Below are 71472 nucleotides of genomic sequence, written 5' to 3'. Positions count from 1 at the left end.
TGTCAGTTTATAGTGAATGGATACTTGGTTGTGTCATTTGATATTTGGAATTCTATTAGATTTATTTTCTTATTTTTCAACTTTTGTGTCATGCCTTGAGTTTCTTTCATTTCGACATCGCCATTTAACTTGTGCTGTGAACAAGTTAATACTACATTGTTTTGTGTCATTGTGAAATTGAGAAATAAAGTTCATGTTATTATTTTGCAGGAATTCTAAGGGCCATGATATGGCAAAAAAGTATGTGAACAAACAAAAGAAACATAGAAAGGGTCTGATGCTGCTACTTCACATGGCCAGGTTTTGCTGCTGCTTCGTCTTCCTCATTTACCTAAAAGAAAGGGTCTATATCTCTAGCATTTGCATCCAAATGTCCCTTGCCATGCCCTGCCCTGCCTTGCCCTGCCCTACCCTGCCCTACCCTGCCCTGCAGTACTAGCTAGCACAACAGCCCCTGTTGTACGTGGTCCCCTGATTTGGTTTCTTTGAGCCATGTGATGCTTTCAGCTTCCTAGATCCAACTCCAATGACTATTTTTTATTAAGTCATAATTTACTGCCTATAATTAGGACCTGCGGTTTGAAGTTTTTAATTTGGAACAATTCATGTACTGTTAAAACATAAATGGTGCAAAGCCAATGCCAAGAATAGAAAAAATAAGCAATATGATCATATGGGGGTTAACGCCCATGTAGATATGCACTGATCAAGCTTGAGCAGTAAGGCTTTTCGTCTTGTGCTTGGTAGATTTGCTTTTCCTCGTCCATTAGATGTTTTCCAATTTTGAGGTGATATGATACTCTTCCTCTTGGCATTATTCTCATGGCTGTGAAATTTCAGTTTGCAATGAATGACTATATCAATCTAAAAGATTATTTTTGTGTAGAAATTGAATGAAAGTAAATTGTACTGCATACCTCTGTGGTGTCTATGTTCTGGAGCTAATGTTGTTGATCAATGATAGCCTCTTTCATAATTCTTTCATTGATTAATATTGTTGTTCTCTCATTGTTCCAGAGTTAACTTGATTGAGTTTTGATGCACTGCGTGAAATTTTGGATACCATGTGAGTTATAAGTTACGAATGAAGCACAGACGAAAAACAATGAACTCTATTTTTATAAGAAACTTAGTCTGCTTTGAGTCTTTTCTTGATACGCAAGTAGGAGATTTTAAATTGGGCTTGTTTGTGCTTTTGCGCATCTGCATATATAGCAATAAAAGGAAAGTGATGGTTCCAATAGAGCATATCAAAGATCTACCTCATTAGTACCAATTTGTCTTTTGTATTACTCTGTATATACATATTTATATATGTACATATTGATATTGCTTTATTTTGTTTCTGTTGTAGAGGAAGATGATGGATGAATTTGGGAAGGTGAAGCAACAATTGGTAGAGTACGTGATCATGTCACGGCCCATATCCCACAAGCTTGGTCTCTAGCGATTTGAAACCCTAACTCTTAAGTCTTGAGATAATTGACATTTTTTTTTCATAACAGTTGGAGCAAGATTATTGTTGGCTTCTAGAAGATTGTTGTCATTGAGAACCTTCATCAATTTGGGGTGGGACAACATTCCATTCTGTTGCAAGAAGTGTACTATAGTTATAAGGAAAAAAAACATGTAATTAAGGAACTACTTGTGTGTCAGACAGACCATGTAATTATTTAGTCCTCATGGAATGAAATTGAGTTTAATTTACTTGAGAAATTTCAGTCTTGAATATGTTGTTTGTATATATTTGCAAGTGTATGCAATGGAAAAATACTTTTATTTATATTATTAATTGAAGAGAGCACATTATATACATTATGTGTATATATAGCTAATTCTTCTTGCCTTTGTAGGATGGCAATGGGTCAAATCGGGGGTGGGTATGCCATTCCCATCCCCATCCCCATCCCCGTGAAGCTTTTTTCCCCCATCCCCACATTCATACCCGCAATACAGACTTGAAAAAAAAGAAGAGGGATATACGAGGTCAATACAGTAGCAATACACAAGCAATAAAGGGCTATACAATGGCAATACACAAACTCCCCCTATAAATTTATTCCAATGCTTTAAAAAAAAGATATACGGGGGCAATACACAGGCAATAATAGGCTATACGATGGCAATACAGTAGCAATACATATACAATGGCAATACACAAACTTCATACTCCCCCTATAAATTTATTCCAACATACTTTTAAAAAAAGATATACGGGGCCAATACACAAGCAATAAATAGCTATACATGTGCAATACATATGCAATACATATCAGTCCTAGCATTTGCCAATTAAATCATTGATTTGGTTACATTTGTATTTTTTTCTTCTTTGCAAGGGGAACGATAAAACCATGGAAACTAGAGATTGACAAATTTCCTTCTAACTTGACTTTCATAAATTGATGAACTAACAATGTTATCTCATTACATCTTAAGATATACATAAGAAAGTGGCAAAAAACAAAAAAATTTCATCTCCTCTTGGTCTAGAATTTTAACACAATTCATATGTATAAGAAAAATTCCAAGACATGTCCTCTTAGACCCGAATTTAAGCTGAAAGTTAGCAATTTCCTCCCCAAAAGAACGCCGCCAATTGAAACAAGACAATCTTCCATCTGTATAAACTTCGGAAATTTATATGATTTACATAGAGATCACTTACTGGAAGTATATTTACTAAAGAATTTTTGATGGCTACATCCTCCTCTCACTCCAAAAGATTTTCCCTCAAGAAACGTAGTCATGAATATTTCAGGGAGAGATATTCATCAGGAGGAGCATTCAAAAGTATGCTACACTGATTACTGTAATCTTCTTCCTTCCATCAGTATTCTACCTCACTGGGTTTCCTTCTAGCAAGATTTTATTAAGGCAACAATATGTTACTTGTGGTCTCCAAGGGGGAGTGTTGTAAAGTCTAGAGTGGAGCCCACGCGTTTAGAAATAATGAAGACTTGTTGTCCAAGTGGGTGATGTGATGATGAAAGTGTTGTAGAAGTGGAACCCACATATTGGAAGAAATGATTGCACATCCAAGGGAAGCCAAGAGGCTTTGCCTATAATGGACTTTCTCCCTTCATTGTAAGACGACACACCATCTGAGAAGAAATGAGAGCCCAGGTAGAGAGGAAAGAAAGAAAGAAAGAGAAGAAAGAGGGAGAGTGAGAGGAGAGAAAAAGAGAGTAGAGAGAAATCCTCAAGAAGAGAAAAATCAGTGAACCACATATATTGTAAATACTAAAGTTGTAACCCTATTATTTTACGTAGTGGAAAAGTTACTGCTGCTACTCTCCGAGGACGTAAGCATGATCAAACCTTTTTAAATATTGTATTTTATTTACTTTACTTGCAGTTCAATATTCTCGCATATCTAATATTGCTACATACATTGAGATGCGTTTCCTAAAGTAATAGGTCTTATTGGTTGGAAACCATTGGAATCCTAACACGAGGCGTTATACGCATTTGGTCATTTGATTTGAGATTTAATTTGACTATAGAAGGATTTAAAAGAGTGCTAGTGTTATATGAAATCTTTTATGATATTATATATTTCTGAGACATCACGTGTGCAATTCAAAATGAGAGCAGAGATTGCTAAGAATGCTGATGATGATCATAGCGAAATTATTATCTTCACTGTGCATATGATGATAGGGAAGATACAATAAACATGTGAATTTTTTCTAATCCACAATTCCAGCCTTCCGGTAGCTTTCAATGGAATCAATGAGAGTTTCCTCCACAGGCCGGAAAGTCCAACCCAACCTCTGCAATTTTTCCGAACTGAGGTGCTCTTTTTCTTCCTCTGTGTGGGTAAGGCTGGCAATACAAAGGCAAGGCATCTCAGTAAACATCAACATGGATGGTTAAGGCGCACAAACTGAGAGGTGAAGAAAAATATTGGAGGGTTAAAAAAACTTACATCTTGGAATAGCTGTACTTAGGATATGCAGGCCTCAAATACTTCTCCACCACCTCCTCTGCACCGATAGCGTGCGATGTGCATAAATATCTCTCTCCGGCCTCAGACTTGTTGTATGCAAGAAGCAGTGCTTCAGCAAAATCACGAGCATCCACGAACGTCCAGTAATTGTATCCCAATGACTCAACCCCACCTACAGACTCACAGTATCAGACTAAGCTTGTTTATTTATTTAAATTTGAAACAAACAAGTATGATATGATATGATATGATATAGAGCTAAGTAGATAGAGATACCTTTTACAGTCCCAACAAGCAGAAGGCTACTGGAATTCAAATTGGATTGCAAAATTGGCCCCAAAATGACAGAAGGACAAACAGTTACAACCTCAATTCCATTTCTTTTTCCAAAATCCAAAGCCTGTCTTTCTGCTTCTGTTTTTGAAAGATAGTACCATTTCTGTAACACAAAATTAATGGTCTGGCTTCAGCATAAAAGTGAGGTTCTTCATCCACCAAATATAAGTCAAAATGGACAATTACCTTGGTCGTTTTAATATATTCAGGAACAGACCAACAGGTTTCGTCCTTGACTTGACCCTTAGGCCAGTCAGGGTTCATAACAACAGCGGCTATGGAGGACACAACAACAACTCTCTTCACTTTGGCTTCGACGCAAGCCTTGAGTACATTAAGCGTTCCCGTTACAGCTGGTTCAAGAAACTCCTGCAAGGAGCAGGACAGTTTGAATTATAATAGTAAATAAAAACAGCATAACTTGTATACTTTGAGGTCTAAATACATATAACAATTTGATTTATATTTTAAGAAAATTAATTAATTAAATATAATAGTCTTGCCTCAGGATCTGCAACACTATGAGCAGCTGGTACAGGACTGGCAACATGGAAGACTCCACTGCATCCTTCAACAGCCGCACGCAGAGAGTCGTAGTCCAACAGATCTGCCTTGAACAGTTTCAAGTTCTCTGATGCTTTCTCAAGCTTGTTCAAGTGAGCATACTTGCTGTCCCCTGCACATCAATACACATCTTTAATAAATTTTATATATATATATATATATAAACCAACTAAGAGAAGAGAAGAGAGAGACTGGCCTGGCTGTCTGACTGTTCCATGAACAACATAGTCCTTTGAGAGAAGAAGGTTAACGACCCAAGAGGCGGCAAATCCTCCAGCCCCAGTCACGCATACCTTTTCTTTCTCACCCGCCATCTATAATCTATGTATCTATGCGTCTATGTATTATTAGCTGCGGCTATGTCTTCTTGTTTCCCTTCATTCTGTCTATCTGTCTATGTCTATCTTTATATATAATTAGTTAACCTATTTTTTTTGGTCTGAATTTCAACGACCTTAGTTAATGCATTTCTTGCATTGCGACATTTTCTCTTTGTCTTTTTGATGACACAGGGCCCAAGAGTGCATTGCGACTTTGTTGCCTTGTTTACTCCGCACACTGGTTTTTAAATTAATTTTATAAATAGAGTGCTGAAATTCTAAAATTAATTGAGTATACTTTATAATATAAATTAATCTTAATATTTTAATTCGAATGTAAAATTAACTAAGTATACTCTATTTAACTATCAAAAATAGCCCTAATACAACACTCTAATACTAATCCTAAACTAGCTTTCTCTTTTTACATGAATTTGTGCCCTCTTTTCATATTTTGGATTTCATCAAAATCTTTAATTTCATAATATCTATCATCAACTAGTACTCGCTACGTTATTCGTAAACACCAAGCAATACGAAGACTTTTTTACGTCTGATAAGGGTTGAATATAGTGAGTAAAGTGTACTTATTAAAATTTTATTTGTTTCACAATTCAATATATCTTTTTTGGTCATTTTATATTAGGGTAAATTAGCAATTCAATAAATAGTTTGGTAGTAGGGTGTACTCAGTTAATATTCATGCAAGAATGTACATCATACAAATATAGACAAAATTAGTACCGGAAATAATATGAATTTACAATATGAGAATATAAATAAATCTGACGATAGAATCTATATATATAAAGCAAAAGACAGAGGATTGTGAAACATTCAAAATATCAGAAAATACTCTTGGTTAATTCAAACATTAAGAATTGAAATTATTAATTAAATGAGGATAATATAGTAAATTCACATTTTTTTTATACTAAAAACATTAAAATTAAAAACAAAATCAAATAGTGAGTCTTATTTTTATAGAACATAACTACTCATATTATATTTTCTTAATTCTAAAAATAAAATAAAAAATAAAACCAATTGTCACATGCGTGAAAGAACTAGTATTATTCTATATAAGCTTTTCTATAAGAGGATCTCTATTTGTGGGTCCCAACTAATTAAAAATGAACTGTGGCGTGGCGCCTAAGATTTTACATTTTCATATTGTAGCAAAATGATTTTACATCTTGAAATATTCCAATCAAGATGCCACCATCCATATTTACATGCTCTAATACGATTAATCATATTTTACAGTCTCTATTGACCGACATGCACTAACTGCCCAGTCAACTAGACCAAAAATAATAATAATTATCCACAATTGCAATTAACCTTAAAACTATGTAGATATATGTGTTTAGTGTTTTGATTCTAGAACTACATAGATAGCATCTCGAAATTTGACTAGTAAACCTCCAAATAAATAAACAATTAATCTATCGAATAAACCCCATAAACAATAAGATAACTAATGATATAGCAATCAACGGCTAGGATGAAACTACTAGTCGTTAACCTCAAAGACGTTCTTAATTTTTTGTTTTTGCTGAGAGAATTATATTGTCCCTATTCTTAATTAATCCACAAAACCAAAGGACTTGGTCTGCGGTTGTAGCCAGCTGAGCTTTCTTTGTCATTCATTATTAGCATTGACAATTTGTATCACCATTCATTATTAAAACCTAATCAACAAAAAATTTCACTAAATAAGAACTCGTAGGGAAAGGCTAAAACAAAGACCCTTTTCAAGACAATCCAAACACCTAAATTTAATTGGTAACTAACACCCATCCCTCCCATAGACAAATGATCCCTCAATGGATTATGCCAACGCGAACAAGTCAAAGAATAGCAACATAAAGGCTAAAGCCAAAGGACTATTTTCCCAACAAACAGAATAGATAACTAAAAGATGAAGTATAATAATAACTATCATTACCTAAAGACAAAAGTAACATATGTAATAAAGTGGACTCCAAGCTAATTTGCAACGAGCCAAACTTTCCTCTTTGTAAGATGAGTTCAGAAAATTTAGTTAGGTAAAGCATGCTATGATATCTTTTCAATCCAAAAGTCCGGCCTCTTTGTAGCTTTCAACAGTGTCAACGAGCGTCTCATTCAATGGTCGGGCACTCCAACCCAACCTTTGCAGTTTCTCATAGCTCAACCGCTGTTGTTCTTCTACTTCAATAAAGCTGCCAAAACATACATGTGCACATTCATCAAATTAGTTTTAAGAGAAAATCATAACAACAGGAATCACAGTCACTTCTACTTTTGGATTGCATGACCATGATGATCAATAAAGTAATATACAGAATTTGAAAAGTCCCTCAAGAATCAAAAGGAAACCGTACTTGTTAGGATAATTGTAGTCAGGATAAATGCTCCTCAGCTCCTCGACGAGATCTCTTGCCTTGATATGGTGGCCGGTGCATATGTATCTTCCTTCAGCCTCGGGCATCGCATACGCCACAAGGACTGCTTGAGCTACATCCCGCACATCAACTATCATTCGGACCTTGTTTTCCAATGACTCATACCCTTCTGCATGGATACATTGCTAAACCCAGTTATTAGTTCATATAGATACCAGAGATAATGAATGGGGGATAAACCTGGATTTTGTTTCGTAAAAACTGAAATGGAGCCAAATACATATACACTAGCCTGGACAATTACTGAAGGATGCGTTTGCTACTCCAACTACCTATCTATACATTTGTAGATTCTAAAGCAAAAGAATTAGTTATGCGCCATGTGGTTTTGTTAAAAGTAAGTACCTTTCAAAAGCTTGATGAGGACCAAGGTACTTGCATTTACAGTGGACTGCAGAATTGGCCCCAAAATAAGTGTAGGACAGACAGTTACCAAGTCAAGCCCATTTCTTCTTGCAAACTCCAGAGCCTCCCATTCTGCTAAAGTTTTTGAAAGACTATACCAATTCTGGAAAATTAAACAAAGAACTAGACAGTCAACATACAAATGCAAATCACTTGCATTAGCGTGCACAGACAATGCTTCATAATTGTTAAACTGGTAACACATAAGAAAGTGATATAATCACACTAGAATAACTTTAAGAGTCTGCGTAGCTAGACGATAAGATCACACTAATGCATTTGCTTCATTCTAAATTTCTACGATAGTGAAATGGTACTGATGAAACTATGAGCTAAAGTTGCAGAACTGCTCAAGATAATTTTTCAACAGCATTGCTTCTCATAGGCCTAATAAAAAGCATGATTTGACCATTTTATTAAGTTGTGTTTTTGTAATAAATTTTAGTCTACATTTGGATTTCAATTTAAAAAATAGTTTGTCATGATTCTAAAACATATGTAGTTTTAGAATTTTGGTGGTCATTCTCAAAACCTCCTGTTTTTGGTAGATCCCTTTATTTTTATTTTCCTGTTTTGGTGGGGATTAATGATATTGCTTTAGGATTTCTAACTCTACAGATGAGAACTCTAGACACTTATAGTCTATCGTCAACAGTCTTTCACTATTATTGACTACAGAATAGAGTTTCCTTTCTTTTATTCCTATTTTATTGGAATTTGCTCTTGGAATCCTTGGTGAAGAATCAGCAAATCCTAGCATGACCCTAAAGGAAAGTTGTGTATACGTGTTCCTATTTGTCGGTTCTACTGCAAGTCGCGTTGATCACCAAGACCCCCATGAGTTCATTGTACAATTAAATATAGGGAGCTGCTATGGCACTCCTAGGTAGTCATCATGCACTTGTCCCTAATGAAAAAGATCACAGATTTTCGAGTGCAGGATGACGATTTTTGGAGTGCTAATAAAAATTCCCTAAATACATACATTAATTGAATACCTCAGTTTTTCTGCAGTATTCCTTATCCGACCAACAAGTTTCATCCAACAATTGACCTTCAGACCACCTAGGATTCATGATCACAGCAGCAACAGAGGACACAAAAACAACTCGTTTGACTTTTGCTTCAAGGCATGCTTTAAGTACATTAAGTGTTCCCTTCACAGCAGGTTCAACGACTTCTACCTGGAAAAATAGTACAACAAGATACAGGAGAATATAAGCATTAATTTGGTAAAGCATATCTTAGCACATTCAAATTATTTGAGTATGAAGCATGAACGTATACTATACAAGTGAGCAATGGCAATGAAGATAGCAATGGTTGTAAATAGTTTGGCACCCCTTCAGTGCCCTAATCAATGAAATAACTTAGAACCACTTATATGAGACTCACTAAATGATTTAACTTAGCAACCATAGAAACTGAGTGTAGTAATTAATCTATTGCAAGTGAGATCGAGTATGAAGGGGACGAATTGGAGAGATTATTGCCTCAGGATTTGGCACAGTGCTGGAGGGGACTGGACTAGCAACATGAAATACTCCGTCGCATCCTAGAATCCCTGCACGAAGGGACTCATAGTCCAATAAGTCAGCTTTGAATAGTTGAAGGTTCTCAGATGCCTTGTCAAGTTTTTTCAAGTGGGCGTACTTGTCATTGCCTGCATGCACAATACAGTAATGTCACTAATTCCACAGTAGTAGAGTAATTTCCAACATTCTTTGCTAGCTAGTGGAGAACAATGCTTGCTGAATCAAGAAATTTATTGATGTTTCTATTGGAACTTGAAACTGATAACAAAATCACCACTTTGTTTTTGTTTAAGTAAGCATCAGATAATGAAAAGAACACCAATTTATTGATTATGAGATGACACAAAATGAAAAGGCATCAGCTTTTAAGCACAAAGATGGCAGCCCAAATTTGCCTAATATTTAATCTGCATAAACGAGATCTAGCTTAGCAGATAATGAAAATGAAAATGAAAGCAGATTTATTATATGATGATGGAACAGTAGAGACTTGAGTAACAATCACATATACAGTGAACATAATTTCTTAGCTAAAGCAAGAAAGAAAGAAAGAAAGAAACAAAGAGCAGGGAAGGAACGTTAGTTATGAGTGGAATTTGTATATAATTACTGGGGTCTCTAACGGTGCCGTGGACAGTACAATCCTTGGAAAGCAGAAGCTTAACGACCCAAGACGCAACGAACCCGCCAGCCCCTGTTACACAGTACCTTCCTTTCTCAACCGCCATTTTTATTCAAACAACTCTCTCTGTTCCCTGTTTCTCGTTCTCGCTCTCTCTCTCTCTCTCTCTCTCTCTCTCTCTCTCAATCTTAACTTAACTGACCCTGAGTCTGTCTGGCTTCTTCTCGAGGGCTTGGAGCCAGACTAAAGATTACACGTCCGATATCAAGGGCTTTCCTAAGATTACACGTCATTTGATTCTTTCACTTTTTCTCGTATTTAATTTTTTTTTTCTTTTCTCTGGTCATCCCAAAATGTAATGGTTTCAAAAAGTTGACACTGGACCAAAATTTGATCAGAATCTTTGATCGTAGTCAATTTTTCCAATTGAAAATTTTCCTTTGAAATTTCGGCAGGTCTACTTTGGTTTTTTTATGATATCTCCCAAATTGTATTTAACTTGTCAAATACTTCTACATCTTCAACTACATTATCAAGAGTTATCAAAAAAAAAAAAAAACCTACATTATCACGAACAAACGTACTTTCAAATTTTACATAAAAACCAAGGTTCTAAATATCTTGGACAATTCATAAATAAGAAATTGGTTGAGAAAGTTGAAAAGAGAAAAAAACGGATTGGAGCAAGAAGCGGTGAAATAGAAATAGGATGGGGGGAAAGGGAGAAAGAAAGAGAAAGGTGAGGATAGGTATTTAGAAGGCCAAGATGTTTGAGGATTATGTGCCAAGATGTTTGAGGATTATGTGCCAAGATGTCTGAGGATAAGTATTTAAAAGGCCAATTCATTCTTAATCCTTCCTTATAGTCCAAGAAGGATGGTTCTTCTACCTGGAAGGGTATTATATATGGTGCCCAACTTCTTAGAAATGGTATGAGTTGGACACTTGGCAGGGGTGAAACTGTTCTATTTTGGATCACTGGCTCTATAAGGCCATCTCCAACCCAAGGGGTGGAAACTCAAAATTTGAGTTTTGAGCCCAAAATTCATCTCCAACTCATATATTTTGAGGGGTGGAATTTGGGGTGGAATATCAGTCCAAGTTTTGCCTGGACTGATAATTTGTGTGGGAATAATGTCACTCTTACTACATTTATATACCACATTTACGTACCACTTGATGTGACAACTGAGATGGACAGCCACATCAATTAAAATTATTTAATATTTTCTTTTTTTTGTGTGGAGCCCAAATCCTTGCTCTGCAGCCCATGTGAAAGAGGAAAAATAGGCGGGCCCCATGTGGCAGCAAGCCGTCTGCTTGCACTTTCACTGCGCGACAAGTGGCAGCATCTGGAGAAAGAGACGTTGCAATCGGATGGCCCATAGTCCCCGTGTTCCTCGAATGGATCTCTTAGTTGTTATTTTATTAGGAACACTTCTAACAAATGAATTAAATAAATTTAAATTTTGTAAAGATGAATAAACATGCTTATATAAAAAAGACGATATAAAAATTCTGAAATAATTTGAAAGCTGAGTTTGGTTTATTTTATTTTATTTATTTAAATGCAACTGCTATATCCACATCAACGATTAGGATTAATTTTAGGCGATTTGAACAGTAAAATTTCACATCCATCGGCTCAAATTTAAATCCAACAGTCGAAATAATATTTATAATTAATCTAAATTAAATCCAACCCCAAAACTTATTCCAAAATTTATAAATAGCCATTCATTTTGTAAATAATCAACCAAAAATCATATTTTTTTCTTTTCTCCCTTTGGTAAATAGTCATTCATTTGGTAAATAAAATGTTGTTGTACTTTTTTGTATTATTTTTAAGTGAAATTCTATTATGTTTTGGAATTTTAATTTTTTTAGGTTAAAATGTTTAGAAAAGTAAATCATGAATGTTGAGATAAAAATAATGTTAAAAAAGTTTGAGAAAAAAAAATTAGGGTTTAATCATTCTTAAACAATTTAATAAAGTTGCGAACTCAAATTATAAGTCTGCAAAGTTGGAGGAAAAAAAATTTGAGTCATGAAAATACATGAATAGTTGTATTTTGGAGGGTGTAAATTTGAGTCTAGCCTCAACGTGGTTGGAGATGGCCTGAGGGTCCCTTGCTGCACCAAGGAGTGTTCAATGTAGTTGAGCAGGATTGTACAGTGGATAGCTTTTTTATAAAATAGATGGTGGGATATTGATAAATTGAGGGGTGTTGTGACTGAGGAAATTATAAAAAAGATCATTAAAGTTCATGCTCTTTCTAATGCTGCTGTCAAGTCTTGGTTCATAAGTAATCTATGATCTAAGGCAAGTTGGGTGAGGGGAAGGAATTCCTTGGCACACTATCTTTATTTTTACTTGCTGGTTTATCTGGAAGTTGAAGAACCGTCAGATTTTTGCTGAGCTTGAGGAGTTTCCTAATTGTCCATAGAAGATTATTCAAGTTGCTGTGAAGGAGTGGCTTCGTTCTGTTAATTGTGTCAATCCTAATTGCCTCCTCGAATTGTAGCTTTTAAATTAAATGTGGATGGTACTTGTAAGACTGGTTCTGGGGCTATTGTAGGTGCTTCAAATTGCCTCTTTGCTCAACTGGTGTACAGATTACCTTATTTTCAATTTTAACATTTAAGTAAATGTCTTTCTCATTTTACTTTTATTTATTTTTATATTACTCTATTTACTTAAGTTTACAATGTAAATAAGGAAGTACCCCTCATTTAGATTCAAATAAAAATACTAGAAAATCAAATTCCCACCAAATCAAAATATGAAAATTCGATTTTAGTGCAAAATACGATTTAGGCTAAAAATGATAGCTCATTAAGTCAATATATACTTCATACTAAAATTCCATAAAATCAAGTTTTCTTATTTGATATGTAAGGAACAAAAGCCACCAAAAATTATTTTGAGAAAATGATTATTCCGAAAAATCATTTTTCATACTTAGTCAATATTGCAAATCTGCTAAAAATTTATAGGTCCGCCAATGCCTACAAGGGTGTCCTTCAAATAACAAGGGATTCCTCAATTGAAGCTCGCTGTATATATATATATGTACTCTTCTATTGTGGAACACCTTTTGGGGTCCACTAAAATTTTTATTTAAACGATCCAAACCGTCTATTTTTCAAGTCTTCACTCATAGATTATCCTAAAAAAAAAAATTAGATAAATCGAAAAATCGTTAAGACAAGTTGTGCCCAACAAAATCGACGAACACGGTATTTTAAAAAAATACTAAAATAATAATCTTGCAATTGAGTAGTCAAATTATATACATATCCATTCTATTGAGGGATACCACCCTATGATTATTATTTTTTCAACGATCCAAACAATTTAATTTTTAAGTCTTCATTCATAGATCATCCTTGCAAAATATCAGGTAAATTGAAAACCATTAGGGCTCGTTTGGTACACCGTATTAGACTCTGGATATGAGTAAATAGTCTATGTCAGGTGTTTGGTATTAACTTGTATTATTTAATTATTCGACTATTTTATACGGGTTGGGCTTTTAATACTTGCCTTAACTGACTAACTAATACAACTCACACACCCCAGTTTAGATAATACACGCTTAATTATACGGTTAGGGAAAAAGAACACACGTTCTACGGAAAAAATCAGACGCTCTTTTCATCTTCTTCTCCCTAGGGTTGTTTTATACTATTTTCTCCACAGGTTATTTTCTTCACTCTTCTCCAGGTATCCATCTCTCACTCTCTCTCTTTTTCATACTCTCTCCAATATGCTTTATATATTTCAAATTTTTAGTGGAAATTAGGTTATGAATTTTTTTTATTGGCATTTTTTTTAATCGAATGTTTTCTTTGTATGTAATATAGTGATTCGACGTTGTGGGAATATTTAGATTGTTGGTATTAAACAGAGTATTGCCAGTTTTCGTCCAAAAACAAACACATGTGCTAGTGTTGGTAGTTTAGTTGAATACATACATACTTGACGACTAGGAGAGCAAAATTACAAAATTAAAATTGTATGAACCTGAATTCTAGGAACTATTTTTTTTTCTTTGTCAATTGCTATTAGAAAAGCAAAGATGGACTTGTCTATTAATGACCAAATTAAGGCATTACAGCTAATTTTGGAGAAAGCAAGTGATGAAAAAACATTCCTGACATTGGATGGTGCTATGAGAAAAGCATTTGTTCTTCTCTTACTTGGGGCGAGGGAGTTGTGATTCACTCTTTGATGTAGTTTGGTTTATGAACAACTTTCTCTTTTGCTCTTATCACCTTCAATATGTGATCACTTTGAATTATACATTATTTGGTACTGTTTTTATTAACATATGCGAGTATGTTGGAATTTTTATGAGATATTACAATTATGATAATGGGTTATATGAAAAAAAATCTTGGCAAAAACAATTGAAAAACAAATCTTGTCATATGAATCGTACCAAAAAAAAATTTGTGTCATTTGAATCTCTATTTCCATTAAAATTATCAAAGATTTTTTTTAATTTTTTAATTTATAAATAGTATGATCTGATGTTATCTGAAACATCATCAAACACAGTATAACTTAGTCAGATTATTTATCCGGAACAGCACTAAATGCCTTATAATATTATGGATAAATAGTCAGTACTCTCCGGAACAGATTAATACTATTCGACGGAAATTAGTCAGTACAGTCCGACGTACCAAACGAGCCCTTAAAGCATTTAGTTGGGATCAACAAAATAGACGAACACTGTGATGCAAGAGAAGACTATAATTAGAACTATCTAATTGAGTGGTCAAATGGTTTCAGATTCAAATTATTTTTTGCAGAGATGATATTTGAGTTAATATCTAAAAACTACCTAATTTAGAATATTGAAATACAATGCATGATGGACTCCCTCAAATAAGCTTATTTTAGGAATCCCTCAACTGAAGTTCTCTCTATATATATAATATATATTTTTAGTTTTTCATGCCAATGGATTAATAATTTTTATTTATTTTTATATATTAGTTGCGAGAGCAAATAATCTGGCTTTCAATCACAAAGGTGCCACGTGGACAAGAAAAATATCTCCTAGATCAATAATTGAGCCCATTTATTTGGCGAATTAATTGATACCAAAAATAAGAATTTTATCTTAAATATGGGATATAATCACAAATTAAAAGATAATATCATCAATTAGTGATTTGACAGCAATCAAATCCCTAATTGACTCAATCTCTACATTTTGGGGAAAGAATATATTCCTTCCAGAGTTTGATCGGAAAATTTTTGGCCAACACCTCCAAGTGTGGTCTTTTACTCCTGTTTGTTTTACATGAATAGAAAACTCAAAAAGTGAAATATCTACGCACAAATATTCTCGTGTGAGAAATTTGTACTAACATTAATAATAAAAAAGAGAAAATTCCAACTTAGAACATCTCCCCGACAATGAACTAAACGTACACCGAGCTGGATGTTGAGTGAATTATGATTTATTCATGAATGTGATTTATTCATGAATGCGGTAGGTGCGTAACTGTGAGAATGAATTAAGCATGGAGAAGAAATGTGAAAAGTTGATGATGGGGAGGACAAGTTCACGTGTGATTGTGGGCCTTGACTTGACAAGATAGGATCCAAATTATTGGTTGGACTATCCGAGCCACTAACTTATCCACGTGGATTTGGGCCATGTGAAAAGATCCATGTCAGCCTCCCTCACCTGTTTTGTTTGTTGAATTCTATTCTAGGCGACCAGGCCATTTCAGATTTTTCTTTTTTTTTTTCAAACTCGAACTCCAGTGAGCATCTGCTGCATAATTTTGCCTTCTTTCTTACCATTTTAAAATGACACCTTGTCCCAAAAAAATAAAAATAAAAAGCAAACACGTCACATACAACAGCATCATCAGACTTTTGTAAGACAGTCTTGTGTGGGCAAACTCTTGTTTCTACGATTGATCTCTTGATTTGAAAGTGTTAGCTGTATGCAATATTTGATGACTGAGATTGAATTGGATTATGAGGTAGAATTAAATTGTATTGGATTGAAAACTGAAACACTACTCCAATGATGTGTTTGGTACTACGCAAATTAAGGGTTTGGATTAATAGAAATGTACTATTACATGATAGTAGGGTTAGACATAATTTAATCCAACTTATAATCCCAACTTTTTGATAGGATTCATAATTCTATTACATTTGACCCGACTATGATTAGACATAATCTAATCTATATTGTCATTAGGCCACCGAACATTTGACTAGAATTATGAATTCTATTCAACTACGTAATCCAACTCGCCCGGGTCTACAGGCTTTACCTCGATGCGGCACCAATATTGTCCCAACGAGAAACTTCAAAGGGTATTACAATAATAAAATAAAATTTAGAGTAAAGTAATGAAGTGATTATTAGGTTAAGGGATGTTGTCGAGAGAGAGCCGATTTAGATCGGAAGAAAACGACAAATGGGGAGCTGGTGTTTGGGACTATGGACTATGGACTATTTCCATAATTTCCATTCCCATTTGCGCTGCTGCCTGCTGATAAAGTGATGAGGACAAGCAAAGCATAGGAGGCAGTGCGCCTTCGCAGAGTCTGCTCTGCATTATTTTATCGTGATTAATAATTAAATGAAGTTGCTTGCTTATGCTTTTTTAATTGATAATTAGGTCATGTGATGCGCCTTGTTCTTGTCCCGGGGGGCCTTTTCTTAACCTTAATTATTATTTTACTTACTTCTGCTCCCCTTCCCTATTAAAAGGCTTTTTAGTGCCTCGTCTTCCTTATTTTATTTATTAATTAACCTTTCATTTTGAACTTTCACAAGGAATTATAGTGGCATGCATATGCCCAATTTCTTTTGATTATATCTACAAAAATTCTCTTATGTAGACATTCGGACGTTATTACTATGCAGATATCATGTATTTTTTCTACTACCACTCCTTATTTTCTTCCTTGTTTACAATAACATTCGCATCTTAATAACATGAGAATATCCAAACGAGATAATAACTATATATATAAATATACAACTAATTAAATAAGCATTGAATGGATGATATGGAGAATGATAAAGTAATCCTGAGCTTGAGTGTGATACTCCAGCTACCACAAACAAAGGGGAAATTGATCACCCCTAGTCGCTGCTGGTGAACTAGGTTTTTGATGATCAATCATGAATGCATAAAATAATTATAACCTTAGCTAGCTATAGTGTTGGCTGGAATGATGTTTGCCTTTTCTTCATCAGCGGCCTGTGTGGCTCGAGAAGAAAAAGCAAGGGAAAAATAATAATAATATATTACGTACTCAGAATGAGATTCCAATGTTGATTAATTATCAAGTGATTCTCCTCTTCATGTTAATGCTTTTATTTTATTGTAGTTAACTTTTCATTATACAAGTAGGTTAACTAGTTCTATTTAAAATTAGAGTGACATTCAAGCAATTGAAATTGGAATCTTGCTCCAGATGGCTGAATATGATTGGCTACAAAGTTTATAAGAACACCAGTTCTCCAACTACCATTGAATTATATAAAATAAATAAACAAACAAATAAATAAAATTTGATGGATGGATAAATTATATATGTTTGTCAACTCCAACTGCGCTAATCATTGAAAAGGAATTTAATAAATATTTATTTGTGTATATATATAGTCATTTTAATTGCATAAAAATAGATTTGAAATTCGTTCTTGAGGTGAATAATATTGTATCCAAAACCTGTCTGACTATATATTTGTATTTTGTGGAACACTCTTTCGTCAACTCTTAGTTTTTCTTTATTTTTTATTTTCACTTCTTTTGCGATGCAATAGCAAACCACCCCTTAATTTATTTATTCCTATGAGCTTTTAGGTAGGTCGTAATTATCTCAGCCACGCTTATTTATGTTCATTGTGTTATTAGATAATAATAATTATTTTATCTCGTGTTACGGATGTTCGTGACTATAATGTTGTTTTCTTGCAGTGAAGCAAGAAACAAGCTCAATTATGTATGTGCACTAAAGAGCAAAGATACATCTCATCATGTAGTCTTGTAGGGCGCATCTGAGTCGGGTATATGCGAAGTGTCATTGGATAAGCAAAGAACAAATGAGCGGCCAAGTGGGATGACTAGCAATAATAAAGGCATGGCAATGGAATCCTGGTGCCCTCCAAGAAGTTGCGCCTCTACACATTCATTCAGGCATGTCACCTCACTCATCTCCAACTCCCTCCCACTTGCTTAATTCAGTGGGCCCCGACTCATTACATACATAATTAATTGAATTGAATTTCGATATGCTGACTTGGTATCTATCTACCTCTATGGGCCATCAATCCATATCCCTTCACGTACGTACGGCTCCACCAGGAATCGATGATATGCTTACCAAGTTAAAAGGACAGGCAAATTTGAAAACCGATTCGAAGAATCATTTGCATGTCATCACGATTGAGCTAATTAACTCAAGCTTAACTCAGCTTATGTATGTTCTTAGTTATTTCACTCCTCATCATGATGTCCGAATGAAAAACAAAAACAAGAAACTGTTTAATAACTTCACAATTAATTTTTGTTTTAGTGATATTTCTCTTATCAATGTTTGAAGAAATCTTAAATACGAATTCACCCCCGTCTCGAATTGATAACACTAAATCTCAACACTTAAATCCTAAAATTTCCTAATAAATAGTATTGTCTAGAAAGTCAAGCATCTCATGGTCCATGGAATGTTTTGTTTTTCCTTGATGAGTAATAAGTGTTGCTGATGTGTCTGATACGTACAACAAGAAAGTTATGGCCCCAAGTGTGAGCCACGTAGTCAAATTGATATTGACATGTTATGACTTGTGTTATGTATATGAGCGAGGAAGAGACAAGGTTGGGGTCCATGCACGGACATTGGACGAGTATGATTTGGTTTTTTGGAGAAGAAAGAATGCGTCGAAATTGTTGAGGGTCTTTGTCCTTGTGTAAATCCTGTTAGTAGCGTGTGTGGCTGGGGACTCTCATAGTCGCATTGGGAGGAGGGCGACCAACAAACAAGATGCTACTGCTCAGAACAAAATTGCCGCCAAAGTTACGGCCCAATTTAGAGCCATCTCTGCCAAATTTATTTATTTTTGTATATGCATGCAGATTTATTATTATTATTATTATTATTATTAATACATCACTCATCGCATCCGATAAGGTTGACCAAGTTCCGATGTCCCGACAGCTTCCACGTGGTCTGGTGCTGACCTCTTGACCGCACGTGACCTTGGTTCGCCGAGTGCCACATGCGCACGTGTTTTCTGGTCTCCACTCTCCCTCTCCTAAGCTAATAGGCTGCCTAATCCTTTCTTCACTCCTCTAGCTACTCTGCACTGTACAAAGCTTGAACCCTTTACCCCACGGATGACGAGGGACCCACTGCACCCCCTGCCTCCCTTCCCAAGCAAGCATATAAGGGCAACCCTCTCTTCACCTCAAAGGATCAACTCTTCTGTTTCTCCAAAGGGTCAGTGCAGTGGGTCCTAACAATCTGCGACACTTCTAGTGAGCTATATACTATACCATATGTGCTCCTCGTTGGTGTTTGTGTTGAGTACTATGTCATCCTATTTCAATTTATTTCATTAGTCGGACAGTGGTCTAGTACTATTTGTATTAATTTTATTGGTGGAAGTCTCATCTTTGATTCACGTGGATGATAAAAACGATATCTATTTATGATGAGTTTGATACTTAGTTGCAGCTAATCTCATTGTGATTATGTAACTTCGTTGTGGGTGTATGGTCCGTTTAGAAAATTCTTGTAAATATCCTATTGTTTGTAATAAAAAAAATTAATCCGTTGGTTAGTGTTTAGTATGATGCAATCAAATTTTATAATTAAGTTCTATATTCTTCTATTTTTAAATTGAACATTTATAGCACCTATAAGTTGGGGCGGACATAATTCGGATTGGATCGATTTGACTTCAAAAATCAATTATAGTATAACGATTTCATTTGGCTCAATTCATTTTGACAAACGATAATATTTGTGAAAACTTATAACACATTTTATAGGGATTGCTGAAAGCTTAGGGGCTACGGTAACTTCAACTTCATATCCTCTTAACTCTTTTTTCAATTACACCCTCTTTGCCCTGCACCCTCTCTCATTCTCCTTCTTTCTCACACTCACTCGTCCTAATAACATGGAAGGAAAGGGTAGAGAAAGAGGGTTAGGGCCGGCCATAGGCAAGCCTCATAAGAGCATTTTCACCCTATTTGCCATGGCAAAAGGAAAGGTGAGTCAAGGGCTGTTACTATTCACGTGAATAGTGCCTACCCTAGTAATTTTATTGTTGCATTTCCACCCCATGCAATGGCAAAAAGGGAAATTACTATTCACAATAAAATAATTTTAAATTTTAAACTTATAAGATTTTCGGTTGCCATGTGTCCATATTTATTATAAATTCACTTCTCAGATTTCAGATAAGATATTCAAATAAGATTTCCAGTTTTCACGTGTCTATATTTATTATAAAATTCACATCTCAGGTTTCGGATAAGATTTTCAGTTGCTACTATTGTGCCATGTGTCATTTCTATCTTCTAAATTCTATTATAAAACCACACCGTCAACTCATACCTATAATCCATATCCACTATGTCCTTTCATTTCTCAGATTTTACAATACACAGTCTACTTTCAATGTCTTACATGAGGAGGTTGTTGGAAAGGGCCAAGCGAGAAAATGAAGAAAGAATGTGCAAACATGCTAAAAAAGAAAGGGAATGGGAGCAGAAGATGATCAAGTTATTTTAGCGGCGGGTATGCTCGATCAATCAAGCTAACACCACCGTTGTCGGAGAAGGAAAAATACTTTACTGCCTATCAAGAAGGTTATAAGAAAGATGTGGAAATGTGTTTTGGAATCCTCCAAGCTCAGTGGACGATCATTAGGGGAGCTACTCGTATGTTTGATGAAGACGTGCTTTAGAGCATTATGATGACGTGCATCATCCTCCATAACATGATTGTGGAGGATGATTATGATTATGATGAACCAGAGATATTCAAACTTGATCCCATGAATACAACATTGACAATAATTTATGAACAACATGTAGGAGCAAATGGACAACCCTTGGAGCACGAACCGTTGATTAAGGGCTATTGTTACAACAACCGTATGATTGATCGTTATACGGAAATGTAATCTTCTTATGTTCACGAAAGACGTCAAGTTGACTTGATCGAGCACTTATGAGCGTTGAGAGATAATCACGGTCAATGAAGGCAAATTTAATGCTTTGATTTGAATTATGCTTTGTTTTGTTTGTGGTTTGTTTTCAATTATACTTTGTTTTGATGTATGTAATGTTTTAAATAAATGGCTACATTATTGAATGCTTTCTATATTCAATAAAAGACAATTAATACAATTAATTAAGAAACGGCACCCCTATCAATACAACCTAATGGTTTTTGTCATTTAACTAATCTGTATTGCTAGGTCCATCGTCACGGAAAAGTCTTCTTCTCATAACATCCTTTTGTTTTTGCTTCCAAAATGCCTTTGTTTAAGGGGACATATGGCTCATATCCATGGTCATGGTTTCCCGATCTTTCTTGTCCATGTCTTTTTGTGTGCACACTCCCTTTTTTTTTTTTTGCAAATACATCATCTTTTGCCTTGTCAACCTCATCTCTTTTTATGTCTATCTCAATTCTCAATGCGCCATTGATAATAATTTGCTTCAAAATTTTTGCACATTCATTGTTCAAAGTGCGCATCTCTTTGCCTTTGTCGCCTTTCTCTGAATAGGCCTCGGCTCCCTTTGGATTGGTGAGTCTTGATCAATCGGGGAGTCCAACGGTGAATTCGATGCCAGTGAATTGTGGAGTGGCATCTCATTCAACACAACGCTCGGACTCATGGAAATAATTTTGAATCTCGGACAATTCTTCATAGCCTCCCAACATTGGTGATTGTTGAAAGATTTGTTGCCTTTGCTAATGACACCGAACCGCATTTGTGCTTGAATAATTTATAATTTTAAAAAAATGGAAATACAAGAAAATATCAAAAAATATGACATTAAATTTAATAAAATGGCAATTACAAAAATTTTACCGTTTGAGGAAAGAAGGCGTTGAGGCTAGCCTCACGTCAACTAAAGGCACGGTATCTGCGTATACGTCACGCACCAACGGTAAAAAAAAATTTAAAGTTGTGCATTGACATCACAGCCTACAAGCAAGAGCTCGTGCTCATCTTGCCTTGGGTCTTGGCCGGGTTGGTGGAGCCCATCTCTTGCCCCGACAAGTTTTGTGTGCTGGAAGCTGCTTTTGAGGCCTAGATGGCCTTTTGCCTGAGCTAGGCTGTTGGGGTGAAAATGCTCTAAGGCTGACCTAAGGCCCCCAATTCATCGGGCCCCTATATTATCTGTATATTAATTTTGGTTTAAAAATTATTAAATTATCAAACTCACAATCCATATATTAATTTTGGTTTTATCTATATATTAATTTTAGTCTAAAGGTCAAATAACAAATTCAGAAAAACACTCAACAATTTTCAAACTCACAAACCAAGCCTATTACTCTATCAATTAATTAGAAATAAAATAAAAATTACATCCACAAAACCTAGCACATTTCATAGGTTATGTCACCACCCACAGAAGCTCACACCACCTCAGCGCTATACCCCAAAGGACTAGTCACTAATAGGGCTCCCTGAAATTGCTTATGAAGTCCAGATCAACCCAATAATTTACCGATCTAGGACTCAACATGCCAACTTGGGTGTTACATTCTCCCCCATTTAAATGGCTCACATCCTCATCATGGCTCACAGTTAACTTGACAATCTATTATATAATATGATTATATTATATCATAATCATACATGGTTATATTATATTATATATTAACTAAAAATAAATATATTACTTATCGAGTCGGATATGGAATCGTGAATAATAATACCATTCCTGACTCATTTCCAACCGAAGATTTTAAAATTCAGGAATCTTCGACCAACCCCCGAATTTTTCCTGAAATCTCCCCCATTAAAATTGGGGACTCGATGGAAAACCCGGCCCGACATAAATTTATGCCTATCCCTAAATGTGATATTAAGGTGTGGTATTGAAGTGCTTGCCTTAGCCTATCCAATATGCAAATATGACATAACCATAAGTTGTGCTACATTTTTGACCAAAAAGAAAATAAGTTGTGCCAGATGAATGCATTTGAAAATGTAGACGCGCCAAGGGGCGCGTATAGCAATTTGAGGTCCTTTATTTTTGTCTTGGTAATTGCTTGAATTGTGCTTTTACCTCACGCTTTTCCACCAATTCCTCCTCAAAACTCTCCTGTCTCTCTCTCTTCTCCAACTCATTCATTCATAGGCCTCCAAATTTAGAAATTGAAGAATTTCATATACAGATACAGTGGTGTTTTCGCTTCACAGTCCCCTCCACAGCTCAACTCCGGCAACTTATTTGAGAAATTTCATAAACATAAAATCGCCGATAAGTGACTATATCTTGTTTCTAGCTCCTTAATTATTATTAATTTCTAAGTAGTGAGTATATATCTGTTGAATATCACTCCGATCCCTTTTTTTGTTTGAAGATTGACCAGATCATTCCCATTGATCTTTGGATTTTTGAGGGCTTGACTTGCAATTTTGAAGTTGCTACGGAAGTAAGAGCTGTAGTTGAATCTTGTATATATGCATACATAGAGCTAGTAGGTTAAGCTAGCTAGCTTTATTTGGGAATTGGGTGTTTCTTCTGTGTGTATGTAACTGCTGATTATGGTTGAATAGATAGAAGATTCTGCTGTGCAGTGCGCACCACTCAAGTCTCAAGCTACCCATTTCATTTTGTAACCGATGAATCTCAGACTCTCATCAGATATTGACCGCTGCTGCATCTCAGTTTGTTGAATCAAAATTTTTGACCCTATCAAAGCAAAGCAAAGAAAAGACCGCCCAAGTTCACACACAAATACACTTTATAGATATATACATATATATATAAAGTGGTGAACGAAAGAAGAGAAAGGAATTAGGCTGGCAAATAAGTGGTGGGAGAAAATAGATGTGGCGATGGCGGGCTACAATGAGTCATTGTCTACAACCTCAGCCCCAACTGCTTCTCGCTACGTCCACCAGCTCTTCCACCCTGACCTCCACCTCCAAGTCCATCAACAACAACAACTACACCACCATCATCAACAACAACAGTCCGATGATTCCCACCACCAAGACGACCAAGATCACAACAATAACAAGATAATCGAATCCTCCGACACCGCCGCCACCAGTTCCGGCGGCGGAGGCGACGGAGATGGTGGAAGTGGTAGTGGGGGTCCCACACGCCGCCCCAGAGGCCGCCCTGCAGGCTCCAAGAACAAACCCAAGCCCCCAATCATCGTCACGCGCGACACCCCCAACGCCCTCCGCTCGCACGTGCTGGAAATCTCCGCTGGCGCAGACATCATGGAAAGCGTCTCCATCTACGCCAGGCGGAGGGGGAGAGGCGTGTGCGTGCTGAGCGGCAGCGGCACCGTCGCCAATGTCACGCTTCGTCAGCCTGCGGGGAGCGTGGTCACTCTTCACGGACGCTTCGAGATACTTTCGCTGTCCGGGACGGTGCTTCCTCCTCCGGCTCCTCCAGGTGCGGGGGGACTGTCCATATTCTTGGCGGGCGTGCAGGGACAAGTCGTTGGGGGTTGCGTGGTGGGCCCGCTGTTGGCTTCCGGTCCAGTGGTTTTGATGGCTGCTTCGTTTGGAAATGCTGTGTTTGAGAGATTGCCATTGGATGATCCGGAAGAGGGTACTCCTACTGGTGGTAATGGTGGCGGTGGAGGCTTGCAAGTGCAACAACCTACGGCTTCGCAATCTTCGGGGGTGACTGGCGGCCTTGGTGAAGGTACTGGGGGAAATAGCGGCGGCGGTGCTGGCCTTTTCAATCTGGGAGGGAATATGGCTGCTAACTATCCGTTTTCGGGTCCTGATTTGTTCGGGTGGGGTGGGGGAAGTACTCCGCGGCCTCCGTTTTAGTAGTTACTTGTGATTCTGATTTTGAGTATGGTTTCCATGACATGGGGGTGTTGATGCTACTGCTAGCTAGCTCGTGTGAATCAAGCAACTACTTTTCTCAGATTTCTGAAGAGGTGATGAAATTAAGGAAGGTAGCTTGCTAATTTGGTTGTCTGAATGTGATAAAATTAAGGATTAGCAGTCATCACATGAACATTAATTGAAGAGATTTCTTCAGTCAGTGGCTTCAATGGGAACAAAGTATATATATTTACAATGGAAGAAGAATGATGAAGGCTTGGTGTGTTGAGTAGGAAAAAAATAAGCAACAGTTAAGGATATAGTAGAGACTTTGCAAGGTCAGTAAGTTATAATATTTATAAATGGATGGTGTTCTTTCCCATCTTCTTTCTTCAATATCCTTTGAATATGTCTCTCTCTCTTATAATTATAGCAGCTATGCTAGTTGTAGTGTGATGATGCACATTTCTAGGGTTTATATATTAATGTCTCTCATGTTTCTCTAGATCTGTCCATCTTCTCCGGCAACAGTAATATATCCAACATTATGTTATGTGTTTTTGTTCATTTCTAGGATTGAATTAATAAACTATGCGTTTCAGTTAGTGGATTTCAAACTTATATACACACACATGCTCACATGCATTCATATACTAAAAATGATTATATTCCATTGATCGCTTCTGTCTTACAAGATGGCCTGAAATGCTAGTTGAGAGTGTGGAATTGTTTGTGGTGCATGTGACGCTATGAGTTCTTCCTCTTTTTTTGATTCCTTGATTTCATTTTCTGTTACCCAACATAGAAAAAGCACTTGAGCACCTTGGAAAGCCTGCTTCACTCTTTTTACAGAGAAGAAAAAGAAAACCCTAGAAACTGAGTTCGAGAAACGATGACGATGCCAAAACCATCCTCTCTTATTGGTCACCCACAAACTTACAGTCGGCTGACCAAACGTTACAGCGGTAGAAAACTAGAAATTTAACGTTCGTGTCAGTTACGAAACGTAAATACAGTGTTGGAAAGGAGAGTTAAGAAAAATATATTTTGCACGTTTAAACATGCCTGCACTGCACTGCACATATGAACATCTGTATCTCTGTCAATTTGGGATTTTATGTGAAATTTGTGCTCCTAGGGAATTAGTAATGTTTTCCTATAGCTATATATAGAACAAAAGGAAACCCAATTCCCCAAAAAACTTGTAAATTCTTTATGATATGTTGAAAGTTGGAAAGAGGTTAATAAAAAATACCAAGAAATATATGGAACTTCTCTCATTAGTGTATGTGAGAAAACTATAGATGAATGGGTGGTTTGACCTCCTTCTATAAATGATGAGGATCGCAATCTGCCCAACTGTAACGTTTTCTACTTGTCTATACTATAATATGAAAAAGGAAAAGAATTTCCAGATCTTTGGTTTTACACATTCGTTCTGCAGAGCTTCTTTTCATTTGTTTCTTTTTTGACCGCTTTAATTAGTCTCAAGGTCTGACTCCCTTCAACATTTCAAGAAAATATGCAAACAAATCAGAGAAAATTATTCTCTCAGTTTCTTCTTCTAACATCATTAGGTTAGTTTGCTTCTGGCTTTAAAATTTTATCTGAGCTACCTTACATGTCAGATTCTTCTCCTAGCTTCAAGCCAAACAAAAGAGAAGAACATTATGAAAAAGCTGCATATATATGCATGTGGGGTTTCTTTTTAATAAGCAATATATTAGACACGCAAAGACTGCATTCTTACTCTGAGTGGAACCAGAATATAGTTGATGGATACCAAAGGAGTGTTTTGGTTTATTATTATTTTTTATTTTTAAAAAAGAACTAATAAATACATTTTATTTTCCAAAAAGTATAAACAAATTTATATATTTTAATTCTCAATCCTAAATAACATGATGATGTGTTTATTCATGTAAATATATCCTTGCATGCATTGGAAAAATCATATAAAAGTCATCGTTTTTTTTTAAAAAAATTATTTAAAATCCAGTAATAGTTTTGGTGATATATAAGTGATAAACTCATAACTTTGATAGTGCCCTCTCAGAGGAATTTTGTTACTAATACTTTTGTGCTCTATTTCTCTCATCAGTTTTAATCAAATTCTAAAGGTTCATTCATTTGTGCAACCGGGACATTTACCTGCCCGACTCATATGCAGAGATATCAAGATCATTTTGCATCCATTTTACTACTCACAAATGGTCTTGTGATTTCCCTATATGTAAAAAGTAAGGTGTGCGATTTTAATTGTGTTAATTGTTTCCCTTGTAGTTTATGCATGTTACCAGTTTTAGTCAAATATTAAATCTACACAATGACGAAATTTGAAATTTGACTAAAATTGGTAGTGCATCTAAACCAGAGATATAATATATAAACAATCACAATAATAGTTAACGGGGTCTAGCTTAATAAAAAATGATCTTAATTTATAGTTTAATGATCTCAAGTTGGAACTCTCATGACACCTCGACAGTGTACGCGAGAAAACTCATCTCCTTCCTAATTTTGGCAACAACAAAATAACCACAAGCAAAGGACGAAACTAGCATGAGGGCTACCATGGGCTCTAGTCCAGGTAGCATTTTTTGAAACTTAAAATATACTACATGTTCAAGAGGATTGTATCCCAAATGGTTAAGAGCATTTACATTAGCACCCAAGGTCCTAGGTTTGATTTCCCCTCCCAATATTGCTTGTATTAAAAACAAACATATACTATGTATTTTAATGTGATTCGCCCTATAAATGCTTAGTAGGCCATCGAATGTAGCCTAGTAACCCATTGTCCACTCAACTTTGGAGGCCTATAATCATTTTAGATTAACTTATCTGCTCATTAAGAAACATAATCCCGTAGTAAACACTCATGACTTTTAACTGTCTACCCTTTCCTATTGTCGCCCAATGTTTTCTTAACTTGTCGTCAATATTCAATTAGCTAGCCCACGGTGCAGTTAAAACGGAGAATGAGTTTCTAGTATATTCTATATGATTATCTTTGGGAGACTTTGGAAAATGCAAAAGGAGAGAGAATTTTTTTAAAAGAACCCAAAATCGACAAAATTGCCCTTATTTTGGATTTCCTAAGGAATCCCTTACATTTGCATGTCTTTGATTTGAAAGTTGAGAGGTTTTTCTGTCTTTTTTAAAAAAGCTTTGGCTTTTTCCAAAAGTGAGTTTTTTTGTAGCTAAAACCTAAATTTACTTTTTTATTTTGATAATATGTGTTTTTTAGTTGGATTTACTATGTATTTGTTTTATGTTAAAGCTTAAATTAATGTGGTTTATATGATTTAATGTGTACTAATGTTTCTAGAAAAACTATAGGAACGGTAAATACCAACAAATATATATAAATATAAATTTTAAGTTAATAATTTTAGTTAATCCATCCGTTGAAGAATTTATAGTTCCGCCCTTTACCACAAGGGTATTGTTAACCAAATTAAAATCACTCTTACCTTGACATGTATGAATCACAGAGAGTATCACCAATACCAAACAACAACAAATTATGGCCACATGCGACTGCGAAACAGTTTACAATCACTAAACTAGCGATCCATTCTAAGGAAAAGGCTTGAAATGACCCAATTAGCAGAGCATCAACCAAAGAACATGTGGGGTCCAGTTGCCTCAAAACCTTGAAATCAATTTGGAAATCAGTTGTTGAAATCTTTGAAGAAATCAGGTTGAAAATCAGTATCTTTGAAGCATCTTTCTATAGTGCTTCAGATCTCCAAGTCCACTAAAGATTTTTCCTTGACGTAAGGTACTTGGATAGTTCAAGTCAATGTGGGCTTCAAATTGCAGTCAAAGATTGCTTGCGGGTCATGACTTTTGATGACTTGTAGTTAAGTTTTGACCTACTTGTGAGACCCACCAACCAACAATCAACTCCGGCCTTTCGCCAATTTCTGACATATCGGGCCATTTCTTTCTTGCCTGATCGAGATCTGTTTTACTAAAACTACAGGCGAGACCTGTAATTTACTTCAGATCCAAACACACAAGGAAAGTGACCAATTGATAGCCGCCTTGCTGGCTTGTCTTGGCTTGCTCTTGAGTTGCAAAAGCGAGTTGTCTAGCAGTCTGAATTAGCCTTGCTGGCTTTGCATGCTTCTAAGGTACAACCGAATTAAAATACGCCCACCCGTTTGGGAATTTTTTTATTTTTATTTTTCGCCATACATACATGCAACTTCTGTGCCTAGTTGCATTTACTCATCTCTATCAATTTGGTAGTAAAACGTAACCGAGAGAGCATCATGGAGATGGCATCCCCACAAAAGAAACCTAAGTAATCGATTTGAATAAGCACCAAGCGTACGGAAGAAAATATAGGGCCGCCAGACAATTAAGGAGTTAACCCAAACATCAAATGGGATTTTAAAAGTTGGGATAAGAGCGGGTGGTGCTAGGATTATTGCTGGGTGATTCATGTTCATGTTCATGGGGGATTTTAACCCAAACGTCAAATTTGGCAGAGCAAGTTCCACTGAAATCATGCAGAAAGCACATGGATGCTGGTAAATTTGACTGAATTAACGGATTATACATCAACTCAAATTAATTCCAACTTCAACCTAAATCTCTCCCAACATAAAAAAATAATAATTAAAAATGTAATTCCTACACTGAAAAATTGATCAACTAACCCACTAAGGAGGAAGGTTCACGCTGATCACTGTTCAAAAGGAACACGCACGAATAACCGGCCATGTAGGCTAACCACAGCGGATGTTTGAAGTGGATCAATTTTGCCAGGTAAGCTCACAACCTGAAAACCAGAACAAAGATTGTAAATGTAACCTCTTTTTTTGTTTTAACTGGTAACAATTCAAATTTATAAGGAAAATGTGCACTGAAGTAACAAATTGTTGATTCTAATGGTTTTGCAACCAGCTCAGACACTCCCGGTAGATAGTTTAAAAACCACAAATTCCAGCAAATAGAAAAAACAAAGCTTCTTGCGGTCCAAATTAATTTATTGCCTATGGGGATCGAAATGGAATTCCCAGCAGGTGACATCATTTTATTTTAACTTTTTTTTGGGGGGCATAGTGCTTCCTTTTCTGAATTCCAACCCTGTCTACCCATTTCTGACATGCACAAACCTTGAAAGCCAGTGGCGACCTTTCTCATTAGTCAATGCTGAAGCTAAAGAGATACCTTTTTAAATGGTGTAATACCCCAAGGATTGTCAACCTGCTCTGGTTGGCCTGTTATAACCAGACGTCCAGCTGGATCTGATTGGACTCGCACCTGATATGTACCATAGATTAGAACATTCAATCATAGATGTCAAAAATGATGCTGTGAAAATTTTCCAGCCACATGTCAATTGTATTCATGGTCCACATGTATTTAAGGACAATGCAAAAAACTAGGGTCTTGTATATTTTCACTCACACGTATTGCATCATGGCATGAATACATGCGGAGAGAGAAAAACAAATATGGACATGCAAATGAAGATGATTAACCTACAAATTCTCCAAATTGTCACATGATTGACTTCCTCTGCCAGCCATGAACAAATGTTGTGGAGATGTTGATGACATGGGGAAAGTAACAACTACTGGTTTTTGGTAGTTGTAATTCAGAAAAATATTATGATCTAGTCCAAGGGAAGGTGCAGTTGAATTCCCAGGTTTTTGAAAATGGAAACAACAATCCGGATGATATTTCAACCGGACAAAATGCTTCAAACCATCAGCTAGCCAAGTGTTACAAGTCTCTGGCCAACATGTACAATACAAGCAGAGTGTCAAAATAAGAACTTCATAAGCTCTATTTTTGGAAGATGCTATAAAAGAGGATAAAGACCCTGCTTAGAAATGAACTCATAGAGGAGCTCTAGTGATTCGATGAGGCATGAAGACTTTGCATGTTGAAGGCAATGACTGGTTAAGCAACATTATTTAGCACACAAGATTGACTCACTATGAGAAAATATGTAATGTGATCATCACACAAGAAACGTTCGACAAGCTCAAATTAACATTTATGAAATGCCCCATTTTTCAAGAGCTTTCTTTTTTTAGAAACGGAAATGAGACGAATGGTTCTCTTGTATCAATTTCTATTTCTAAGTTGTATCAATACGAAGTATGGTATGATATAGTGCCTCTAGATGTTTGCCATCTCTAATGTGGACGTGTGGGACTTACAAAAGGAATTAAGTCCTGTTACTACATAATTAATTTTGATGGATCCGTTTTACCAAATGGAAATTCTTCCGCAGGCTTCATTATTCATGTTACAAATGCTAAACCTTTAATAGCAAGATCTAGTCCGCTTGGTCATAAATCTGTTTTGCAGGCAGAAGCTCTGGCTTTAAAGCAAGCAATTTATATAGGCATTGAGGTTTAGATTGTCGTCTTTGGAAAATGAAGGTGACTCCAAAATCCTAACTTTCCTATGGATATTTTACTTGGGTTTAATTTTGATCTGTAAGGTTATAACATCCCTAGAGGATCTTCGTTGTAATTGTACTTTGTTTTAAATATTTTGACAACACAAAAAAAAAAAAAAAAAAACACACTAAGCACATGTAGGCTCAGACACAAAACCCCCCACATAAACGCATTCCTTAACCACAGTTATTATCTTTCAACAGATCTCAGGGATTAAAGGAAATAACATATCACCACCAATAGCCACACTAAATGTGGAATAACTAATATCAGAAGGGTGGTAATAAAAAATCATGCAACTGCTCCATCTCAGCCATCCAATTATAACCATTGAAACAATGATCATGCTAAAATCCCCATGTTAACATTCATTATATAAATAAGTACAAAGCAGAGATAAACAGAAGGGTAAAAGGAAAAGGATTCTACAAGGGCTCACCTCCTCACGCAGAAGACCAGGTACCAAAGCATATACCTCAAAGCAATCTTTCTGAACATATAGAGAGTGAAAGTAGTTAGAACCAACAAAAGATAGCCAAAATTTGAATCAAATCTAGATCTTGGGAAGAATATCAGGAGAAGAATACAAAACGCACTTACAGTTTCTCGTACATTGATCTTCACCCAATCAGCTGGAGGTCCAAGATCAACAACAGTCGTGACTACCCTACCAGATGAAAACATGTAGCCTTTGATTTGATCAGGAAAAAAAAAAAAGAGAAACAAAAAAAATCAAATGCAGCCTTAATGTAAATCAGATTTGTTGCTTAATAAATGTACTTAACAAAGTTTTACCTTCTTGATAGCAAGGGGATGTTTTGAGGCAATTAGGGAATGTATTGTTTGTCACATATTACAGCCTTCCTAAAAGGTGCACTTCTATTATTTTTCCAACACCCAAAGCACAAAGGATAGTCCAATGTCCAATGGTCAAAATCTTTTTAAAGTCCTTTCCTTCTTTTGCAAACGAAGATTTACGAATCCAAAACTATACACAAATGTTTTAGTAAGATTTCTTCCAAATTCAGGTATAACGCAAAAGAGTCCACAAAAGTAAAATGAATGCTAACACAATCACTTCTTAGCAATGCATGAAAATAAAAATAGTTAACTTAAACTAGTACAGAGAAGAGGTGATCTAAAACAGAGAAATCATAGCAAAAATATAATATATATATATATATACACATAATTACAGAAATGACCAACGAGTAACAATCATAACTGCTTATCTGCCTCAATATTTGCAGTTGCATGCTCGAGGTTAGTTGGTGCCCTGTGTTTAATCGAACCTGACAACACAAGACAATATAATAATAAATGCATTTTTGCAAAAAAAAATATAGATTGGCCAGAAATATATTTCATTATTGGGAAACATACCAATGCTTTTAAGATTCTTTTCACGCTTTGAGGTAGAACTTAAGTTCTTGTCCTACAAAAAAAAAAAAAAAAGCATTTTCAAAATAAAAAAAAAATTGAACTGTAATGAAAGATGTATAAATTCTCCATACATACAAAACTTATAAAATAAGTATAATCATTATATCAAGACATAGAGTTTCAGTGCACCTTAATAATAGGCTCGGCAACTTCACCATATCCAACAAGACGCTGTGCATGCCAACCCTGCATGGCACGAGCTGCAGCATCCCTTCGTGCCCTGCCTGATCCAGGAGTTTGATGACCACTTGCCTGCACAAGAGACAGATGAAAGTATCACTGAGAGAGAGAGAGAGAGAGAGAGAGAGAGAGAGAGAGAGAGAGAGAGAGAGAGAGAATATTATGCAGTTAGTGCCTTATACTGACCGTTAAGAAAGTCAACTAAACAACACCATGAAAGTTTCAGTTAAGTAAATTTAACACGAACCCTCAACCAATGTTGCACAGATACAGATACAGTTATGGCGATAAGATACGATACATACAGCAATGCGGAAAATCTAGAAAAAATAGCATACCGGTATGGCAAGGATATGGACATTAAAATAATATATACTTGTAAACATAATTTACATTGCAAATTAATTGTTCATCTATCATGTTCATTTTCCATGATACCACACAAAATAAAATAAAAAATATTAAAGCATGCTTATTCTCCGTACAAAATAGCAAATCTTCTTCTTTCTTCTTATTTCTGGGAGCCATTTTTTCTCAGAATGAGAAATCCTAGGTCATTTCCTCTTTCTGTCAAACATGAAGAAGTGGGGTAGGTCTGATAACTTTTAAAAATTAAATTTTGAACCCCATATTTTTTTAATGTTTCAAAAAGACCACTGAATTTTTAAAATAATTTCAAAATGACCCCTGGAAATCTCTTGACCATATCATGCTGTCCTGCGTGTATCAATGCTGTATTGATGATATATCCCGTAGTCAACTAAATAAAAACCCAACAATACCCAATTTTCTGTATTGGATATGTATCGGAGTGTATCTAACCCATATCATTATCCATATCCCTATCAGATTCTCACCCTGGCTCAATTTGGAAGAATCAGTGCAACATAGCCCTTAGCCTAGTACAGAAAAGGATATTCTAGATGCAATCGAAGAAGTACATAATAAATAAATGAAATTCACCTCCTTCTCAACGGTCATGGACTGAGTGACAGGTCCAACAGGAAGTCGAAGCTCACCAGTTTGCCTCTTATGCTTTTCATACTCCAAAAGTGCCTGCACAAGTTGATCAATTCAGGGAATAGAAGACAAATGAAATAATACAAGCATTGGCAACAAGTAGCAATTTGATATGATGACTAAAACAATAATACCTGGGAAACAGAGTCTAATAGGAACAGATTCAAGGAACTCATTTTTAGTGGGGTCAAGCTCCCTGTGAGAAATAGAGCTTATACACCTTTCACAACAGTAAAGATAATCGAAAAACATAGCATATCCCTTTTGTATGTTAAGAAACAGGAAGCATATCCCCTTTATTAAGCAAATGAAACAACGAATCCGCTTTGTTATTAAGTATTAACATTATTAACTAGACTAGAAGACCCAAGTCATGATCCTCCCATTTAACTACTATCCAAATAGTGTTCCCAAAACCTATATGAATAGAATCACACATAGTACAGTAATCATCATGAGTTAATGCCTACTAATAAATCAAGTTTCTTTTTGTTTGTTTTTTTTTTATATAAATCCATCAATCGGCAAAGTGAAACAGCTTTGAAACTGCCCCTCCCCACGGAACCCTACAATCTTTCGGAGGCAGGAAACACTAAGAAATAGCTAGATAGGAACCTCTGGGGGTTTCGAACCTCAGACCACATGGGAGCAAACCATGAGCCTGGCCATTCCAACTAACCCCTCGTTGGTGATGGATCAAGTTTCTATTAAAGGACCAAAATTAGTAGTTGATCATCATCTTGTCCCTAAATAGGCATTACCTTCTCGTAAAATATGCGGAATGTCCAAGATACTGTTGTGCAAGTCCTGAAGGAGATAAAGAGAAACAGTTCAGTCCATCAGATGGAATAATGTACTTTGCAAAGAATTAGATGAAAAATAAGAGCTGTATTAAATCCAGCAACATAGTATGTTATGAAGCTAACAACCAAAATAATAAATAATAAATAAAAATAATGGAAAGTATAGCAGCAAGATTTTAGTTGTATGCAACATTTCTTTTCTTTGCTTTTTTTTTTCTTTCCGAGGACATGATCTATATGCAGATCATAAACCAAAATCCATAATGACCTCCAACAATAAAACAGCTAAACTCCAAATGTCAAAGAAATTCAGCTTCTAAATTTTTTGTAACAGCAATCTTTTCTTTTATATTGGGGATGTGAGCTATATGCAGATTACAAACCAAAATCTGTAACAACCTGCAACAGTAGATCATCTGAACTCAAAATATCAAAGTAAGGTAGGTTCTATGCTATATTTTATATAAGAGTACTGCAATTCTAAACTTTAAGATTAATGCAGGTTCTAAATGATTGCTAGAAAACAACTACAAACAATATGTCCCTTACTTGGGCGGGTGGAAGGACTCTCCTACTTGCCGCCATAACTTTGATGCAGTCACCTGCAGTTACCCAGAATATAATCCAACAAATAAATATTTAGACATGATCTCTTACTCCAGCACATAATTTAATGTAATTAAAACTCCAATTGCAGATTCATATATTGAAGTGAAATTTTAAACTCAATCGAGTTTTCAGGAAGTTTTTAAATACTCCTAAAGTCCTTGTAGCTTATAAGTTTAGGGTTTTAATGATAATAAAACCGGGGCAGCAAAAACTCTTATGCAAGCAATTATAAACCACAATAACAGTTATCTTTTACTAATCAATAGAAACAATAATAATTCCACTTGTCAACATCAATATTACTATTACATGAATGGAAAACGGTAAAGTTTTTTAAAGTGGCATAACGCATCGTGCGAAGGAACCCACAGAATCTAAGAAACAGTTTCCTATATAATCAGGACCAAGGTTTAGTCAATATTCCAAGCATATGCACAACTTCCTAAATAACTAAATTCAAATAGTTTGTCTGTGTTCCAGTTCCATATAAAGTTTTGAGGAGTGAAACAAAGAGTTAAGGATTTGGTTTTATATGGGCCTAGCATTTTGCAAATGTAAGCTCAAATTTCTGTAATGTTGAAAGGCCTTCAATGCTGAAGGTACCTGAGTAATTTAAAATGCAAAGTTAGAAATGAAGTCTTTCATTTAGTTCACCAAATAGGATGGTGCATGCAATCGGGCAATAGATGTGCACTTCCGCACATTGCACCCTTTTGTATGTGTCCAAAAGAAAGATAGTAGATGGAAAGAGAAAAGAAAGAAAGTATATGGAACGATAAAGAGAGAAGAAAAAGACAAGGAGGAGGAAGAGGAGGAAGTCAGCTAGGGTTTTCTAGTCCGCACAGTTTGAATACCATAGTCTAAAAAATGATTTACATGAAGGCGGGAGGCCAATCCAAGTCAAACAAGGAAACAAAAATAAATTAAAATCACACCATAAATGGAATCTAGAATAATGGAAAGTTCCCAAACAAATTAAATAACATTAAATAAACTGCATAAATTCTAACATTCCCACTCAAGCGCAATAAACTATAGAGTAGTACCATAGCATGGCTGAAGTGATGCTACAAACAAATATTTTTTTGACATATAGCCAAACAGTAACAGGTCAGCCAATAAACTTAAGAGCAGTGTTTAACGTCAGGCAAATTAATTTATGACGGCTCACGTTCTAATGTCCAAGGGATTCTTCTTTTGAGCTACCCAAATCAAAACCTTAAGAGTTTTAATAAATCATTGAAGCTCTTCAAAATTCTCTTTGATTCTCATAGTATTTATCTATACATTGTATCAATGGACATGGCTCCACCTCTCCTCGTGTGTGAAGCATATGGGTAGACTTGGGGTGACTCCAAGCCCCTTTGGTGTGTTGCTCAACACCAGTGTGATGCCAGAATTTTTCTTTAGGGAGTGATTAAAAACACCCAAAGGACGGAGTGAGTCCGGATCTCTTTTTTATTCCTTCCTCTTACTATTGTCCTACATCACATTTCTGGAAGACATAGGCACTATTGTTTCATTAAATGCTTCTTTGCATATCATGTTTCAAAAGCATTCTTTTCGGAGCTGGTGATGGATACGAGAAGACAATTTGTATTTGTCTGAGCATAACATAAATCTTAGAAAGGAAGTTAGTAGAATTATACTTGTTTTCCTTTCGTCAAAATAAATCCAGAACCAAACCAGTTTTACCTGCCTAAGTTCCCTATACATAGATGGTTACGCTTGGTTCTTGGTTAATTTGAACAAGTTCAATTTGTTTTTTTGCACAAAATTAAACTCATTTGTGAGAAATTAATTCAATTTGCTTTGAAAATTCAAAACTTTTTGGGTGAGACTATCACCATCATACCAAAGTTTTGAGATTGGAGGTAGTTAAAGCTAAACTCTCTACTCCTCATCTTGAGGTAATTTACCATATGGAATTTTCATAAGCCGGTTGAATTTCAGAATATAAGATTAGACTTGAAGTTGTCAAATTTTTGCTTTGACTGTGATAAATTGTAGAACCTTTCAATCCAATACTATTCTTGGATTATTAATGGTTTTAAAAATCCAGCAACCCCTACACAACCACCTCTAATTCAATAAAAAATTCTACAATCTAAAAGATTGAGCCACAAGATTTGTACCTTACAACAAATGTGGTTCAGAACATTGTTTTTTCTCGGATGCTTTTGATGACCATATGTTTGTGATAAATTGTGTAAGTCCAACTTAATGGTTGGTGCAGGTTAAAGACAAGACTGCACACCAGCAGTAACCTTAGTCATTTTGAAACTTCGAACATCCAAATTGGAACTTTGTAATACCCTTTTAACATTCTTCTATTTGTCTCAAACTTCCATCAAATATCTTCATATTCTATTTCTTTTATTTTTTTCCTCTCAGGGTAAAGCATTAAAGTTGTGAGTCAAAGCCTATGGGAGACAGAAAGAGAATCACAAAAAGGCCCATAAATATGATCTCCAAATGGTCCAAGTGGGTAATCTGTTGCTGAAGTATACTAATGTTTTGTTATGGTTTTAACTATGCTTCTTTCATCAACCATTATTTTAAAGATCAAAATTAATAGAGTTGAACAATAATGTCCTGATTTTCTCAAAGTTACCAAAATTTACCAAATTCACTATATATAGTAGGTGAACTTTCCCTCACATGATTCAGACAATATTTCATATGCCACAAATATAGTTGGTGAGCTTTTCCCCACCAAAATCACTGTATATAGTTGGTGAACCTTCCCACACATACCATGAATGAGCCTAATATAATTCAACTATCAACTCGTTTAATCTACTTATCAGGTTCCATTCATTTGCATCTATCATAAGATCCCAGTATTTAACAGTCCAGACGATAAATTACGATAGGACAAACATTTTTAAATTGCAAAAGTGTAGTTTTAATAAGTTTGGCACGGTTTGGTGAAATTATAAACCAGTAAATCTATGGAACTTTCAATTAAGTTCTACTTGAGTGCAAGCATTCTTTGCAATGCTTTGTCTACAGCAGACAGATATGAAATTATGCTAAGCATTAAGTTTAATTAATCCAAAGAGAAACAAGATGCATACATACCACATCGTAGCCACCCAATCTAGTAACAGCCCTCCATAACCTACATCCCACAAAAAGTATGCAGAGATTAGACGACACCTGATTTCAGTCTTCAGACACACATAATTACTCTTTTATATGCAAAAGACACATAATTTATACAGTGAAAATAATTATTTCCAGAATCTTACTTGAGGCAATTCAGCGGCTCTCCATAAAACTTAGGGGCCTTAAATTCCAAGGTGTTTTCCTTGTAGAAACTTTCCACCTCCTTCATAAATGCTGCTTGCTGCGATGGTGTACCATCCCCCGTATCATCAGCCTCAGCCATCTGCAAATTAGAAAAGCAAAATAAAAGAAGTAATGCAATTGAGAATTATAGCCAGGAAAGAGAACACTCATTGCATTAAAGTCATTCATAAACAAAAACAATATGTCTGGAACTAGGTACCTCGGTATCGTTTGACCCATTCTTCAACTCCCCCACCCCTACATGTTTATCTACAGATTTGAGCTGATTTTTGACAGTGGCATTGCTGCCAGCAGCCTTGTTTTCTATGGGCACATCACTAAGAAGAGCCTCATTGACTTTAACATCATCACCAACATTCCCCTCATGAGTAGCCGGCTTGTCCTGAATAGCATCCCTCATAACTTGATCATTTGTTTCCGGTTGAGGTGGCTGCCCAAGTTGATCCTTCTCTTGGCCCAATTTTTCCTTGTCCTCCATCTAAATTATAGTGATTTGATTTTACACTCTGAAATCTGAATGCAATACAATATTCAATCAGATAATGTTCATTTTATACATACCAATAAAATGAAGTAATATATATATTGCTTCCTTCCTGGCGCTGAATGGAATAAAATAAACACATAATTTAACAAAACACAGGAGAATCATGCAATGGCACTTTTGGTTTTCCCTGTTCTTGAGAAATATTTTCTGGAAAATCCAAACCCTAACATTCGGCCTGGTCCTAGCAAGAGTGTGAAGTTCTCAATCTCTTGTTTTATTTTTTTAAATTAAATAAAAAATAAATAAATAAAGTACGAAAGAAAGAACGCACAACCAATCGAAGTTGTTTGCTGCGGTTTCGTTGATTTAACTAGGGGACCGAAGAGAGGAATAATAAAATTGGATCAAAAGACACGAAAAGAGTTATAATTTATAAATTCAAGCACCCAAGAGAATACCAAGAAAATGGGTCTTTGTTGCCTGTAGGCTGTAAAAGTGGCGGCCGAGACTGAGACTGAGACTGAGAGATAGCACCGGCAGAGAAGTGAAACGGCGTCGTCTAGGGCAGGGTAGGGCTTTGGGGCTGGAAATGCAGCAGCAGGAGGTAAATTAATGGGAGGGCAGCGACAGAAAAGTAAATAATAATACAAGGAAAGTGAATTGTTGTTATCCGGAATACATGGAAACGTACGTTTTTGTTTTTATGAATGAACTATGGCATCATGTAGAGTAGAGCTTGTAAGTAAGAGAAGATAACAGCACCTCTCAGTGCTGCAATTTTATTTAACGCCGGTCGACAGTTGACGAAGACGACACCAAAATTCAGCAAAAACCAAAAGCCACTGCTGGCTGGCGAGTGGCGATCTGCTCTCTCTGTGTGCGATCTTTTGTTCCTCTTCTCCGATTTAAAAGCACCTTTGACTCGACATTAGTGAACACTCAACATCTGGACAATTTATCTTACCAAATTCAATTCCAGGGCTTTTTAAATGGACCTGTTAATCGGTTTAGTTTAACATGTTTTTTAATATATAATTTTTGAAGTTTTAAAAGGGCTTAAATGTCTATTTGGGCTCTTATTTTGCATGACCATGCCCAGTTAGATTTCGTAGCTTTGTATGGCCCAGACCAAGCAGTTACGAGAAGGAAGGCCCAGAAATGGGTTACGGAATCATCATGATATTATTAGGAGGAGAAGTCTTTTACTTGCGAAAAGCAACAATTTTTGAATCTCAAGTTGGTATTAGTTGTTGTTGGAGAACGTCAGAAATTAACCAAATAACAGAATAAAAAATAAAACGAAATAAATTCTATTTATAACAATAGATCAAATCAATACAACAATAAATTAAATTGAAAATATTAATTTGGTTGGTGATAGAGTCCTACAGAGTTGCAGTGTCCTTATTACAAATCGAAGCATATAATGTGATTCCAAAATTCTATGTACTATGGCCTGAATAAAGTGTCTATTATATAAAGGTATGAAGACCAATGACGGACTCAAGAATCTTGTCTCTAGAGTCATAGAGTAAAAGGTTTTTTTTTTTTTTTTTTTTTTTGGAGAGGCTAGGATCAAGTGAAGGGGTTTTGGAATGGCTGGAACTATTTTAATTTTTTAAAACGAACCCGTTTTGGCCAGCGTGTTTATAAAAAATAAATAAATAAGTGCCGTTTTGGCCAGCATGTTTTAAAAAAAAGAAGCGGCACGGTGGAAGGCATTTCATGGAGTTGCACAGTTAGCTCAAGAGGACATTCGAACTTATTTTCATGGAGTCCATAGGATCGTTTGACTCTATTGACCCCACTGTGGGTCCGTAGACGTCTTCATCCAACAACTATTAACAAAATTTGAATTTCAAATAATGATATTATCTAAAAAATGAATTTATCATTAATAAAAAAAATTATTAATTATATTTAGTAATGATTAAGCGAAAAGAAAATTTATTTTTTTGAGTCGCACGTAATGAATACGAAAACAGAAGAAGCTTCATTGTGGAAACCATCCAGAGGGAAGTCTTCACACGTTGTTCACAATCTAGACTTTTGACCAATAGAAAAACAGAAGAAGCTTCTGGGAAACGAATTTCCTCAACTAACCCCAACAACTTCAACAAATTCAAATATCCTTGAGTTTGGAAAAGGATAATTCTGTCCAATCCTAAAACACAGAGAGAGGGCGCGCGGTTGCATTCCGCGTCCGCCTCACATCAGGTTTCCTTCCTTGGAATTAATTAATTTACAAGTCCGCCTCCGTCTCACAGCAGTTATCCTTCCTTCCTACAAATTAATTTACAAGTCCGCCTGCCTTTATGACAACTTCAACATTCTCCATCTTCTCTTTCAAAATCCACAAAGAAACCACAACGCTTCTCAAAACCCATATATATTAAAGAGAAATGAGACAAGTGTTTTAGGTGAAGGCAAGAGATTTTTTTTGTTGGTCAATCAGCATGGGAGATTGCAGGCCATTGGGTTTCTTGCTGGGTTTGCCTTTTGCTTTGGTTGCATTGGTCTTATCTGTTGTTGGTGCTGTCATCTGGGTTCTTGGGTGAGTTCATTCATACACATGCAATGGCTGTCTTCTTGTTACATGAATTATCTTCTTGTTAAATCAATTTCTTAGAGGTAATGTTCTTTGTTCTTTTTGTTTTGCAGGTCGGTTTTGAGTTGCTTGTGTCCATGCTGCTGTTGTGTTGGTGGGCTAGCGAATTTGGCAGTCACTCTTATCAAGCTTCCTGTAAAAATAATTAGATGGTTCATCGATAAGATCCCTTGTTGAAGATGTCAGGGTAGGGTTTCGAGGGAATTTGTACGATTATTTGTTCTGATTTTTCAGAAAATTCATGATTTGTAATTAGGTAGTATATTCGATTACACCACCATATATTGTTAGATTATATGCTGCATTTGTTATTTTTCTTCATCTGTGTCGAGTTGGTTAAGAGTTTGTGCACCTCCATGATAGTGGATCGTGGGATAGGAAGTTTTCTAGTCGAATTTTTATATGATATCAACACATGGCCCTCAAACTTCTCCTCAAATTTTGCGATTATATATATATATATATATATATATTTTTTTGGTATCAATTTTGTCGATATATCAGTTTTTTTATTATAGAAAATTCATTATTTAAGAAGCCTACATATTTTAAAAATACAATATATACTCTGTGGACTTTGTTGGAAGATTTAGGGCCGTGGTATCTTACTTGGATTCATTTTCTAAATTCAAAAATAACGTTTGAGTTCAAAGTCTATAATTCACGTTTGATAAAGTCCATTTTTCAAAAGTCCAACTTAAAAACAACTTAAAAGAGGACCAATTTTTTTTTATTTAAAAAAAGGGTTTTACACTCTCTCTCTCTCTCTCTCTCTCTCTCTCTCTCTCTTAAAATCGGTATTTAAAAACTCATGTTAAAAATAAAAAAAATCATAATTTTTGAGGTTTTTTTTTATAGAATACCAAACAGACCCTTAAAAGCTTTGACATAAGCCCACACACAAGAACTCAAGATGGTATCTAGTTTGAGTTACGAATATTTATTAAAATAAAAATTAACTTGGCGGCTATTTTTGGATCATATTCCTAGTTCTAATCATTGTCAATATTCTTTTTTTATTTGTCAAATGGGGTTTAGTTTTTAATAATGGTATGGGCACCAACTTGTTGACCAACTTATAGAAACCAACACAGATAACACATGATATGACATTCCATAGTATTCTTTCATCTCATCTTTCTGTTTTAAATTCCTAATTTTTTTGCAACAAAACGAATTTCACTCAGCCAAAAAAAAAAAAAAAAACACCCAACGATTACCCTCCCTCCTCCCCTTCACTTCTGTAAAACCCTAAAAACCCAAGGAAGATTATCATAAACAAACTAGTTTAAATTCTTATTTTTTATTCTAAGAACAGGAAGGTTCCACCAAAAGCAAACAAGGTTGAGATTTACGACCCTTTTTGCTTTATTCCTATTGACATGAATTGCCAATGAAATTGAAAGAAAAAAAGGCTTTGATAGAAGGACAAGCTTCAGATCTAAAGATTGTTCTCTCACCGTTGTGCTACAATGTCAAGATCTAATTAAGAACATGAAATATGATAACCAAACTTGCAACCTAGCTTAATTCAATTTCATCTGATCCGGTGGCAAAACCAAAGTACAGGACTTGGCAGCCTATACCTAGAATTGCATAAAGATTGGCGGCGTTCTAGGTTTCTTTTTTCTGTTGGGGCTAGGGGAGGCAAGGGGTTTAATGTGGAATGATGGTTGGTCTATTTTTTGTTGTTGTTTTTTTATTTTATTTTTCCCTTTTTTGGGAACAAAATATGTAATTAAAAAAAATTGAGGTGGCGATGACATGGTATGTCATGTCATGTGCCACATGTGTTAGTGTTAATAAAGTTGATAAACAAGTTGGTGTTTGTTATTCCTTTGTAATGCTATGGAGACCATTTATTTGTACCATATTTGTATACTATCTGATGTAGTTGATGAGTTGGCTATGCCACATCATTAAATGAGTTTTTAATTTTTTTTTTTTTCACCCTTCACTTTATAGAAGCCTAAGCAACACTGAGTGCCAATACATCCCCCAAGGCCTCCGTCTCGTCGAGGCACAGTACCTTTAGCTCACCGACTCCTTCCTCCCCCTACCAGACGGCCTCGAGTGCTACTAGGCCTCCTACCAAGCCCTAGCCTCCGAGTTTGTCCCCAATTTCGACATTCGCACCTCATGCGGCTTCGAGACTAGCTGGATCTCATAAGGTTACATGAACATCACCACTATGCAGCAGTTCGAAGCCCTAGTCGGAAAAGCCACGCTTAAGAACGTCATCGATAACTATAACCAGTCTCTCGAGAATAGCTCGCCATGTACCTCTTACACCACCAACTTGTCCAGCTTAAAAGCCTGGTATTTGACCAGTAAGTCCGTCGAAAATGTCTCCACTTGCACGACATACCTATCGATTTAAGAGGCGGCTTTCGCTAATCAGTACGATCAGGCTGATATCAGGACCGCCCAGTGCTTGTTTGCGCTCAATTCTCGACGCATAGCTCTGATAAGAAGAAAATGACTGTTATTTTGATTTCTTTAGTTGCTTGTGTTGTTGCGTTCTTTTGGCATAAATATGACCAATTTATGATCAAGAAGAGGAGAAACGATTATAATGATAAAATTGAGAAGAGTTTGGGTTCTGCCTTAGAGTCAATTAGGGGAAGCACTACTTTGATTAAGTTTAAATACAGTTAGATTAGTGCCGAGGGCCGGTCCATTGATTTTAGAGACCTTGTGCAAAGAGAGATGTTGATGTCCTATATATACAACTAAAAAAAAAAAAAAAAATCATAATCCATAAATAGAACCAAATGCACCCTTAGTGACATCAATTACATCCATAAATAGAACCAAATCGATCCTTAATAAAGTCAACTACATTTAATTTCTTTTATTCGTAGCCCACTCAATTGTCTTTTACATAAAAAAAAAAATGGTGAAGGTAGTTCAAAAACGAACAAAAAACATCAACGAACACCATAAACCAAAAACCAACACTTTGTTCAGCAACCAAAACCATCAACCAAAACAGCCACACAATCAAAAACTAGCAACTAGCAGTTAAAAAATCATCTGAAAACTGTCCTCTTGCATTTTTAGTTGCAAATCATTAATCAAACGAGTAAAATCAAGTTCTTTCATAAAATCACTTTCAATAGATATCAAAGTTAAACCATTTAATCTTTCTTGTGGCATGGTTGATCACAAGTAAGATTTCAATAACTTCAATTTGGAAAAACTTCTTTCAGCCAAAGCAACTGTAACAGGTAAAGTCAATAATATTCTATAAGCAATGATTGCATTTGAAAAATAATTTAGTCTTTTTAAAGCACTCAAAATGTCAGTGGATGTTTTTGCTTCTTTTGGTAAAATATCTTGTATGACTTTTAACTCTTCAAACAAATTTTTCACATCAAGATCAGAAGACATGACATGTTTCAAAAAAAAATTCAAATAATCACGATATGATTCCCAAATTATCTTCATCCAATGAGTTTAACTTGTTAAAGTAAATAAAAAACCGAAGATATCCTCAAATGCTTAATATTGTTCAAACCTTCTCTTCAAAAAACCAATTGGTTCATCAACAATATATAAAAGCCGATTCATGAGTTGATTGTGTGGACTCATCATTGACATTCTCGTCAAAATATCTTTTTCTACGAATTTGAAATTTTCCCACAAACATTAGATCATTTTCCAGGCTAGCAGCCACTTTTTTAGCAACAAACATAGCTTGAGCAAATCAAAAAATTTCTGTACTTTCAAAAAAAAAAAAATCCCTTTATTTGCTCTATAGCAACATGAATAAACATGTCTTTTGCTTGCAATTTTTGACTAACTAAATTCACAACATGCAATATATCATACCAAATAATCATGGCTACTAAAAACTCAAAGTTTCCAAGTCCATGTCTTGCTATTATCAGCTTGAGTCCTAACTTTAGAGTCATGCCAATTGGAGTAAAGCTTCTCTTACTTCCATAATTTGAAATCATGTCGCTTTGACACTTTCAACACGACTTTCCTAACGTGTGGTTGACAATGGCTTAAGAGTTACATTATCTTTCAAAATTTTCTAGCACTTTGTGGAATGAGAAAACAAAGAATAAATACATTGTATCACTCCAAAAAAAATCTTTTGCTTTCCTACAAGAGTCCGCAATATCACAAAGTGTCAACTTAGGACAATGACAAGCACATGGTGTGTACAATGCTTTAGATTTATATATAATAGTCTTTTTTTGTACACCTTGGCTTTTCCCTTTCATACAGTATCTGTTATCTTACCCTTGTCCTCTCACATGATCAATATCAAGTTCAAGATCTACTAATACGCTTTGTAATTCTTCAAAGAGCCCTTGCCGCGATGCATCATCAACTTTTAAGAATTCCAAAAAGAACTCTTCTACTTTTACAACGTGTGTAGAAACATCCACACATCTCAATATCAAGGTAATTTTTTCTTGATGACTTACATTGGGTGTACAGTCAAGTATAACATAAAAATACTTTGTTTTTTATTTATTTTTGAAATGATTGGAGTTATGCTCACCTAGTGATCAACTCATTTTGAATCTTTGGACTAAGATAGTGATGATGAATTTCTTTATCATCAATCCGTCTCAAGTGTTCTTTCACTATTGGATCCCATTCTGCAATCATTTTAATTAAGCCCATAAAATTTCCATTGCTATCATTATTAATAAGCTTTTTAACATGATTATCAATTGTAACATTTTTATTCATGTTGGCCCTTGGTGATGAGTAAAGATGATTTGACCTATCCTTATATAAGCTTAAGACCCTACTCTCGTCAGACATGTTCTTTAACCCTAATCTCATCATAAAGAGAGAGAGCTGAAATAGTTTATGAGAGAGAGAGAGAAGAAGTCTTGAGCCGTTCGTCTTTTGCTAGTGTTGCTGCTAAAGATTGAATGAGTTCTGAGATCGTGTACTCAAGGAAGATAACGCCAAATATATCTTCTCTGTATTTCAGGTTGTGTGAAAGATCATGAAAACATATATAGAAAATCTAACATTATCTTGATCAATAATTATTCCACAAGGAGCGTGCCTATACATACATGCAAGCCAAGACTTAAACAACTAAATAAAAGTATAGATATCTTTACTTGAAATCAGCCCACATCCAAGTAAAATCAATTGCCCATGATGATTTCCCTCACAAGTGGAGCAAATGGCATGTCATACTTATTCGTCAATTAGGTTGTATCAAATGTAACAACAACTCCAAATTCCTCATATGCCGTCCTACTTCTTGCATATGCCCAAAATACATTTCTTAACCGATCATCTTGATCTAAATCAATTGCATAAAAGAATTTTGAATTTTGAGCTTGCATATTTAGAAAATAAGTTTGGATTGCAGTAGCATCGCCTTCTCCGAGCCGTAATTGTCTCACATTTTAAATATAATTTCTCCAAGAAGGAGATATTCTCGTGCCCCATGCCCCCCTTCTCCCGGCTTCAACCACTAATCAATTATAGCTCTTGTTTAACCTTATTCCAGCTTTATCATTTAACTCAGTCCTCTTTTTCATATCTAAACTTATTGTTTGATGACATCCAAAATAATGAGCCTTGGTTCATATCATGGTTATGATCAAGCTTGATAGAGTTGATTTGCCACCTTCCATCTAAGAGTATACCTGCTCTTACTCTAGCTTTACAATCAGTTTTAATACTTGGATGTGGCTTTAGGACATTACTTGACTTACTTTTATATTTGCCTTCTCAACCACATGAAATAGTCCCATATTTCAATTCTCACTCCTCACTTGCTGCTTCATCATCATTCTTTTCCATTCGAACCTCATCATCTTCTTGATTAATATATGAACTCGTAAAGCTACTCAAAGACATGGTTACAAAACAAAATAGGATATGCATAGTAGTCGAAGGTATGGAAAAAGAGGTTTTAATAACAGCAACAGACATAAATTACAAAGACCAATATCCATACAAACAAGGAAAAAAAGGTTTCAACACACAACATGCAAAAAGGGAATAAGGATAGGAGAAAACAAAACTCCAAGTAACATAAGATTACGCTCAAAAAATGAAAAACATCTAAAGACTTCAAGTATGGAGGGAGGCATGGCAAGCCATCCCTAGAAAGAACCAAAAATAGCCAATTATGAGAACCGAAACCAATATTGGACATGAAATACAATCAGTATAAAAGTATTCAATACCGATCTTAACAGTAATATAAATATCAATGATTCAAAGAATCAATCCAAAAATTCCAATCATCACCCAACAAGAGAAAACCCAAGAGTGAAATAGAGATGAACTTACCGTCGTCGCCGGCATAAGGGAAAGCTCTAGTATGGTTTATTGTTGCTGGCAGATTATGGAGAAGATAGGGGAGGAGGAAGGGGAGGGTCGCTTAGGTTTCTGTAAAGTGATGGGTGAAAAAATAATAAAAAATTACAAATGTTGAAAACTCATTTAATGATGTGGCATAGCCAACTCAACAACTACATTAGATGGTATACAAATATGGTACAAATAGATGGTCTCCCTAGCATTACCCTTGTTTTAAATGTAACTTATCTATTGCCATGTTTTAAATGGACCTGTTTAGTTTAACATGTTTTTATATACATTTAAAGTTTTAGAAGGGCTTAAATGTCAGTTTGGCTCTAATTTTCATGGCTGTGCCTGGTCAAATTCCGTAGCTTTTTATGGCCTAGACCAAGCAGTTATGAACTTATGAGAAGGGAAGGTAGGAATGGGTTAAGGATCATGATGATATAACAAGGAGGAGTAGTCTTTGATGACTTCAGTATTAGGGATTAGGATTATTCTTCCAAAGTTCTTGATTACGAGTAAGAAGCCTACATGTGTTTCACTTGCCAAACTCACCTGCTACATCAATGGTTTGATCCACTTCAAAGGCAATATCCACAAAGGGACAAATGTGATACAATGTGATTGTTATTGTTACTTGTTGGCGTGACTTGTGGATATTAACTTACTTTCCTTACACACCAAGAATTCCTATTATAATTGCAATTGATTTATTATTTACTTGCCCATTCAGGTTTCGTTCTATTATAAATATGACCTCCTACAAGAAGAAGAATACACAGAAAATTCTCACAAACAAATATTCTCTCATAGTTTTCATATTTTAGCATGGTATTAGAGCGGCGATCTTGGAATTGCTGATTCTAGTTTTAAATCCCCGCCATCGCTATGGGGGTTGATGATTTTTTCAACCCTCATAGAGGTAGCACTACCGACTTCTTCTCTCATTCTCAACCAACCATCGTTGAGTTGAGTGCCCAGATGGCTCCGCTCCTACAGATGCAGACTTTGACCCCGAACTCGATCCAGAATCAGGATCCTCTTTTGACGACCCCCACCCCGACTCCGACTATGATGACGACGACCCCGACCCCCACTCCGATGATGACCCCAACCTCGAATTTGTCTCTGATTCAGACCCCGATCTCGATTTCGACTCCAACTCTGGCCCCGACTCAAGTTCAGATTTCGATCCAAATTCCTACTCAACCTGTATCCTATGCATCTTCCGCTGCACAAATTATGACTTCTAAACTAACGACCCCTACACATGGACTTGATTGCGTATATTGTGGTGATCCGAGACACACTTGTGAGACTTGTTTTAAATCACATGGCTACCTCGATTGGTGGGCTACTCTTACAGATCGAGGACAATGCAATATGACCAGTAATGGTACTGGTTATGGATTCCATACTTCCGATAAGATTGATTCCAGGAGCTGGATAATTGATTCCGGTGCAACTGATTATATGACGTTTGATCCTGATGATTTTCTGAATACTACACAACCTCGACAAACCTGTATTGCAAATGCCAATGGTGTTACTTATCCTGTGACATGGGCTGGCACTATTGCACTCTCATCCTCTCTCACACTGTCTAATACTTTACTTGTTCCATCTTTATCCACTAAATTGTTGTCAGTGAGTCAGCTTACTGAACAATTGAATTGTTGTGTACTTATTTACCCGAGTTTTTGTTTGCTTTAGGATATTCACACTAAGGGAATTTTTAGATTAACCACTTAAACAATAGAACATAGAAGAATATAAGAGACCGATGAGAAGAAATATAGATCGAAAAGACGAGATAAAAGGGCAGAAACAGTAGAACAAAGAAGAACATCGGAGATCGAGGAGAAGAAATATAGATCGAAGGGACGAAATTAGAGAGTTCTAGGAAAAAGTTTTACTCAGCATTCAAATATGAATTTTAAAGAACTACATGGAGTTATTTATAGCAAACTAAAACCTTGAAATAACAGGATAAAAATCCCTTGCTTAACAGAAATCCTAACCCAAATAAAATGGGAAACTGAACTAGAAATATGGAAATATGGAAAAGTGGAAATCCTAATAGTAATTGGAAAACTAGAGAATCTAGGAAACAAACAAATACATTAAGAAACTAATAAATTAGAAAACTAATAAATTTCGGTCCTATGCGTCTTGCATCAAGGATACTTTACAGTTGCTTCACATTCGGGCCACAAGCCACATGAAGAAGGCGGACCAAAAAGTAAGCGTTACTGAAGCAAAAAGATAAGCCCACAGCATGATAACTGAACATTCCTTTTCTCCTGCTCCGAACAATTGAGCCATTATTCCTGCCACAATCAAGAATAAATTTAAATCAATCAATCCATATTGTTAAAAAAAAATAACGACTATTGATTATGAGAAATAACCAGTCACGCAGATTTTAATTTGCATTGCTAAAATTGAAAGGAGAAAAAACCCACCAGAAGAGCGTACGTACGTACCTATGTTCATTGCTGGTGGGAGTGAAAACTGAAGCAGAAGAACAAACAGATACAATGGATCATAATGCACCAACCCAAATTTTAATGCACCTTTAACAACCAATATGCCTGCAAGAGGCAGGACAACATAACGAACAACGATAATGCCAACAATCAGAGATTTCTGTATCCCTGGCCCTCTCGAACCTGGAAGAACAACGTGATCAATTAAGTCAAAACTTAAAAATAAGTATGAGAATATATATATATGTAACATGTGGAGCTTAATGAGTAGGAATTATAATATTACCTGTAAGTAGGTTTCCTCCTATTATCAAAGTAAGACTTGGGATGGCTGCGTCTCTGCAATCATATGGAGAGGAGTTGAAAGACTAAACAAGTAATACATGAACAGAAGTGTTCTTGTTAACCTAAAACAGAAGAATAGTAGTAATCTAACCCCAAGAAAGAAGCAGTGTCTTGAATCACCCGCAGAGGAGCGCCATCTCCTATCAATAGTTTTCGAATCTGAGGTATGAGTCCAATCACAAAACCAACCATCTATACAGGAACAAAAAAAAAAAGAAAAGAAAAAGAACAAGAAGCCAAGTTTGGTCAATGTGTCAATAAATATATCACATAATTATGACGCAACATAATTCAAGTGTTGAAAGGGCATACTGCTCCAGTAGTAGAAGGGGAAAATATTGTTTTCAGATTGAGCTTTCCAAACACCGTCATAATACGTTGCTTTATTACTTTACCTAAACTTGTCATCTGCCATGACAAACGACAATCATCAGAAATTGAAAAGAAAAGGGTAAATATATTGGAAGACAGCACATCATACATTCGAAAAAGATTTATTTCGTTAGTAGTCTAAATTGACAGTACTGGCGACATAATATGTCAAACTATATGGCAAAGAAACACTCTTTTCATAATCGAATCTTAAATAGTTGGAAATAAAGCAAACTGTCATGGTAATTTGATGGAGTTAGCAACCTTAGCATTTTCTTCAGGTATAGCAGTGCAGGGCAGTGCATATTGATCCGCAGCATTGTCGTCCACTACCTCAGATTCCTTTGAAGAAAGCGGAGGCTCAGTGCAACTTACTTGGTTTGGTGTGGAGGATCTCTCTGGAGATTGGTGGGCATTTTGGGTGCCCTTCTTTGCAGATATCCTCACAATATTATACACATAGGACCACAAATACATGGCTCCTATCTGGAGAGTAAAACCAATTAATTTAATAACTTATCTTGAGCATGTTCCCCATCCTTTCTTACTTTGAGTAATATAAAACTAGATAAAGGAATTTGAAGAAAAATCAAAATATTAGCAGCAGCAGCAGCAGAAGAAGAAATTAATGTACCGCCATTGAAAGTGAAGCATAAGCCAATGCATAAGTATGACAGACATCAGGAGCTCCAAATGGACTCCCTTTTTCTTTACAAACTGCTGGGACTATAATAAGGAGCATGAATCCCAAATTTCCTGTTTATATATCAACTCAGCAGAAACAAAAATTATCAGTGATCTAGACGAAAAAGAAAAAAGAAACAAAAATTATAAGGTAAATCTGTGTTGGTGTAGTAGTGTTTACCTCCAGCACAGCAACCTACGACAATGCCTCGCAGATATGCAGGAGGTCTTGTTAACTGGAGGAGTATCCATCCTAGGATCGAACCAACAATAAATGTGATGAGGATATTCACCGGCATGAACCACCTACGCACATACAAATATATACACATTCAATCATATCAAACTTCTTTTAGAGATTTAATTCTTCCATTAGATATTAATGAACAAAGCTTGAGCAATAAATCTGCCCATAATAAACAAACTGGTGCAGTAACCATATTGATATTAATTTAATAGTAAATTGAGCTTAGACCCATAAAATTCATTTTAAATCACCTACAACCCTTTCTTTTAGTGTTCTATTTAAAATACCCAATTTTTTCAAATAATACCCGATGACTAGGATCCAACTAAGTAAGTTACCTAATATAACTTAAAATATGATTTATTGTATTTTTTGGATTCCAAAACTACCCCTGTTTATAAGTTAATGTGTTATAGGGGGTGTAACTAATGACACATTTGGAAAGATCTCCAAATATTTGTAATGGATGTAGGAACTAATTTAGAAACTTATTTGAAATTAAATATTAAATTCCACATTAAAGTATCAGTAATCTATTTTTGAATTAATGGTGTTTTTCTTCTATGAATTACAACTAGTAATCTATTTAAAGTATTAGTAATTTAAATTCAATATTAAATTTAGAAATTAATGTTGTTGTCTTTTATGAATTATATGACCAGTATTCTTTTTTATTATAGTTTTATGAATAATAGTGTACATTCTAATTATGTTGAAAAATAATTTGACAATCTATTTGTTGTTTTGTTTTTAAAATATTTTTTTTAACGAACCTATTTTTTCTCCAAATATTGTACCTATTTTTTTTCTTTATTACTTGTTTTGTGAAATAATTTGATCATCTTTTTATTGTTTGTTGTATGAAAACAATTTTTTTTTAAATGAGCCTATTTTTTCTCTCAAAATAATGTACCTATTTTCTCTCTCAAAATAATGTACCCATTTTTTTTTTCTAAATAATGCACCTTTTTTTTTTCCTAAATAATGTACCTTTTTTTTTCTCTCAAAATAATGTACCTTTTTTTTTTCTCTAATAATGTACCGAGTATAATGAACCTATTTTTTTTTCTCTAAATAATGTACCTAGTTTTTTTCTCCAATAATGTATACCTAGTAAAACAATTTACCTAGTATAATGAACTTATTTTTTTCTTCTAAATAATGTACCTATTTTTAATTTATACAAAATGTGCATAAATTTAAATTATACAACGTACCTATCTTCTATAAATTATTGTGTACCTATTTTTAATTTATGAAAAATGTACAGAAATTTCAATTACAAAGTAATTGACCTATTTTTGTTAATTTTTTTTGGTAAATAATATACCTATATTTTTATACGTATATATTTTTCATATGTACATTATTGGATATGTAATTTACATTTTTTTTTTATTTGCAATTTTAAGGGGCCATATGTTAGAGGGAATGGCAACCAAAAGAAATAGGGTGATTGATATGCTATTAATAGGGAGTTTTAATTATAATTATGGCAGTTAATGAAATGCTTGGAATAAATTATAAATAAAATATGAAGTCTGATGGCAATGATGTAAAAACATAGGAATACTACGACCTCTTATATCCTACTGGTAATTTGAGTTTGAAATTGAGTTTTACACATAAATTTATAGAATGATGAGTATATGTCTAGAAAATAGAAATTATAGAGACCTATATTGGACAAGCGCTTAATTTAAACTCACAATTGAACTATGCTTTTATCTGTTATTGTCCGCGCAAGGTTGCTGCTCACCAGGGCAGGACTGAATACGTAAAATACAACCTGTTGATCACAAACACATACGTATGCATTTACTATATATACGTATATATTGTAGTAAAGTAAGCGACAGCAGATGATATATCCATCATCACTGCATCATGCAGAAAGTGTGAAACCATAGAAAATCTATTTTTGAAAGAAAGATAAAAGAGGGTGTTCAACTTGAAGAGTAAAAAGGTGATGATATGGGAAGCCACAGAATCTATAGTTTCCTTATTTTCTTAAAGAAAAATGGATAAAGATGTTAAATGAAAATTCATGAATGAATTAAGAAGTTACCGTGTTTAAGTGCTTCCTAGCGTCTTCCCCCAAAATATTGACGCGATCAAGCGCAAGATATGAGCCAAGCAAAGTGGTGAAGAGAATTTTCAGTGCTGGGATTAAGGCGGTGATGAAGAGCTGCAAAAGCTCCATTATCCTTGATGAATAATTATTAGCCCTTCACTTCACAACTCTGGTCTGGAAATGGGAATAATGAAGAGCTTAATTTACCTATTCTGGAAACAAATAGACAAGTCCTGCAAAGAAGTTGCACATATTCATTGGTGTTTATATGCATGAGTCGTCAGGTGTTGTTTGTCTCTTCTCTTCGTGGATGGCTTAGATAACGACACGCACTTCATGTCTCCGGTTGCTAAAGAGGGGAGAGTTTAGTGGAATCACACGTTGGAATTCAATTGATATAAATATTCTGATATCTTGATATGGCAAAATTCTTGTGCAATGAGCACCCGGTAATTATTACTGAAGAAAATATTAGGGCATAAAGAACGATGAAGGATAGTGCCCTAACTAGCTAGTACCCGATTGACAGTGTAGGATTAGACTAGATTAGACTTGACAGGTGCGGATCTACTATCCCCAAACTTGTTGTCCTCACGTCTCTTGTCTATTTTTTTGACATGTGTTATTCTACTTAGCAGAGAATTAACTTTGTTAAGTTTTATTATTTTTCATTATTATAAAAAATAAAAATAAAAATAAAAAAAACTCCAACATTGGCCCCCGGAAAAACGTGGAGGAAGAGTGATGCAGATGAAAAGCCATTAAAGTTTATGGAGCATTTGGATAAAAAGCCTTAGTAAGTTCAACGCATGAATATTTTCTTTTGACTTTTAATAAGTTCCATGTATTTGGAATAGATAAAGTCGTAATTATTTGAATGGAGTTTAATGTATCTATCTTTAAATAGGCTTTATATGAGTTTTTGTATAATATGTCATTCTAAATGGGTTTTTGAATAACATGCTTAAGGTTTTTTTTTTTTCATTGTGCTTTTTTTTAAAGGCTTCATTATTAGGCCCATCGTAGAAGCCTGAATTATAACAAAACCCTACATGAAACAAACCTTAGAAACATACTCAAAATCCATTTATAAAACAACAAACTAGTCTAAAACTTCCTATATATTACAAACATGCCACCACATTTTTAAAACAAGCCAAACCCATAAACTCACCAAAAAAAAAAAAACCTCAAAAACAATCCAAAGAAGCTCGGACCCAATTTACAAAAAGAAAACAACACTTGAACATCAAATAAATTGCAATACTGCCGCCAAATTTTCATAAAGAAACCCAACCCAATTCTCAGGGGAAAAAAAATCCAAAACAACAACTAAAAGAAGCCCACCCAACTTTTATAAAAAATAAAAAAACAAAACCCAGCACGACCCAACAAAGCCTTCCTAATTCTCTCTCCCTTTTCGATGCAGCGACACTGGAGCAAGGGTTTTGAGAACACGAAACACAAACCACCAAGACCGGTTTAGTCTAAGAATACTTGGAACTAGGCACACTAGACAAGATAAAACACTCAAACATGTTGATTCTAAGACTACCCAGATTATGAGCAAAAGATGAGAGAACACTCTCTTTCATTTCAATTTAAATTATCAACAACTCTGTGAGAAGTTTGAGCATACAAGTATTTAAAGACTTAACCTCTCATCCAATACTTTGAACTAACACCTAAATTAATTAAACCCATTAATTCAGAAAAAACCCAAAACTAGTCATTTGTCATTTTCTAATTAGTTCTTAGTGTGTTAAAATTTTATAAGAACCAATTAAAAAATAACAAGTGGTTAGTTTTAGGTTTTTCACTCCAAATAGGCTCTATAAGGGCTTTTGTATATTATGCCATGCTAAAATGAGTTTATTAGTGAAATCCTCTGACTTTAACGTAATATCCTTTTTGGAAGAAAAATAAATGGAAACTTTAACTTAAAGATTGATGATGTGTCATATGTTAAGTGGTTAAATTATTTGAGTGGCTTAGATTTTACGAAGTGCAGTTAAATGCACGAATCCTAAATATAGAGGCTCGGGATCCCAATTGAGGCATAATGTATGTCAGTAGGGTGTAGCTCAGTTCGTTGAGCTCTTCCAACTCCACTAATGTGGGCGAGGTTCGAAACCTCCAGACACCTAATGAATATTTGTACTTCGTAAGAGGCATAATATGGATATTGTTATATAACTTTGAGGATAAAAGAGGACTTCGTAAGAAGTTGATGACTACAATTTATCCCTCATAATCCTACTATTTTCAAGGAGATTAAGGGATAAGTTTAGTCATCAACATCTTATAGATGGTCCCAATTCTTCCTATAAGTTAGGCAATATATTCATATTATGCCCTAAATTGAATGTATATGAAATGTAGACATTTTTCTAGTCTAGTTTAGTTCTCCCAAGTAGACTGTAAAATTAATGAAAAAAGCAAGTAACTTTTTAAAATAATAAACAATTTATAAAAAATTAAAAAATTAAAAACTAATCAAGAACTCAGCCTCCCCATCACCCCAACCCAGCCACACTCACCACCTCCCAACCACAACCTCCCTGGACACCCACCCACCCACCCACAACCCAAACCTCAGTGCCCCACCTGTAGTGGCGGACTCACAAAGGCAAAAAAGGTTGTAATTGCACCTCCTCTAGACGGAAAAAGCCATGGATATACTGGAAATTGCCCATTTAGTTGTGCCCATAACATGTTTGACAAAATGTCTCAAAGAGGCTAGTTTTTCCTTTGCTGTGCACGCGTGTAAATTTTTTTCAAATCCAAGTTTGAAAAAAAAATCCTAGTTTAGCGAAGAACCTTAACATCCACACGTCCACGGAATAGGGTCGTCAAATCCAAGTTTGAAGACGCCTTATAAGCCTTCCCACCATCCACTTCGAATGTAATCCATAAACTAGGAATTGGAATTTTGGATTGAGAGAGGTCTTAGGAATTTTTGTGAGTTTTCTCTAGTGGTTAGTTCTCCTTACGCTCTTGTCTTCTTCTCATTGTGTGTGGGTTTTCATTTGACGATAACCAGCCACAGCAACTCAAGCTAATTTTATTTATTTTTTTGAAATGAACCACTCAAGCTAATTGATTTCGTTTGCTTTTAGAATTGCTTGCTTTTGATAAGAATCTTCAATTGGGTACATGTGATATGATTATTTTTAAGCTTATTTACTTTAGTGCCCTCTGAAATCAAATTTCACTTTATTCCGTGTTGTTATCTCCATTTAGAACTCCATCAAATTAGATGATGTGGCAGGATTATTTTCGTTTTTTTATCACAAATGATGATGTGTCATGTACATAGCCCACTTTTTTTTTTAAGTGAAATAAAATATTATATATATAATTAAATAATGAAATTACTGTTTAATAAAAAGATTTAAAAATTTTCTTCTTCTCCATCTCTCTCTCGTTCCCTCACCTTCCCCTAACTTCACCATTAGACCACAACCACCACCCAACCCAACGCCACCCAAAGCCGCCGCCAATCAAAACCCTAAACCACACCGCCACATCCTCACCCATCAAATTAGCCACCTTTTCTGACCACACCTCCATCGCCACAACCACCTCCTCTCCTTCTCCCCAAACCTTGCTGAGATTGCTGCGACTTTATCGTCGTCGACATGGAGCATGGCCATGGCTTCATGTCTCAAGCTCTCCCAGCCTCCACGCCCTGGCTGCCGCTCAAACCCCCTCCATTCTTCGCTTGCCCGAGACCTCCGCAGCTTGGGCCAAGAAAGCCTAGAACTAGGCCCACAAGGCACCATGTTCCCCATGATCGAATCTTCCCAAGGCCGTCAAGAAGGTCGTTTCAACTGTAGTATAGTAAGTATGGTTAGCATTTCTGCTGATATAGTTAAGATCTATATTGTGGATGAGGGTGTTGGTGTTGTTGCATTTGAAGAGGGTCAAATTGTATGTGAATAATACATAGAGAAGGGCTGGGAAGACTCAAATCATTGAAAATTGGATCATTTTCCAAGCGTTGCTAAAACTCTCAATCTCTGACAAAAATCGTATTTAGTACCCTGCTGTCAAATTCATGCTAGTGTCCTTCCTCTTTCAATTGGATCCTCGAATTATTGCGATAAGAATAATCAACTGTGAATAGTGGGCTTCTTTGCGGGCTTGAAGGTGGGTGCTTTGGATTGTGGTGCAGGTCGGTGATTTTCTGGTGGGGTTGGAGTGGTGGTGGTGAGGGTGGCTTTGGGTTGGATAGTGGTTGTGGTATGATGGTGAAGTTAGGGGAAGAATGGGGGGTGTCGAGAGAGAGATGGAAAAGAAGAGATTTTTTAATATTAATTTTTCCATTTTTAATTTTCTTAATTAAACTGTAATTAAATGATTTTAATTTTTATTAATATTTCATTTCACTTAAGTAAAAAAAAAAGAAAAGGACCCACTAGTGTAGTGGTTTGGAGTATTTACTCCCTCAAGCAAGGTCCTGGGTTCGAATCCTAGCATCCGTGTTGTGTATGTGAGTTTAATATGCTATCGCCCCTTTCAATAGGAAAGGACCTCAAAAAAAAAAAAAAAAAGTAAAAAAAAAAAGTAGGCCATGTACATGACATATTATCATTTTTCGTAAAAATATGAAAATATCCCGACCACATCATCAAAATTGACAGAGTTATTATAGAGATAACAAAAGGGTTTGACCAAAAACAAAAGGGGCAAAACTGGAATGCAAAACAATAGTCAAAGGAGTTAAGTAGGCCAATGAGATTTTGACCAAAATTTAAGGAGACACTATAGTAAATAAGCCATATTAAGGCTTTTCATTTTTTTTTTTAAGGCTCTTCGATTTTTTTTTTTTTTTAATGTCTACAAGGATGTTACTGGGTAAACTGTATTCTACATACTTTAAAGGCTTTTCTGATTTTTTTTTTTATAAATTTATTATTATTTTCTGATTTGGCTCTATGTATAATCAATAGCAAACTAGAGCAAGAAAAAGCTCAACAACAAGAGAAGGACTCATGATTTCAAAATAGGATGGACTAAATTTACTTTACATACAAATTTACTAAGAATAGAAGTGCATGCAATGAGCAATCCATAAATATTTGTTAAAAAATATAAGGCTAAATAAAGTTTTTTTTTTAGCATATTAAAATAAAGTAATTAAAAATATAGTAGAATGGGGAGCTTATTACAAGCGAGAAGCCATTGCTTTATGGAACTTGGGTTTGTACTGAGAAGGAAATTAATTAATAAGAATGAAAGGGGTTCCTTGGGTTGGGTTTCATAAATTTAATCAAAACAACACCATGTGTATTGGGACGAATTCATGATTTCAAACTAGGGTAGGCTAAATTTACCTTACATACAAACCTACTAAGAATATAAGTGCGTGCAATAGTCAATCCATGAATATTTGTTCAAAAATATAAGGCTAAATAAAGTAATCTTTTTAGTATATTAAAATAAAGTAATTTAGTTACAACTAAAAATACAGTAGAATAGGGAATTTATTACAAGCTAGAAGCTAGGAAAAGGTGTGTAGCTATTGCATTATGGAACTTGGGTTTGTAGTGAGAAGGAAATTAATTAATAAGAACGAAAGGGTTGGTTGGTTTGGGTTTCATAAATTTAATCAAAAACCCACCTTGTGTATTAAATATCCCTCTTACTAAACTCATTGTTTCATTGAAAAAACCAAAACAAAACTTTTAAATTAAAAGTTAATATATATATATATATATGCATCTAGGAGCATTTCACCAAGCATGTGGTGGGCTGAGAATGTTTAGGCTGAAAAAGAAAAAGTCACCTGAGTTATAGCCTAGGTTAGCCATATGCACAGTCCATCCTTGAGTGTATATTAAATACCCCTCTTACCAAACTTATTGTTTCATTTTTTTAAAAAACAAAACAAAACATTTAAATTAAAAGTTAAATAGGTGGCATGTGTTCTCATCTCTTTCCTACAAAATGCATCTAAGGCTTAGACCTCCACAAACCTGCAGTGGAGTGGAGCATTTTACCAAGCATGTAGTGGGTTGGGAATGTTATGTTAGGCTGAAAAAGAAAAAGTCAACTGGGCTATAGCCTAGATTAGCCATATGCACAGTCCGTCTCTATGGGCAACGCACGGTTCGAGGTATGATAAATGAAAATTTGATATGCATTTTGATTAGATTAATTGATATTGATTGTAATGTTATTTGTTTCCACAAATTATTAATGATATTAGTATTGTTTAAATTATAAGGATATTTGGTTGCCTAAATTTTGTTGCTGTTGAGTTTTTAGCCTTTTAAAATTGCCAATTCCTGAAAAATTCATGAATCTGTCGATAACCGATGACAAGCGCCAACCCAATATCCCTCTTGCACAGAGAGAGGGAGAGGGAGAGGGAAGTGTTTGTGATTGTGTACACCAAGAGGAAGACAAAGCCAGACTCTTTGTGTTTTAGCTTTGTTCCACTCGTTGCTACTAAGCTATATTGTTAGTCCAAAATGCACGAGTTACCTGTAAATGTGGTTGCATATCAGTAGCCTTTTGGGACGTGCATGACTAATATGACATATTCCTTTATGGTTCTGTGTGTTGTTGTTTGACATAAACTTGATTATCTTTTCTAGTAAATGTCTATAGATATGGAACACCCTTACTTTGATGATTTGAACAAATCTTCTAGCCTTGCCCCAAAAAAATAAATAAAGTCTTCTAGCTGTTTCATACTCGGGCCACAAGCCACATGAAAAAGGCAGACCAAAAAGTAAGTGATAGTGAAGCGAAAGCATAAGTCCACAACATGATAACTGAATATTCGTTTTCTCCTGCTCCGAACAATTGAGTCATTTTTCCTGCCATACATAATCAAGGGAAGGATATATACTAAGAATTAAATATGAGAATATTGTAAAGGCATTAGCCAGTTGAAGATGTTCATACAGTGGTGGAGTCCGATACTGAGGTGGAGGAATTTGAGCAACAGCAACAAACTCAAGATGAAGATAAGAAGAAGAAGATGCTCAAGATCAGGTGGAGCCGCTATATATAGCTACGTCTCCATGCCCAAGAGAATCATCAAACCTCCTCAACAGTTTGGATGAGAGACGGACATAGTTCACTATGCTCTAAACATGTGTGAAGGAAATCCAACCACCGCCAAGAAGCAATTTAGAATTCAAAGAGGGAAAGTTGGATGAGTGCTATGATAGATGAGATGGAATCTCTACACCAGAACTCCGTTTGGGAGTTGGTTCCAAAACCCAAAGATCGCAAGGTGATTGGCTACAAGTGGGTGTTTAGGAAGAAGGGATGGATACATGAGAAAGAGCCAACTAGATTCAAAGCTCGACTAGTGGCCAATGGGTACTTACAAAAGAAAATAGTTGATTATGATGAGATCTTCTCTCCGGTGGTGAAACATACTTCTATACGGTTATTGCTCTCCATAGTGGTACAATGGGACACAGAGGAGCAGCAAATAGATGTGAAGATGGCGTTCCTCCATGGAGACTTAAGGGAAGACATCTACACGAGTCCACCTTAAGGGTTATTGAAGCGAGTAAGGGAAATCTGGATTATAGGTTGAAGAGGTCTTTGTATGGGCTCAATCAATCTCTAAGATAGTGGTACAAGCATTTTGACACTATATGCTGCGAATTGGGTATAAAAGATGCGAATCGGATTGTTGTATGTACTCTCATGTGTTCAAGGATAGGAAGATCATCATGTTGCTACTCTATATGGATGATATGCTAATTGCGTGTCTAGATATGTTAAAGGTTTGAGAGTTGAAGATTCTACTTGAGAAAGAGTTTGATATGAAGGATCTTAGTCCCCTACAAAAGATCCTAGGAATGGAGAGAAGGAGAGACTGAGATGTGGGCAAATTATGGCTGTCAGAAGGCAAGTACATATCTAAGGTACTTAAGAGATTCAACATGTTGAATTGCAAGCCCGTGTCTACTCCTTTGGCGAAGCACTTTAGACTAAATGCCAAGAGAGTCCTTCTAGTAACAAAGAGAAGGATGAGATGAGTAAGGTTCTATATGCAAGCGTGGTAGGGTGTCTCATGTACGCAATGGTTTGCACACCCCCTAACTTAGCTCCAGCTGTGAGTGTGGTTTCAAGATACATGGAAAATCCAGACAAACAACATTGGAATGCAGTGAAGTGGATTTTCTGGTATTTGAAAGGCATCAAGAAGCTCGGAATTTTGTTTGAAAGACAACAAAGAAAGTCATGTGTGTCGGGTTATATGGATTCGAATTATGCGGGAGACTTAGACAAGAGGAGATCCACCATGGATTATGTTTTCACTTGTTGTGGATGACCGATTAGTTGGCAAGCGGTGCAACAATCGATTATTGTCTTTTTTACTACTGAAGCAGAGTATATGGAGCTAACAGAGGCTTTGAAAGAAGCGTTATTGCTAACAAGATTGGCAAAAGAGTTCGGGATAGCTCTAGACTTGGTTGTGATTCAAAGTGACAATCAATGTGCTATATGCTTAGTCAAGAACTAAGTATTTCACAGAAGGTCTAAGCATATTGATGTACAGTACCACTGGATAAGGGATTGGGTGAACGATGGGGACATGGCAATAGAGAAGGTTCATACAGATGAGAATGCTTTAATTTGCTTGACCAAGCGAGTCACAGCTTAGATATTGTTTGAGCTTGAGCTTGCTTAATCTTGTTGCATGCTAAAGATTAAGGTTGGGCTCTTGGGGATTATTAGAACTGTTTCCAAGAGGTTTGAAGAGGTTTTAGGGGTCGATGATTTTCACAAGGTGTTTAAGGCTCGCCATTGTTGATGTTGGCTCACTTTAAAGATGCGAATAGATTGAAGGAAATAGGCAGTCAAACGAGTTGCAGACGTGTTAACTGGGCTGTGATGCTCGACTAGAAGTTGCAGTTGCTCAAGCGGCAAAATTTTTTCTTTTAAGCGCATGGGCTCGAGCGGCAGAACTCAAACTCAAGCGAATGCAGGTGCTCAAGCCGCACAATTAGCGCTGGAGCGGGACACGCGAATCTAGTGCGTATCCCTGGCGAATGTGGATATATTTTCTCCTAGTTTTGGGGTCCTTTAAGTTTTATATTCCTTTTATAATTGTACTAAAGCCTATGACTTATAAATAGGCACTTTAGCGCTAGGTTTTGATAACGTGAGAAACCTAAAGCATAAAATTGGGTTTGAGCCAAGGGTGAGAGAAAACAGAGTTAGGGTTTGTGAGAGAGCATAGGGGGTTCTTCATTGTAACCAAAGGGGTTCTTCCATACTAGTGATTTTCTCGGGGATCACTAAGAAGACCTAGACACAACGCCGAATCTCTATAAATTTTTGTGTTCTTTGTGTGCTTGTTTACTTTTCGGTTTGTGTGTGCTTTATCTTTGCATGACTTGTGTGTGATAGTTTTGTAGTCCATCAATGATAAAGTCTTGGAGTGTTTTCACACAACACTTTTATATTTATTGTCCGCACAAGGTTGCTGCTCACCCACGCAGGATTGAATACGTAAAATACAACATATTAATTGCAAACACATGTAAGTAAGTATGTAATATGTATGTATGTAAGTATGTATGGTCTTGTGCGTGTCAGGTATATCAACCTTCCAACAAGCGAATTAGTGGTGGTAAGCAACAGTAGATGACATCACTACATCAGGTAGAAAGAGTGAAACCAAAAAAATCTATTTTTAATTTCAGCAACGAACGAACACAATCTATTTTTGGAAGAAAGATAGATTGTGTTAATGACTTGAAGAGTAAAAAGCTAATAATATGGGAAGCCACATAATCTACTTTCCCTTTTTCTTAAAGAAAAATGGACAAAGATTTATATGAAAATTCATGAATGAATGAAATAAGAAGTTACAATGTCTAAGTGCTTCCTAGCGTCTTCCCCAAAAATATTGACGCTACCAAGCGCAGCGATCAAGAACATTTTCAGTACTAAAATTGATGCTATGATGAAGAGCTGCAGAAGATTCATTATCCTTGATGAATACTTATTAGCCCTTTACTTCACCACTCTGCTCTGCAAATATGATGATTGAATATTGATTGAGATGCTAATAATCAATGCTTGCTGTCTGACAGATATATTCAGTATCGCATTTTAATTGCTTTCTTCAAGCATATTTGCAGCTGTAACTTAGGATTGATTTGCGGAAGTGGATTGCTCAACTATGCATTTAATTCTAATAATCTGAGTACAAGATTATAAGTTGCTGCTAAAATATGAATATGGATTTAATACTTTGGGTTAGGTTTTATTCTTCTTTATAATGAGTTATATATAGGAGTTTACATGAGTACTTTACAAGGAAATAGATATAGTAATCAATTAGGATAGTATCTCCTAATTATACAATGATTTGTCAACTATATAGAATAGGAAAGTAAATCCCTTAATTAATCAAGGGAATAAATCTCCTTGATTAATTAGGAGACTCACGTCAACACTCCTCCTCAAGTTGGTGCATATATGTCACCAATGCCCAACTTAATGCACCAACTTGGTAAGTGAGTCATAAAATATTCTGCAACAAACAGCTTTTGTTAAGATATCTGCCAGTTGATCTTCTGAGTTTACGAATGGTAGGCGGATGATCTTCTTCTCAATTTTTTCTTTGATAAAATATCCATCCACCTCAACATGTTTGGTTCGATCATGTTGAAACTGGATTATGGGCAATATGGATAGCTGACTTGTTGTCACAATGCAACTTTATTAGCTTTTCTGGCTTGAAGCCCGTGAGCCAATGAAGTATCGAATTATTCACAAAATCTATTGGAGTTTGTGAATTATTGTGGATCAGAAGCAGAGTATCGAGGAATGGCTCATGGAGTATCAAGAGTATTCTAATCCACAATAATTCACAAACTTCGTGAGCCATTCCTCTATACTCTGCTTCTGCACTAGACCGAGAAACTATATTTTGCTTTTTACTCCTCCAAGTGACTAGGTTACCTCTCACAAATGTAAAGTAACCAGAAGTAGAGCGTCTATCTGTAATAGAACCAGCCCAATCAGCATCTATATATCCAAAAACTTCAAGATCTCCATTTTTTTAGAACATTAATCCTTTCCCAGGGGCTGACTTTAAGTATCTTAAAATCCGATCAACTGCATTCCTATGAGAAACATTGGGCGAATGCATAAACTGACTAAACACACTCACATCATATGCAATATCTAGTCTTGTGTGTGCCAGGTATATCAATCTTCCAACAAGAAGTTGGTAATGGTCCTTATTCGTTGGTTCTTGGTCCATGTCTTCACACAACTTGTGATTCATCTCAATAGGTGTGTCAGCAGGCTTACATCCAAGCATTCCTGTTTTAGTGAGTAGATCCATTACATACTTCCTTTGAGACAGAAATATACCAGTTTTTTACCTTGCTACTTCGATTATGAGAAAGTACTTCAGATCACCTAAATCCTTCATCTCAAATTCCTTAGACAAATACTTTTGCAACTTCAGTTGCTCTTCTAGGTTGTTTCCAATTACGATTATGTCATCTACATAAACAATCAATGCAGTAATTTTTCTTTCATTACGCTTCAAGAACAGGGTGTCATTTGAATTACTCTGTGTATATCCAAAATTCTTCATAAATTTAGTAAATATGGCAAACCATGCCCTGGGAGATTGCTTTAACCCATATAATGACTTACTGAATTTGCAAACTTGATTTTTCTTGTCAAGAGCTGAATTACATCCTGGGGGTAAGTCCATATATACTTATTCTTCCAAGTCTCCATGTAAGAATGCATTTTTAACATCAAACTAATGTAGTGGCCAATCGAGATTTGTTGCTATAGACAATAGGACTCTAATAGTGTTAATCTTGGCTACTGGGGCAAAGGTCTCCTCGTAGTCTATCCCATATCTTTGTGTGTACCCCTTAGCCACTAATTTAGCTTTATATCTTTCAACTGATCCATTTGCTTTGAACTTTACAGTATAAATTCACCTGTATCCTACTGTCTTCTTTCCATGAGGTAAGGGCACGAGTTCCCATGTGACATTCTTTTGGAGAGCTCGCATTTCTTCATTCATAGCTTCTTTCTATTTTGGTTCTTCTAGTACTTCAGTTACATTGTTGGGGACAGATATGTTAACCAACTGCTTCACATAGTGCACACGTGACTCTGATAATCTGCTGAGAGATATATAATTATTGATGGGGTATTTCCCTTTGACTTTAAGATCTACTTCATATTGTACTCGAGGTTTGCCACGGTTCTTCCTTTCTGGAAGTTGATATGTAGGCTTTGTGCCTTCTGAAATAAAATCATCATGTGATATTTCATTAGTGTTATCAGTTTCAGGAAAAGATGTTACTTGAATGACTTCCTCAGCAGGTGATTGGTACGATATTGGAGCTGAAGCAGGCAAAATCTCATTAAACGGTTCAATTTCCTCCTCCCGATTTTGACAGCGTGGAGACAACGGATTGTTTACTTCTGGCGACCGGTCGCTGTCTGCTGGCGACCGGTAATTTTAAAGCAAGGTTTCTGTAGTTGAAGAACTAAGGGGGGCGACCAATGCTTTCCACTAGCGACCAGTCACTTTGATGCAGAGTGACGTCCTGGGGAAAAAAAATCGAGAATTGGAGCAGTGGTGGATTCACAATTCTCCTCATGGGCTGTTGAAAAATATAAGTTATGTCCCGAAACACAACATCTATGGAGGTAAAGACCTTCTGACTAGGAGGATGATAACACCAATATTCTTTTTGATGAGGTGCATAGCCAATGAAAACATACTTTTTGGCTCGGGGATCCAGTTTGCTTCGTTGGTGATCATGTAAGTGGACAAATACAACACAGCCGAAAATTCGGGGTTCCAAGTTTGAGGTGTGAGGTGTTTGGATATGGTGGTGAAGTGTTTGAAGTGGTGTTTGGAAATTTAGGATACTAGAGGGAATCCAATTGATAAGGTATGCTGCAGAGACGACGGCTTCGCCCTAAAAGGATCGTGGCATATTGGCACCAAAGAGAGAGGCACGAACGACTTCCAATAAGTGTCTATTCTTTCTTTCAGCCACCCCATTCTGTTGGGGAGTGTAAGGGCATGAGCGTTGATGTATGATGCCATGGTCTTGTAAGAACTGGTTAAGATCATGGTTGAGAAATTCTCCGCCATTGTCAGAATGAAGAATTTGAATTCTGGCATGAAACTGAGTCTCCACCATTTGATAAAACTGTTAAAACCTGGAACTGACTTCCCTTTTAGTTTTGAGAAGGGAAACCCAAGTCATGTGTGTGCAATCATCTATAAACGTGGCAAACCATTGCGCCCTTGCCTGAGTGGCAATTTTAGCAGGTCCCCAAATATCATAATGAACAAGAGAAAACGGAACCAAACTCTTATTTGAACTTAATGGGAACGGGACACGATGACTCTTAGCCAATTCACAAGTATCACACTAGAAGCTGAAAACATCAAGACTGGAAAATAATGATGGAAACAACTTCTTAAGATAACCAAACGAGGCATGCCCAAGACGTTTATGCCATAACCAAATTTTGTCTCTCTCCCTTTCAGAACGAGTTCCACTGGTTGTGAAAGCTTGACCAACCTTGACCTCACTATCTGATGCCCAATCCAAGTAGTAGAGTTTGCCTCGTCGAGTACCACAACCAATCGTCTTTCCTATGAGGATGTCTTGAAAAACACAATGATTCGGCCAAAATGTTATAGTACACCCTAAAGTAGTAGTAAGTTGTGCAACATATAACAAGTTATGGTCCAAAGATGGAACAAGTAATACAAAATTCAGATGTAGGGAAGTAGTGAGAGAGAGAGAGAGAGATATAGAGAGCCCTCCCCAATCACAGGGGAGGGGGTACCATTAGCATTAGACACTACCGACGGAGTAGATGATTTGCGATTAATAAGTTTGGCCAAGATCAAATGTCATGTGATCCGTAGCACCCAAGTCGATAATCCATGTGGATTTTTGAGAGGACGTATGAAAAGTAGAACCTTTGGTGGTGGCGATAGAAGCATGAGTCCGGGTAGCCGGGTTAGTAGGATTGACCGCATGCTTCTGTGAGTCTGCAATAAAGGGGAGAATCGTAGGGGTTCCTGACATCGCAGTGGAAGTAAGATGTGATATGAGAATGTGAGGAATTGTGTTCGGAGGAATTTGATTTGAGGAAGTTGATGTATGAATTTGATGTAGGAATTGGATTTGAGAGGTATGTGTATAAGATTTGAGGGGACGTGTTTAGGGATTTTGATAAGAGGATTTGAGGACTTTAGATTTGGGGGGATTTGGATTTGAATATGAGAAATTTGAGATAAGGGTTTAGAGACAACTTAGGATCGATTGCTCTGATACCATGCTAAAATATGAATATGGTTTGAATACTTTGAGTTATGTTTTATTCTTCTCTATAAGGAGTTATATATAGGAGTTTACATGAGTGCTTTACAAGGAAATAGATATAGTAATCAATTAGCATAGAATCTCTTAATTATATAATGATTTGTCAACTATATAGAATAAGAAAGTAAATCTCTTAATTAATTAAGGAAATAAATCTCCTTGATTAATTAGGAGACTCACGTCAACCTTTGCCTTTGTTTACAATTTGCAAATAAGTTTGTTTTTCCTTTTTCACAAATTGCCTACAATTCTATTAGAAGATGGATGCAGAATTTTGCTTCAATGGACGATGCTTTGTAGCTGTTTCACACTCGGGCCACAAGCCACATGAAAAAGGCGGACCAAAAAGTAAGTGATACTGAAGCGAAAGCATAAGTCCACAGCATGATAACTGAACATTCCTTTTCTCCTGCTCCGAACAATTGAGTCATTGTTCCTGCCATACATAAGGAAGATAAAAACATATTGTAAAGGGAAACAACACAATCAATTTGTTAGGAAAAAGAATGTCTGTTGATTATGAGAAATAACCAGTGGGGCAAATTGTAATTTGCATTGCAAAAATTGGAAGGAAAAATAATATCAGAAGAGCGTAGCATACCTATGTTCATCGCTGGTGGGAGTGAAAACTGAAGCAAAAGAACAAACAGATACAATGGATCAGAGTGCACCAACCCAAGTTTGAGTGCACCTTTAATTACCAATATTCCTATAAGAGGCAGGGCAACATAACGAACAATGATGATGCCAACAACCAGAGATTTCTGCATCCCTGGCCCTCTCAAACCTCAGAGAACAAAGTGAAGTAAAAACTGAAAAATAAATATGAAAAGGGAAAAAGGTGGAGCTTTTAGGAGTTATATTACCTTTAAGTAGGTTTCCTCCTATTATCAAAGTGAGAGTTGGGATAGCTCCATCTCTGCGATCATAAAGAAGAAGTTAAAAGACTAATAAGTGCGAAGAACACGGATAAATCACTAGCGTTGGTTACAGTGTGGGCATAAGTTTTATACCCCAACAAAGAAGCAGTGTCTTGAACCACCCGTAGAGGAGCACCATCTCCTATCAGTGCTTTTCGAATCTGAGGGATGAGTCCAATTGAAAAACCAACAATCTATACAAGAAAAAAAGAAGCTGGGTTTGGTCAATGTGTTAATAAAACAGAACTAAATGTGCATCAAGATGTATGTGCATTAAGTGCTGGAAGGACATACTGCTCCAGTCGTAGAAGGGGCAAATATTGTTTTCAGATTGAGCTTTCCAAACACCATCATTATACGTTGCTTTATTTTCCCTGAAGTTGTCATCTGCCATGACAAACGACATTGATAAGAAATTGAAAAAGGAAAAAAAAAAAAAAAAACAGAAAAGGGCGATGTTATATTGGCATACTGCGGATCATACATTCAAACAAGAAACATTCTCTTTATAAAGAATATCTTAAATAGTTGGAAAAACAGGGTAAATTCATGGAGTTAGCAACCTTAGCGTTTTCCTCAGATATAGTGCAGGGCAGTGCATAATGATTGGCATTGTCCTCCACTACCTCAGATTCCTTTGAAGAAAGCAGAGGCTCAGTGCAACTTATTTCGTTCGGTGTGGAGGATCTCACCGGAGACTGGGTTGAATCTTGGGTGCCTCTCTTTGCAGATATCCGCACAATATTATACACATAGGACCACAAATAAATGGCTCCTATCTGAAGAGCAAAACCAATTGTATGAACAAGGCTGATTGTACTAAATAAAAAGAAAATATTTCAAGAGAATGCACTAAAAAAGAGACAGTGTTCACAAAACATATATGCATGCTTGTCCAGAATTGGATTGTGCCTGTCATATTATACACAGAAAGCTCGTGCTTGAAGTAATCTCTTAAATTCAGCCATTTAAGATCTGGCTAAACTTATCATGGTATCGCAGATTGATCTCGACTTCAACAACCAGTAATTTGCAATCACATGTGAGAGAACATAGTCTAAAAGAATGGTGGTAAACTATCGAAACTTATCTTGAGCATGTTCCCCATAATTCCTTACTTTGAGTAATCCAAAACTAGATAAAGGAAGTTCGAGACCAAAAATATTAGCAGAAGAAGAAGAAATGTACCGCCATTGAAAGTGAAGCATAAGCCAATCCATAAGTACGACAGACATCAGGAGCTCCAAATGGGCTCCCTTTTTCTTTACAAACAGCTGGGACTATAATGAGGAGCAAGTTCCCCAAATTTCCTGTTTAAATCAACTCAGGAGAAACAAGGTGTATTTTATCAGTGATTTAGAAAGAATAAATAAAAATTAGAAGGCAATTTAGGGGAACAAAATGTTCAATTAAACATATATATGCTTAAATATGTGTTTACCTGCAGCACAGCAACCCAAGACGAGGCCTCGCAGATGTGCAGGAGGTCTTGTTAGCAGGAGGAGTATCCATCCTAGTATC

General features: G+C 35.8%; 7 protein-coding genes across 9 annotated transcripts in view; 2 read left to right on the top strand and 5 right to left on the bottom strand.

Moving 5' to 3' along the window:
• On the bottom strand, positions 3528-5239 carry LOC18776233 (cinnamoyl-CoA reductase 1). Its single transcript, XM_020563351.1, has 6 exons — positions 5049-5239; positions 4792-4964; positions 4475-4657; positions 4229-4391; positions 3932-4124; positions 3528-3828 (listed from the first exon to the last, which is right to left on the bottom strand). The coding sequence occupies exons 1-6, from the start codon at positions 5164-5166 to the stop codon at positions 3693-3695; spliced, it is 966 nt and encodes a 321-aa protein (XP_020418940.1). The 5' UTR covers positions 5167-5239; the 3' UTR covers positions 3528-3692.
• LOC18776605 (cinnamoyl-CoA reductase 2) lies at positions 6873-11094 on the bottom strand. Of its 2 annotated transcripts, none has more exons than XM_020563352.1 (6): positions 10173-11094; positions 9521-9690; positions 9026-9211; positions 7968-8130; positions 7542-7728; positions 6873-7379 (listed from the first exon to the last, which is right to left on the bottom strand). In XM_020563352.1, exons 1-6 carry the CDS (start codon positions 10288-10290, stop codon positions 7247-7249), a joined length of 957 nt encoding a protein of 318 aa, XP_020418941.1. In that variant the 5' UTR covers positions 10291-11094; the 3' UTR covers positions 6873-7246. The 2 variants fall into 2 exon arrangements, with proteins under 2 accessions (XP_020418941.1, XP_007209369.1); XM_007209307.2 differs by having other exon boundaries at positions 6875-7379; positions 7542-7731.
• LOC18776085 (AT-hook motif nuclear-localized protein 27) lies at positions 23437-25837 on the top strand. Its single transcript, XM_007210755.2, has 2 exons — positions 23437-23871; positions 23996-25837. The coding sequence occupies exon 2, from the start codon at positions 24278-24280 to the stop codon at positions 25232-25234; it is 957 nt and encodes a 318-aa protein (XP_007210817.1). The 5' UTR covers positions 23437-23871; positions 23996-24277; the 3' UTR covers positions 25235-25837.
• Positions 29729-40488, bottom strand: LOC18776894 (AT-rich interactive domain-containing protein 5). The gene is made up of 15 exons (XM_007209152.2): positions 40217-40488; positions 39984-40108; positions 39238-39551; positions 38978-39117; positions 38808-38847; positions 35664-35716; positions 35073-35118; positions 34255-34347; positions 33241-33363; positions 33052-33103; positions 32894-32960; positions 32269-32335; positions 32108-32158; positions 30422-30514; positions 29729-30029 (listed from the first exon to the last, which is right to left on the bottom strand). The coding sequence occupies exons 3-15, from the start codon at positions 39514-39516 to the stop codon at positions 29934-29936; spliced, it is 1200 nt and encodes a 399-aa protein (XP_007209214.1). The 5' UTR covers positions 39517-39551; positions 39984-40108; positions 40217-40488; the 3' UTR covers positions 29729-29933.
• On the top strand, positions 41783-42454 carry LOC18776937. Its single transcript, XM_007210009.2, has 2 exons — positions 41783-42079; positions 42187-42454. The coding sequence occupies exons 1-2, from the start codon at positions 41982-41984 to the stop codon at positions 42308-42310; spliced, it is 222 nt and encodes a 73-aa protein (XP_007210071.1). The 5' UTR covers positions 41783-41981; the 3' UTR covers positions 42311-42454.
• On the bottom strand, positions 50337-54951 carry LOC18776061 (protein PIN-LIKES 3). Its single transcript, XM_007209119.2, has 10 exons — positions 54642-54951; positions 54283-54362; positions 52508-52632; positions 52277-52398; positions 51907-52128; positions 51583-51678; positions 51362-51462; positions 51212-51264; positions 50923-51108; positions 50337-50766 (listed from the first exon to the last, which is right to left on the bottom strand). Exons 1-10 carry the CDS (start codon positions 54774-54776, stop codon positions 50636-50638), a joined length of 1251 nt encoding a protein of 416 aa, XP_007209181.1. The 5' UTR covers positions 54777-54951; the 3' UTR covers positions 50337-50635.
• The window catches only part of LOC18778075 (protein PIN-LIKES 3), a 3328-nt gene continuing 942 nt past the window's right edge, over positions 69087-71472 (bottom strand). For both annotated transcript variants that reach the window (XM_007209126.2, XM_020563695.1), the window contains exons 4-11: positions 71393-71472; positions 71140-71261; positions 70515-70730; positions 70246-70338; positions 70045-70145; positions 69898-69950; positions 69633-69818; positions 69087-69467 (exon numbers count right to left, since the gene is read on the bottom strand). The exon at positions 71393-71472 is cut by the window's right edge and continues 45 nt beyond it. In XM_007209126.2, the coding sequence (XP_007209188.1) occupies positions 69337-69467; positions 69633-69818; positions 69898-69950; positions 70045-70145; positions 70246-70338; positions 70515-70730; positions 71140-71261; positions 71393-71472 (982 nt within the window). In that variant the 3' untranslated portion in view covers positions 69087-69336. The remainder of the gene's footprint in view (positions 69468-69632; positions 69819-69897; positions 69951-70044; positions 70146-70245; positions 70339-70514; positions 70731-71139; positions 71262-71392) is intronic.

The sequence above is a fragment of the Prunus persica genome, chromosome G5, assembly GCF_000346465.2.
Source record: "Prunus persica cultivar Lovell chromosome G5, Prunus_persica_NCBIv2, whole genome shotgun sequence".
In the NCBI taxonomy this organism is placed as follows: domain Eukaryota; kingdom Viridiplantae; phylum Streptophyta; class Magnoliopsida; order Rosales; family Rosaceae; genus Prunus; species Prunus persica.
Note: the sequence above shows the minus strand (reverse complement) of the source record. Positions and strands in the feature narration are given on the sequence as shown.

Coding starts and splice junctions, on each gene's coding strand:
- LOC18776233 (XM_020563351.1), bottom strand. CDS start 5,166: ATGGCGGGTGAGAAAGAAAAGGTATGCGTGACTGGGGCTGGAGGATTT. Junction 4,965..5,048: donor TGGAACAGTCAGACAGCCAG/GCCAGTCTCTCT, acceptor ATTGATGTGCAG/GGGACAGCAAGTATGCTCAC. Junction 4,125..4,228: donor GCTTGTTGGGACTGTAAAAG/GTATCTCTATCT, acceptor GTGAGTCTGTAG/GTGGGGTTGAGTCATTGGGA.
- LOC18776061 (XM_007209119.2), bottom strand. CDS start 54,776: ATGGAGCTTTTGCAGCTCTTCATCACCGCCTTAATCCCAGCACTGAAA. Junction 52,633..54,282: donor GATAAAAGCATAGTTCAATT/GTGAGTTTAAAT, acceptor GTATGTGCGTAG/GTGGTTCATGCCGGTGAATA. Junction 51,679..51,906: donor TACCTGAAGAAAATGCTAAG/GTTGCTAACTCC, acceptor TTGTCATGGCAG/ATGACAAGTTTAGGTAAAGT.
- LOC18776937 (XM_007210009.2), top strand. CDS start 41,982: ATGGGAGATTGCAGGCCATTGGGTTTCTTGCTGGGTTTGCCTTTTGCT. Junction 42,080..42,186: donor GCTGTCATCTGGGTTCTTGG/GTGAGTTCATTC, acceptor TTTGTTTTGCAG/GTCGGTTTTGAGTTGCTTGT.
- LOC18776605 (XM_007209307.2), bottom strand. CDS start 10,290: ATGGCGGTTGAGAAAGGAAGGTACTGTGTAACAGGGGCTGGCGGGTTC. Junction 9,691..10,172: donor CGGCACCGTTAGAGACCCCA/GTAATTATATAC, acceptor TTGTGCATGCAG/GCAATGACAAGTACGCCCAC. Junction 9,212..9,520: donor GCACTGTGCCAAATCCTGAG/GCAATAATCTCT, acceptor CTATTTTTCCAG/GTAGAAGTCGTTGAACCTGC.
- LOC18776085 (XM_007210755.2), top strand. CDS start 24,278: ATGGCGGGCTACAATGAGTCATTGTCTACAACCTCAGCCCCAACTGCT.
- LOC18776894 (XM_007209152.2), bottom strand. CDS start 39,516: ATGGAGGACAAGGAAAAATTGGGCCAAGAGAAGGATCAACTTGGGCAG. Junction 32,961..33,051: donor AAAGAATCTTAAAAGCATTG/GTATGTTTCCCA, acceptor TTGTGTTGTCAG/GTTCGATTAAACACAGGGCA. Junction 30,515..32,107: donor CTGGTCTTCTGCGTGAGGAG/GTGAGCCCTTGT, acceptor GGTACATATCAG/GTGCGAGTCCAATCAGATCC.